Source organism: Dioscorea cayenensis, chromosome 4, assembly GCF_009730915.1.
Source record: "Dioscorea cayenensis subsp. rotundata cultivar TDr96_F1 chromosome 4, TDr96_F1_v2_PseudoChromosome.rev07_lg8_w22 25.fasta, whole genome shotgun sequence".
In the NCBI taxonomy this organism is placed as follows: domain Eukaryota; kingdom Viridiplantae; phylum Streptophyta; class Magnoliopsida; order Dioscoreales; family Dioscoreaceae; genus Dioscorea; species Dioscorea cayenensis.
Window position 1 is genome coordinate 14,166,024 of NC_052474.1, and position 72,089 is coordinate 14,238,112.

At 41.0% G+C, this 72,089-nt stretch overlaps 2 non-coding genes across 2 annotated transcripts; one reads left to right on the forward strand and one right to left on the reverse strand.

The window, feature by feature from the left end:
* Positions 1–4,506: 4,506 nt before the first annotated feature.
* Positions 4,507–4,613, reverse strand: LOC120259612. The gene has a single exon (XR_005536170.1). It is a non-coding gene; the product is annotated as a small nucleolar RNA R71 (small nucleolar RNA).
* Positions 4,614–6,745: 2,132 nt separating this feature from the next.
* LOC120259684 lies at positions 6,746–6,852 on the forward strand. The gene has a single exon (XR_005536241.1). It is a non-coding gene; the product is annotated as a small nucleolar RNA R71 (small nucleolar RNA).
* Positions 6,853–72,089: the final 65,237 nt, after the last annotated feature.

Here is a 72,089-nt window from a genome sequence, read left to right on the forward strand (position 1 = left end):
AAGGTCACCCACAGGGGCGAGTCCATGCCCTTGTGTGCTCTCTGGATAATTTGCTAAGTCTCTGTAGGAAGGCGCACATGACAAGGTCCCCTTGCGTATATCCCGCAAGTGCACGGGTTTGTCCAAGTAATAATCCCGGATGAGCGGGTATCGAATCCACAGGGAGTAGGGAATAAAAATACTTAATTCGATTCTTAGCTATGTGAAAGATTAATGATGATGAGTGTGACAATGATTCAATTCTCAACAATAAAAGCAATAAATAAGAGAGCAAAAGTAAAGAAGGGGGTTAGGCAATCGATAAAGATGGGTACCCGGATAATGCTCTGCCTAGGATAATTGTTTCAAGTGCAAGAACCCTCTATTATGCTTCTTAATCAATGCAATGGTGAGTCGTGGAAATCCTAAATTACATAGTCCCAAATCTAAGGTCAACTATGCCTAACTCTATACATGTCCCGGAGGAGAAATCGAACAATCTCATCACCTCGCACTCGCATAGAGTTGCAATAAGTTCTAGGGATTCCAAGTGATAAATCTCTTCCTAATTATAGACCTAACCCTTTGGTCCATATAGAAGGTCCCTAACCACAATTGAGCCCTAGATACTAAGATCACCTCAACGCTTCACTGCCTTGCACGCGCAACTAAGCCCCTGCGGAAGTTCATCCCTTACACCATTCACTCTATTATGACCGCAAAGAACTCGAGGACCGGAGGTAGAATATATCACTTCGAAGGGGAAAGGGGACGTTCCTGTACCTCTCGACTCACCCTCTCAACCCTCTCCAACCTAGCTTTGTCTAACGCTCGTGGTGTGTCACTCACTCATGAGGTTACAAACAAGAACACTCAACCCTAGTGTCACTCTAGGGGAAATGTTCATACAATCAAGCATTCAAGGTTGGAACTCACAATAAACATCAATTTATCGAAAGCATAATAAAGAGATTCAAAGAAACGAATACATCCTAGGGTTCACAAATACCCAAGTACCCACTAGGGGTTTAGCTCTGCATGGAGCTAAGTACAATTAAAGAAATAGAATGTAAAAGCAATGAATCCATAAAGAAACCCCCTCGATACACCTCGTCGCAAAGGATCCTTTGTCCGGCCTAGGATACACCTCGTCGGATCGGTGCCGACGAAAGCTCTCCTAATAACCTTCTTCCAAACGACGCGCGATGTCGGAGCCATAGAACCTCTCCAAAACGTAGCTAATACCCCTCAAAACCCTAGCCGAAGCCCTCTCTCAAGTTGGAGAAAAGATGGAGAAAAGAATACCAAAATCGAGGCTGATTCGGCTTTAAATAGGGCTGGAATCGGGCAACTACACGGCCGTGGATGCTTCACACGCCCGTGCGGAATTTCCACACGCCCGTGTGGATCCTCTGAACTCCTGTTTTCTCGGCCGACTGTGAACAGTGATGCTACAATACTTTCTACCATGTTGCTACAATGCTCTACTACAGTATCCGGCTTGAATAGCTTCCCGAATCCATACTTTCATCGGAGTAACGCAAACGGGAACACATTCACGTCGTGGATCACTTGCTTCTTCAATGATAGGCACATTGGTGAAGCTCTTGTTCTATGTGCATAGGTCAGAATGCTCGAGTGTGACTGCCTTTGTGCCCCTCCAAATGGATGTGCCAACTCGAATACGAGGAGGTTGGCACACACTCTAGCATCTTATATCGACCTATGTCTTCGCGTTTGACCTTAGCAAGATTTCCTGCAAAATTGGTGCATTGTAATCCACATTAGCTTCTTTCCTTCATACTTGGCCTCACAACCCTACCTGCGCAAAACTAACATAAAAACACACATATTAGTGTAAAAACTTGAGAAAAGTAATGCTCAACATAAGGAATGAACGCTTCGCATTCATATCGCACAAGCACTTATCAGCACGCCCGTGCGGAAATTACCCAAAAGCGTGGACCATCACAAGGTCGCTCACAGGGGCATGTCTAGACCCAGTGCCATCTCTGGATGAGCTCTGAACAAAAATGCACACCCATGCGGTAATTCCACATGGGCGTGTGTTTTCTCTTCACACTTAGGAAACTTTGCAGGCACTGCAGAAAATTTCTGAAGTCAATTATACACTCAGAGCTAGCTTTAGAAGGCAACTTTAACCAGAGAAAACACGAAAAATAAGCTCAAACGACCTAAACTTCACCGAATCCACATGAAAACACATGATGACATTAATTCTTGATGCCCGTTTTATGCTTAATCGTGCATTGATGCCTGTATAAGAATTTGTTGCGTCTAGCATGTATTTGTATAAGAATTTATGCACGTTTTATGCTTAATCATGTGGTATTTGTTTTGTAGAGCACGGAAACGCCACGGAGGACACGAAGATATAATTTGGGCGAAAAAGAGTACTAAAGCAGTGCTACTGTAGCACCGGCACTGTAGGGAAATCACTGCAGCTGACACTGTAGCACCTGGAGAGTTTTCAAGTCAGAAATTGAACCAGGGCATACGGCCTCAATGCTGCCTTGGATTGAGCCCTGGATGATCACTGTAGCCAATAAAGATGATTTGTTTGAAGACATACTGGCTCAATGAGGTGCTCATTGAGCCAGTATAGACACTATTCAGAGAGCATTTGTGGAGATTGCCTACCCCAAACAATGTCAATGAGGTGCTCAATGAGGACCTCATTGAGCCGGTATACCACCTCAATGAGGTCATCATTGAGCTGGGGATACCATCCGGGATTGAGGCCATTTAGAGGGTTTGATGAGTGGTATATAGGGTGATTTTGGGGAGGATTGAGAGAACTTTTGGAGAGCTTTTTGGGCATCCACCATTTGGGAGAAAGGAGAGGAACGAAGACATCATTTTGGGGAGAGTTTGGCTTGAGGCTTGGGAAGATCAAGGGGCTTGAACTTCAAGGGAAAAGCTTCATCATCAAAGGAGGAGGAGCATTCGGCATTCCTTGGGCTAGAAGAAGCATCACTCAGCCAGCATTCTCCCTCCTCATCATCATTCGGACTAGGGAGTGCCATTTATGCATTTACATCTTGTTTTTGTTGTGTTTGAGATACTTGTTTGTGTGATGGCACACTAGACCCCCAAGGCCACTGGATGTAGGTGAACCTTGGGGGGTCATCATGTATTTTGGATGCTTCACTTTTATTTGGAATGCATTGGTGTGATTTATAGTTTAGCTCAATGTGTTTTATACCTAGAACTATTATGTGGAGAAATCCTTAGTTCTTGTTTGAGTTGTACACGTAGACATGACCTACTCGCATGTACTAGATCATTATTGAGCTAGAAGGGGAGATCTTTGACCAACATGCCGAGAAATTGGATGTAGGTTGCCCCTCCGAACCATGATGATGAACTTAGGTTAAGTGTATCCTTATTGCGCGATCTCTATTCACTTAATGCAATCGTAGGAATATGATTAAGGAGAGATCCTTGTCATTATTTGTACGGGATTAGGGTTTAACCGCCGAGAAATTGGGGTTGAACTATTGTTGAGGTCGGTCGGTCTAAATCACCCTTGCTATTTTATTCCTATGCATCCATACATCATGATGACCCCTCTTGGGAATCCTCATCCCTAGGCCTGTTCTTTTCGTCATTGAACTTGTGATTTTCTTGCTCCTCTTGGAATTGTTATACTTGTGTTGTTATTTACATTCTTGCATGTATTAGATTAGTAGACCATGCTTAAGTTGTAAGGTTAGAAAGTGAGCGATGGAGGAGTAATAGGAGCTCCTTAGCCCCGTGGAATACGATCCTTGGGCTTTTGCACAAGGTATTACTTGGCGATCCCGTACACTTGCGGGTGATCAACCAAGTTTTTGGCGCCATTGCCGAGGACTTTAAGCAATTCTAGGAAACTTCTAGCTTATTGCTCTAACCATTCTTTCTTTTTTTTTATTTCTTCTTTTCTTTTGTCTTATTTCTTTTTGAGCTTAACTTTCTTTGTCTTTATTGACTTTGCAAGGTACTGTGCATGACATGTGCAAATCCATCAAATTTAGTTGCACAAGACAGTGAAATTGAGAGAACTTTGCATCGAAGACTTAGAGAAGTGGGTGAAAGCACTAGTGAAAGAAACATAAAAATTGAGGGCACAGAATTTGTAATCATGGCCGAAGAAAGACGTACCTTATCCGAATATCAAAGGCCACAGTTCACGGGTGAAAGACGTACCTTATTCAAGCACCATCCATTGCCACAAACAATATTGAAATCAAGACAAGCACCATCAGCATGATCCAGAATTCAGTCTAATTTAATGGTCTGGCGAATGAGGATGCTCATGATCATCTTGCCCGTTTTCTCCAAATTTGTTCCACTTTCAAGATAAATGGAGTGACAGATGACATGATCCGGCTTCGACTTATCCCATTTAGTTTGAGAGATGGGGCATATCGGTGGCTCACATCCTTACCACCGGGATCGATCAAAACAAGGAAAGATATGGTTGAAAAAATTTTGGGAAGGTATTTTCCTCCAAGCAAAGTGGCGAAGCTAAGGCAAGAAATTTCAGCCTTCAAACAAGGAGAATCAGAGACTCTATTTGAAGCTTATGAGAGATTCAAAGACCTTCTTCGAAGGTGCCCCCATCATGGCTTTGCTTCTTAGATGCGGGATCTGATCATCTACAACGGGTTGAATTATGCAACTCGTCAATAAATTGATGCCGCAGCGGGTGGATCTCTTAGTAACAAGTACCCCGATGAGGCCGAGCAACTCCTTGAATCAATGGCAAGCAATGAGTCTCATTAGGCCTCAAGAGGTGCACCACAAAAAGGGGCCAGAATTTATGAAGTCAATGCTAATGATGCTCTTGCCACGAAGGTTGATGTATTGTCTCGGAAGCTAGATATGCTCATGCGTAGTAGCTCGAAGTTAGAGTCGATGATGAGTTGTAGCACTTGTGGTGGAGGGCATGGAGTCGCCCAATGTCCTATTACTAGTTCCTCCATCAACCCAATTGAGAATGTTGATTATATTGGGGGACAAAGGCCACAAGGGAATCCTTACAGCTCGACTTATAATCCGGGGTGGAAATACCACCCTAACTTTTCATGGAATCAGGGGCAACAACAAAAAGCTGCACCACCTCCACAAGGTTCCTAAATACAACAACCAATTTTGGAGAAGAGGTTCACTACTGAAGATGTGCTCGCCAAGTTCATGATTAACACTGAATCAAGATTTAATAGCATAACCAGCAGTATGGATACTCAGTTCAGTAAGGTGAATGCTCATCTTGCTCAGAACGCCAGACAATTCAATAAGATAGGCTCAATTTTGTGAAACCTCCAAGCTTCTGTACAATCTCTTGAGCACCAAGTGGGGCAGCTTTCTAAAGCAAATTCTGAGAGACCTTGAGGCAGTCTTCCTAGCAACACTGAGGAGAACCCAAGAGAGCACTTGAAGGCCATTACCCTTAGAAGTGGGAAACAGGTTAAGACAAGGGTCGGAGTTGACCCAAGTGTCAAGGAGACTAGGGTAGCCGAAGTGGAAGACCCTAACATAGTGGAGAAAGTTATCGAGAAAAGCAAGCAAAGTGAAGATAAGGAAAGTCCACAAAAGGGTTCATCAAAGCCGTCTGAATACAAACCTGTAATTTCATATCCGGCTAGATTGAAGCGAGATAAGGATGATGCATCTAAGATCACTGAAGCACTCTCCTCTAACTTTCTCTTGCTAGTGAACAAGTCCTTCAAGAATTTTGCATACTTAAGCATTTGAGACAATGCCTCAACAAAAGGAATGTTGATGTGGAGTTGCTTGAACAAACTTAGGAACTTCTTGTACTGTTCATCCGCTTGGACATTCTTCAACCTAGAGGAATAGAGGATTCTTGGCTTGAAAGGTGGGGGTGCCACCTCCTTCTCTTTTCTTGTTCTCTCTTCAACCTCTATGACCTTGGGTTTCATTTTCATTGGGCTTCTCACTCGGAAACCTACCTTCAACCTTACAACCACTTCTTAAAGTGATCGCCTTCACATGCTCTCTAGGATTGGTCTTAGTATTGCTTGGCAAGATTCCTTGTAATCTCTCCGATAAAGACTTCGCAATTTGCCCCACTTGATTGTCAAGGTTGTGCAAAGAAGCGGTGTGGTTACGAAGTGTAGCCTCAACTGATTGAAACCTTGTATCCGATGATTAGAGAAATCTAGTCAAGGCCTTCTCCAAATCGGTCATTCGGGTCTCTAAATTGAAAACTCGGTTCTCCATGTTTGGGGCTTGTTGTTGTTGGAAACCCGGTGGCCCCATGTCCTTTTGTGGAACTTGGTTAGTCCATAAGAAATTGGGATGATTCTTCCAATCCGGATTGTAGGTGTTGCTATATGGATTCCCTTGATTCCTCATCGCATTACCCACAAAATCAACATTCTCAACCGAAGATGCATCACCAATGGAGATCGGGCAATCAGAGGGAGCATGTCCTCCATCACACCTGGTGCAATTAGTTATGGCTGCCACTCTATTCGAAGTTAGAACATCTAAATTCTTACTCAATGATTCCACTTGAGCCGCCAATGAAGTTACTGCATCTATCTCATAAAGCCCGGCCACCTTCGTCTTCTCCCTAGCATTCCATTGGTAGCTATTTAACCCTATTTCTTCAATTAGTTGATAGGTCTCACTTGGGGTCTTACTACCTAAGGTACCTCCTGCTACCGCATCCAAGAGTTGCCTTGTTCTCGGATTCAACCCATTGTAAAAGGTCTGAACAATCATCCACTCCGGGAATCCGTGTTGCAGGCACTTTCTTAGGAGCTCCTTGAACCTTTTCTATGTCTCAAATAGAGACTCCAGTTCTGACTGTACAAAGGACGAGATCTCAATCCTAAGCTTAGCAGATTTTCTGAGAGGGAAATAACGGGCAAGAAAAGCTTCTACCATCTCCTCCCATGTGGTAATTGATGCTCTAGATAATGAGTGTAGCCTCTGCTTCTCTCTCCCCTTTAAGGAAAATGGGAAGGCTCTCAAGTGAACTTGATGGCATTATCCGTCACCCCGCTTATCTTGAGCATATCACACACCTCGACAAAGTTCTCTATATGACTATTTGGATCCTCATCGGCCAAACCATTAAACTGTGCGGATTGCTGCAACATGTGGATGAATGCTGGCTTCAGCTCGAAGTTCTGAGATGTAATCGGGGGACGTACAATACTTGATTATGTCCCCAATACTGAAGGTCTGGCATAATCGGATAATGTCCTCTGTTGCTCATTTTGTTCTGCCATATTATCCAGCCCTTCAACTTCCAAATCAGCTAGATTAGACTGTTCTTACACAGGTTCTTTCCCTTTTCTTGTAAATGTACGTTCGAGCTCGGGATCTCCTTCAATCAATATTGAGGGGTTCCCTCAGGTCATGAACCTAGAGCTGCACAAAAAGAAAGAAAATAAATCAGAATGATGATAGAAAAGAAGATGTGAAATAGAATGAATAAATGAATAGCTAAGAAAACAAAGTGCAAAGTATCTCTAAATGCCTATTCCCCTGCAACGGTTCCAAAAACTTGACAACGCCCCTTGCGTATGTCCCGTAAGCGCACGGGTTTGTTGAAGTAATAAAATATCAGGTGAGTGGGTATCGTATCCATAGGGAGTAGGGAGTAAAAATACTTAAATTTTTTCTTAGCTAAGAGAAATATGAATAGTTATTTGTATGACAAGATGTAATGCAAACAAAAGTAAAGGAGAGGTAAGGCAATCGATATAAATGGGGTACTCGGATATTGATCTGCCTAGGACAATCCTTTCAAGTGCAAAAAACCCTCTGTTATGCTTCCTAACTAATGCATTAATAAGTCTTGAAAATACTTTAATACATGGTCCCAAATCTAAGGTTAACCATGCCTAACCCTATACATGTCCCGGAGGAGAAATTGAACAATCTCTCAACCTCACACTCGTATAGAATTGCAATGAGTTCTAGGGATTCCAACTGATAAATCCTCTTCCTATATGTAGACCTAACCCTTTGGAACAGGCAGAAGGTCCCTAGCCACAATTAAGCCCTAGATGCTAAAATCACTTCAACGCTTCACTCCATTGCACTCGCAACTAAGCCACTCCGGAAGGTCATCCCTTAGCCCATTCACTCTACTACGACTGCAAAGAACTCGAGGAATTAGAGGTAGAATAAATCACACCGGAGGGGAAAGGGGACGCTACGCTACCTCTCGACTCACCCTCTCAACTCTCTCCAATCTAGCTTTGTCTAACTCTCGTGGTGCGTCACTCACTCACAAGGGTTACCAACAAGAACTCTCAATCCTAGTTTCATGACACGTCTGAATATGCTTGTACACCGCAAGTACACGGGTGTCAAAGTAATAATCCCAGATGAGTGGGTATCGTATCCACAGAGAGAAGGGAATAAAGACACTTAAATTTTTTCTTAACTAATGTGGAAGATGAATAGTGATATGTGTGACAAGATTCAATTCTCAGGAGTAAAAACAATAAGAAAGAGATCACAAGTAAAGGAGAAGGTAAGGCAATCGATAAAGATAGGGTACCCGGGTATTGTTCCGCCTAGGACAATCATTTCAAGTGCAAGAAACCTCTATTATGCTTCTGAATTAATGCAATAGTGAGTCATGGAAATCCTTAATTGCATAGTCAAAAATCTAAGGTCAACCATGCCCAACTCTATACATGTCACGGAGGAGAAATTGAACAATCTCAACACCACGCACTCGTATAGAATTGCAATGAGCTTTAGGGACTCCAAATGATAAATCCTATTCCTATGTATAGACCTAACCCTTTGGTCAAGGTGAAAGTTCTCTAGCCACAATTAAGCCCTACATGCTAAAATGACTTCAACGCTTCACTCCGTTGCACTCGCAACTAAGCCCCAGCGGAAGGTCATCCCTTAGCCCATTCACTCTACTATGACCACAAAGAACTCTTGGAACGTGGAGGTAGGATAGATCATACCGGAGGGGAAAGGGGACGCTCCGCTACCTCTCGACTCACCCTCTCAACCCTCTCCAATCTAGCTTTGTCTAACTCTCATGGTGTGTCATTCACTCACAAGAGATACCAAGAAGAACCCTCAACCCTAGTGTCACTCTAGGGGAGTATTCATACAATCAAGCATACAAGATTGGAACTCACAATAAGCATCAATTAATTAAAAGCATAATAAAGAGATTCAATGAAACGAATAAATCCTAGGGTTCACAAATACCCAAGTACCCACTAGGGGTTTAGCTCTCCATGTAGCTAGATATAATCAATCAAATCGAATGTAAAAACAAAGCATCCATAGACGACTCCCTCATTAGTCATGGTGGTGGTCTTGTAGAGAGTCTTTTACTCGTTGCAAGGGTTCCTTTGTCCCGCCTAGGATACACCTCGCCGGATCGGTGCCGATGAAAGCTCTCCCACTTACCTTCTTCCAAATGGCGCGCAATGTCAGAGCCATAGAACCTCTCCAAAGCCCTAGCCAATACCTATCAAAACCCTAGCCACAACCCTCTCTCAAGTTGGGGAAAAGATGGAGAAAAGAATGCTGAAATCGGGGCTAAAATCGGCTTTTAAAGGGCTGGAATCGGGAATCCACACGCCCGTGTGGATTTTTTACACGGACGTGTGGAATTTCCACACGCCCGTGTGGATTCTCTTTTTTCCTGTTTTCTCAGGCGGCTATGAACAGTGCTGGTACAATATTCTTATTAAAGTTTTTCTATAGTACCCTACTACAATACCGGCTCAAAATACTCCCGAATTCATGCTTTCATCGAGATAATGCAAACGGGCACACGTTTACGTCGTGGATCTTTTAGTTCTTCAATAACGGACACGTTGGTGGAGATCTTGTTCTATATGCACAAGTCTGAATGCTTAAATGTGACTGCCCTTGTGCCCCTCCAAATGGTTATACTAACTTGAATACGAGGAGGTTGGCACACATTCCTGCATCTCGAACCCGACCTGTGTCTTCGCATTTGAACCTTAGCAAGATTTCCTCCAAATTAGTGCATTTATGACCCACATTGGCTTCTTTCTTTCATATTCGGCCTCACAACCCTACCTGCATGAAAGTAACATAACTACAAACATATTAGCGGTAAAACCTGAGAAAAGTTATGCTTAACACAAGGAAAGAACACTTCGTATTCTTATCGCACAAGCACTTATCATGTCACTCTAAGGGAGTATTCATACAATCAATGCATTCAAGATTGGAACTCAATAAAAGCATCAATTAATGAAATCATAATAACAAGATTCTATGAAACGAATACATCCTAGGGTTCACAATCCAAGTACCAACTACGGGGTTTAGCTCTCCATGGAGCTAATTACAATCAATGAAATCGAATGTAAGAGCAATGAATCCATAGAAAACCCCCTCGATAGTCATGACGATGGTCTTTTGGAGAGTCCTCTACTAGTCCAAAGGTCCATTTGTCCGGCCATGGATACACCTCGCCAGATCAGTGCCGATGAAAGCTCTCCCACTAACTTTCTTGTAAACAGAGCATGATGTCGAAGCCATAAAACATCTCCCAATCCCTAGCCAATACCTCTCAAAATCCTAACCGTAGCCCTCTCTCAAGTTGGGGAAAAGATGGAGAAAAGAATGTTGAAATCGGGGCTAAAATTGACTTTAAATAGGGCTGGAATCGGGAATCCACACGCCCATGTGAATATTTCACACGGCCCTTGTGGAATTAATGTACGGGCGTGTGAAATTTCCACACGGCCGTGTGGCTTCTCTGGATAACTCCTTCTTTGGCCGGCCGTGAACAGTACCTGCTACAATATTTGCTATAGTGTTGCTACAGTGCCTTGCTACAGTACCGGTCAGAAACACTCACGAAACCATGCCTTATCGAGGTAATGTAAACGGGCACACGTTTACATCGTAGATAGCTTTGCTTTTTCAATGAACGGCCGCGTTCGTGGAGATCTTGTTACACATGCACAAGCCAGAATACTTAGAATGTGACTGCCTTTGTGCCCTCTAAATCATTGTGCTAGCTTGAATACAAGGAGGTTGGCGCACATTCTAGCATCTTGAACCTGACTTATGTCTTCGCGTTTGAACCTTCTCAAGATTTCCTCCAAAATGGTGCACTCACGATCAACATTGCCTTCTTTCTCTAAGATTCGGCTTCACAACCCTATATGCATGAAAGTAACATAAATATACACATATTAGTGTCAAAACCTGATAAAAGTAATTCTAATCATATGGAAAGAACACTTCGCATTCTTATCACACTAGCACTTATCAGTTTCCTTCATTCTGGTTAGCTAAGCTTTAATCTCTATTGAATTGCAATCATCTTATTCATTATATTCTCAAGTGAAATTGATCCAGGCACTGATTTATTCATTTTGTTTAGCTCCTCACTTCCTCTGATTGAATCTTTTGCTTATTTTGATTATCTCTTTTCAATTATGAAAGTAAATTTGATTCTTGTTTTGGTTAGCTAACAAAGATAGAATTGGTACTTCTACTATCTAGTCTCTATGGATTTGACCTTTCTATTGCATATATTACTTCAACTGATGTGTACACTTGTGTGTATTTGCTTTACATCGATCAATACTCTACTTTCAAGAACACTTTACTATTTGATCAATGCGTATGCTTGCGTCCCTATCAATGAAGGAATCATTCTAACTTTTTATGTAGCCTTGATGATGTGTTGACCTGGTTTATTCAAATTATGGATATGAAATTTTAGAAGGAACAAAGAGTCATCTACTGAGCAATACTAACATGCATCACTATAGTATTTAGAAAATTAGGTTGGTCAGCTTGTGAAGCTTTTCTCAGAAGGAACAAAGAGTAATCTACTGAGCAATACTAAAGAAAATCCATGAGAGTATCTAAAGGTTGTCACTCTGAGGAATGGCAAGTAAGTTGAAATGAGCAAAGAGACACCACCCATCGTGGAGAAGGAACCAACCATTGAAGACCAAGAAGAATTGGTATGAGAAAAGAACCTTAATTCAAGCATTGAGCATACTGTATATCCACTAGTTAAAGAGTATATGCCATGCCTACCATACCACTCGAACTTGAAGAAATATTAACCAAATGAGGAATTCAAGCACTTCTTATATTTGCTCAAGCAATTGCACATCAATGTCCCATTTGTTAAGCCTTGTCTAAAATACCAAAATATGCCAAGTTCCTCAAGGATTTGCTCACAAACAAGTGGTTGAAGGAGTGTCCATGGTCACATTGAGTGAGGGATGCTCGGTAATCCTTCAAAACAAGAATTGAAAGAAGAAAGATACAAAAAGTTTCACTATCCATTACTTTATTGGTGATTTGGTTAATGAAAAAAATCTTGGCTGATGTAAGAGCTAGCAGTAATGTCATCCCATACACCATGTTCAAAAATATAGGGCTTAGTGAGTCACAACCAACAAGAATCACTTTACAATTAGCTGATAGATCCATTAGTCATCATAGGGGAATCATTGAGGATGTGTATATCAAGGTTGACAAATTTATCTTCCCCATAGATTTTGTTATCTTAGATGTGGATGATGATGTTAAGCTACCTCTCATTATATATCGTGAGGTCCTATCTTGTACTTGAATATTTACTTATGAATAAGTGGAACTTTGTTTCAGATTCAAACACAACATACAAGCTACTTACATCCGTAAGCTAGGTCGTAATGCCTTAACAAAGAAAGTTATTAGCAACCTTCCACCGATAACCCACCCCTGCGATGAGCAAATAGAAAGTCTTATGAGCACATGTACGACCCACAAGTCCTAATGAAGAAATTGCTGAGGGGCCTTATTTCCTGCTTATGCTTGTAAGGTGAGCAGTAAGGGTCATCCAAAAAGCATTACTGAAAGAATAAGAGACCCTTACGACTCGTAACCTCCATAGGGAATTTCACTGGGGACCCTACAAGCTATCAGATGCCCTTAAGTCAATCACAAGGGCTATCCCAAGAATCTTACAGCCCGTAACCCAGTGCTTATAACCCTAGGTACCTTATGGGTGGTTATGCCTATAAGGGCCATAAGGGCCAGATAGAGAACCTTATAGACCATTGTTTAGAATCCCTTATAGTTGTAACCTGGGTTGTAAAGGATAGAGAGCTCTTATAGGGGTCTTACTCCCGTAATTCCCCCATAAAGCCTAGATAAGAGCCTTACGATTGATGCTTATTCTTGTAAGCCACCCGTAAGTAGCTATGATTTAAGGGTCCACTGGTAACTTTTCAAAGTCCATTCATGTATTTCTCTTCCATTTTTCATTCCTGGAGAGCCTATCTATCATGCCCAAACCAGCAGGCCTAGCATGTCACAACCATCGTGACATCTATAGGAGGAATACCTACACCACTCAACCCCCAAGTCACTGCAAGGCTAACAAAATCTCTGGAATAAGCAACATTGAATAGAATATACAAAAATGAAAATAAAGAACATTCAAATGCATAGGGGAAGCAACAACATGAAAACCTAATGAAAGAGTTCAATGAACAAGCTTATCTCATGCGGAATAAATTTTCCAACATACTAGACAAGCAAACAAATCAAGCAATAGAATCTCCTACATACTAGTGGATACATGACTATATACAACATGTTCATGTTTAAAAATAGACATAAATGAAACAAGAAAAGAGGAAAGAGAGAAAGCTAGCAAATACCCAGCACACCGCTTCACCACCACGCTACTGACTGCTCAAGCCTGGGAAGAAGAAAAAGTGATGTGTAACCTAAGCTACTCAGTGAGTGGGCTAGCAAAATTCTAAAAAAATATACCGAAAATAAACGATAAAAACTATAAATATAAGCTTTTATCAATATATAAAAAGAGTTGAACATGGTAGCAAATAACAGTATACGCACGTGTAATTAAACCATAGATAACATAAACAAAGCCATTTTCTTAAATTACAGTTCCAAAAACAAAACTCCTAAAATATAATACACATGTTTTAAACCATAAAACATGTTATTCATCATCAAAGCATTTCACTTTTCAAATAACTTATAAGAGATCACTTATCAAAGCTCACATTGCATAAAAACATAAACTCTATAAAATATGAAGTTTGCATTGCAAGAAAATAGGTAATAGTCTAGAGATTCCTCTAAACTTTCACCATGGGCTCGGCTAGGTTCAGAGCCATTAAGGTTCTCATGACCTTGATGTTTAGCCAACGGTTCACCGTATGGTGACTCCAACTCCACAAGGACCATCCAATCAGGGTCCTACATCCTCTCCTGAATTGGATGAAAAAGATCAGTCAGCCTTTGACACAGCCTCAAAAGGCTAGCCGCTAAGCCCGTCTACATGCATCACTCAACAAGGAGTTCAGAGCTAGGACAACATTCGTACAACAAGACTAAATGTCATCTCCACACATAGAATTGCTAAAAGCATAAGAATAAGAAAAGCTTCATAAAACAATCAAACTCACAATACAAACATAATTCTAAATAGTTTCACTCGAACATCAATATTTTCAAATATGATTCAGTAATAAAGAATTTCATTTTCAAGCTGATCAAAGCATCAATTCAATGAATTGAAACCAAGGAAAACTTCAACTTAAGAAATATAAAATATATAGGTAACATTCCAATAGAATTATGCATCTGAAAGCCCACCCACAACTAAGGCAATCAAATTCCTGGACGCGCTAATTAAACCACTCGAACAAATCAAAACTTGTTGAGCAAGATTCATAAATCGAATGAATATTGCAAAGATAGGAGCAAGGATGATTGATATACTTCTAACCTTGACTACAATTTTATAGGCATTACACCGGAAAGTTGATAGTGTCCTAAGCAAAGCAAAATATTTATGGATGAATTCTTGCAGGCTGCACTCTATGCAATAAACAGAACAAACATTTTTAAATTATTTTGATCTAGAGAATAATGGAGAGTCTGTGGAGAATTCAACAAAAATAATTATTGAGAAGTTAGTGACTAATTTTGTGGAGAGTGTACAGAAAGATTTCAGGAACTATGAGGATTTTATAAGAAATAACCAATAAGTTATGTCAATCAAAACCATACTAGAAGAGGAGAAGTTCGAGAGTGGAACTTAATCGGAGGAAGAAGGCCTCAATATTTAGAACATGGTGAAATCTTCCATTAAGGAACCTCCTGATTTGGAACTAAAGCACTTCTCGAATCAATTGGAATACACTTATCTAGCAGAAGGAGAAAAATTGCAAGTAATCATATCTTTTGGTCTAATTTCAGAGCAAAAGGTAAGACTTTTGGAAGTGTGAAGAAGGAGAAAAGAGGCCATTGCATGGAAAATTTCAGATATCAAGGGGATTAGTCCATCATATTGCTTAGATAAGATCATCATATTGTGGAAATAAGATCATGATGGAAGAGAATTTTAAATCCATGATTCAACCTCAAAGGCAGCTAAATCCAATATGAAGGAAGTGGTCAAGAAGGTTATTAAGCTATTGGATGCTGATGTTATTTATCTCATTTTGGATAGACCTTGGTTTAGTCTAGTTCACATAGTGCCTAAGAAAGGTGGTATCATTGTATTGGAGAATGAAGAAAATGAGCTAATTCCCATGAGAATGGTCACCGGGTGGAAAGTGTACATTGATTATCGAAGACATAATGACTTTACCAGAAAAGATCATTTCCCTTTACCGTTAATTGATCACATGTTGGTACAGCTTTCTAGGTATGAATATTATTTTTTCCTTGATGGATAATGAGTGCACTTTGCATATATATATTTTCATGCCCTAAATCTATCATTTTACTTTTTCTCAAGTTTACTTTTATTAACGAGCAGTGCTATTTTGGGTATTTTTCTCAAGAGTTCAAGTGCTAAAGCTGGACATGGGCTGGACACACTCGTGTCACATCGACTGAAGATCTCGGCCTATTATTGATCTTGCAAGAAGTCTGTGTAGAAGTGTACTTCCAAGTCTGACACGAGCAGGACATGATCGTGTCTTTGCCCCTGAAAAACCCAGGCTAAAGGTGATTTTATTAAAGAATATGTGACACGCGCTAGGTGCTCCTGACACGATCCTGTCACATCATTGCACGGTCAAGACACGATCATGTCCCTTCCATTGATTTTTCCAGGAAGAAACACTTATATTCACTCAGCTTTCCCACGACATGACACGGTCTGGACACGCCCGTCTGCAGACCGTGTCGAGGCTGAATCCTCTCTTTTTAACTCTAGTTTTTAGGGTTTCCTCTCTATTTTTGTTCGGGGATCTACTTCTTCACCAGAAGGACATTGATGAGAGCGAAGATCAAGCTTATCCACACTTTCTAAGGCTTCAAGGAGCGAGTTTGAGGCACAAAGGAAGTGGTGCTAGCACACAGAGCTCGACATTGGAGGCAAATCTCAAAGAGAAGGGAGTCATGTCTTTCTTTAGGTCTAGTATTATCTCCTCCATGTTGTACACACTTATGAGGGGCTAGCCAGCCACGATGCCCTAGGGTGGGAACTTTGACACTTTGTATGCTTTAAACACTTGTACTCTTCATGATTTATGGAGTTCTTTTGGTCCTTGTGTTAAATCTTGTATTGGAAAACTTGAAGTGCTTGATTTGCGTAGTTGCTTAGATAAACCTTGATGGTGGATTGTCACAGCTATCATTGCCTTAGGGAATGTCATAATTTGGTGAGTTTAAATCCATAGTCATCTTTACAATACTTGACATTTTTGAGAGCCCTAGCTGCAATATTTCTTTGGAGCACACACTAGAGCCTGAGAATGAACCTGGTAAATCTTGAGAGCAAGTGAGCAGCACTTAATGCTTAGGAAACATCCTGGGGCATTGTTCCCTTACTGTTGACACTCAATCCAGTTACCTTTATCTTCATCTTTCCTTTTATCTTTTACCTCTTTATTCTCTCTGTTAGCTTAAAGTAATCTTATCACCAATCTATTCTTCACTAGAGATCAATGCTCAGTGAGTATTTCTAGTCCAGCCCTGTGGTTCGACAACCCTACCCGTGACGAGGTACCACTATATTACTTGTGTGCAACCCGTGCACTTGTAGAGAATTCATCATGTTTTTGGCGCCGTTGTCGGGGACTGGAAACTTTTAAGAAAGCTTATAATCTTGTGTTCTAGTTTTGTCTATTGTCTGCATAGCTATAATTATCTTCCATTCCATTTTATTTTTGTGGTGTTAGTTTTAGCCTTTTTGATTGATTTGTACTTTAAATTCCCCCTTGCTTGGACTAAAATTTTTGTATATGTTTTAATTTTTACAGCTAGTCATGGTAGAGGATCTTGTGAATGCTCCGAGAGAATATTAAGATGCTAGTGATACAGTTGGATACCATAATCCTCCTAGCGTGCGGCAAGAGTTGTGTGAAATGATTTTGAGTTTTTGTGAGCAGACAACACAATGGTGCAACGTCGTGCATGCTGAGATCAGTAGCGCGAGGGAAGTTGTTCAGCATTCGCCCATATCAGTCGAATTTGAAAATAACCTGCACTTCGCAGGGTTCATGAATGACAAGGCTAGTTGGGAAGACAGTCCTCTGGTAATTTCTTACAACCAAGATATGTGTGCCATTATCACAGATTCTATATGGGTGGATTCTGAAGCCATAGTTGTACCAGCGGTATAACCAATTGTAGGGATGGAGCTTAAGGAACTCCCCACTCACTTGGAATATGCGTTCTTGAATAGGGACTCATTTTCACCCGTTATCATTTCTTCTGCACTTGATGCATCTCAAAAGGTGAGATTGGTAGAAACCCTACAATAGCACAGGCTCACGCGCCCGCGTGGGCTGGCGCCAAGCGCTCGTATGGGCTGGCGCCACGGGCTCGCGTGGCGCCCTGGCCGAGACCAGAACGCGCCCACACAGGCGCGTGGCTTCCCCACACGCCCGCGTGGGCTGGAAAAGTACCCAATAAGACCATAAAAGCGCTTGGCTTGTTCTCCACGCCCGCGTGGAACCCTGTACTCATCAAATTCATGCTTAACTGACTTCTTTTGAAGCTTTATTTGTAAATATGACACCAAGGACCGAAAAACTTGTTCCGAAATGCTTTGATTTCATACGGTTAACCTTGGATGAGAACATTCTTTTGGCACACCGGCAACACCAGAAGATGACATTGATGCTTGAGGCGTCCCACTCATGCTTCTTTAGTTTTCTTTACTTTTGTTTTCATTTTTAGTTTTTCTTTATTTTATCTTTTAGACTTTAGTTAACTTTGTGTTTTGTTTTGTTTGTGCGAGTTTGTGCTTCATGTGTTTACTTATAAGAACTCGTACATCTTTTCTATCATGTTGAGCTTCACTGAACCCCTTGTCTACGTGCAGATGGCCTTGAGAGTGATGTTGATGGTGTTTTAGTCATGGACATGATCATGCGATATTGTCACATGGTCGTGTGAGCTTCACAACCCATACAACAAGCCCATGAGTTGGACTTCACCACACGATTAATGAGGAGTTCAGGGGAGTATTGTTTTAATTGCATTCCCACACACATTATGCTTCCATTGTTATTATTTTTATTGTGCTTGCATGCGTACATTGAGGACAATGTACATCTTAAGTGTGGGGGAGGGTTCACCTTATACATGACTTTTACTTGCGTTTTCATGAGTATGCTCTTGTTGCCAATGAAGGTTCACCTTAGGGTTTAGAGTTTAATTCTTAGTTTTTGGAGGTTATAAACATGGATTTTATTATGCTCTAGTTTTCATCCAGTTTTATTGAATATTTTTGTCCGATTGCTCTTTGTGCACTTTTCTCGCTCATTAGACCTATGAAGACTCTAGTTCATTATGTTTGGGACTTTAGTGTGCTAGTTTTTAGTTTAAAAAAAAAGAAAAAAAAATTCAGAAAAAATTGAAAAAAAAAGAATTGGAAATTGTTGTTGTTTGTTGTTTTTTGTACATAGGGGATGGAAAGAGCTACCACCCATGATGTATGTACCTACTCTCATAAGTCGGATACTTGTTATGCCCTAATGATAGAAAGAGCTATCTCATGGGATGTGTGAAAGCTACCATCCTTGGTAGAAACCACCTCGAAATTGTGAAAGCCACTCTGGAGGCATCTTGGGAAAGGGCTACCTTAGAGGTTGTGTGAAGCTACTACCTATTCTTTCTGTTTATAAATAAGTCCCATGTTAATAAGAACTTGGTAGTGGACATAGTGTTGACATGAGTTGAGTTTTTCACACACACACGTATTCGGATTTTATCACATTCATTTTTGATTGGATTGTTTGCTAGAGCATTGATTGTTTGGTCTAGTGTTTGATTCTCTCCATGACTGTAGAATTTTATTCTTGTACTCTTTTGGTGAACCTAAGGCCAAGAACTTCTCTTTTCTTCCCATGAGTTTAATGTTTAATTTTGCTTGAGGACAAGCAAAGACTTAAGTGCGGGGGAGTTTGATAAGTGATTGAGTAGACATATTTTTATATATGTTTTGCATGCATTGAGCATCATTTTTACCATGGTTTATGTCTCATATTGTGTATTTGGTGTTCTTTTATGCATATAGGTTGTGAATGCCTTGAAGAGTAAAAAGGAAGCAAAGATAGGCTATAAAGACACAATGTTGGGAGCTCTTGTTCAATACAAAGACCAAGACACGAGAGGAGTTCATAAACGTGGAGATGTGGGCCAACTTCCAAGAAGATTCAAGTTAATTCACTAGTTTGAAGGGCACAAAGGTAGTCAGATCCTCATGTTCCTTCTCTTTGTGAAGATTGCAAGACCTCTCAAAGATACATCGATGAAGAAAAGTTTTATAGCCTACCACATGGACGTGTGCCCGGACATGTGGCCTCAAGAGAAGAGTGTTTGGACCGCGTTTTGTGAAAAGTACTGTTCACGCGCCCGTGTGGAAATTCCTGTAGCCCACGTGGCCGCGTGGAAAATCCACACTGGCACGTGAGGGCACGTGACAGGCGCGATCTAAGGCCTATAAATAGCCGTTTTGCCCTATTCTTTCTCATCTTTTGTGCGGCTCTTAAGGGGTGAGACGGCTAGGGTTTGGAGAGGAGGTCTTTGCGGCTTTGGAGGTGCTTCGTCACCAACTTTGATTGATTCCTCCTCCGTCATAGCATCAAGGAAGCCACCGGTGAACCTAGCTTCGGAGTGGGACCCTCAAGACGTCGAAGCTCTCCATCAAGGCCATCAGTTCATATATAAGGGGTTTATTTCTATGGTTTTAATGTACTTTCATTCATTGATGGTGTGTTTTGTATGTTGCCCCATGGAGAGCTAAAACCCTAGAGGGTATTTGGGCTTGTGAACCCTAGGATTCTCATCTTTTGTGGATTTGCTTAGTGTTTCTATTTAATCTGAGTTTGATTAAGTTTTAATCTTGATTGTCTAATGCTTGCTTGCCTTATTGATCTATTGGTTAGTTGGTTTGCATGATTTGTTACCTTGGTGAGAGAGAGGTCTCCATTAGGGTTAGAATCTCAAGATTGAAGAGGGTTGAGAGCGCGAGTCATGAGATAGTGAGCATCCCCTTTCCCCTCCGATTGGTGTATTCTATCTCCATTCCCTAAGCTCTATGCAACCATATTTGGTGTGAGGCGTGAGATTGAGAGATTTCTCCGCCGGGACCTTGTAGGGGGTTAAGATCCTTCGCTGGGAATTAGGGTTGGATTAATCTTTAGGAATTGGATACACCTCTTGGAATCCCTAGAGTGCTTTGCGGTCATATGTGGTGTGAGGTGTTGAGATTGAGTGATTTCTCCACAGGGACCTCATAGGGGACTAGTATCGGTGATCGGGAGGCCGGATCCGATTATATTTGGATTTCCACGACATAACTTACTCATCATAGAAACACTTTGCTTATCTGGTACCTAATACCTGAATCCTAGGGGGAGCATTGCCCGAATACCCCACTTTTACTGATTGAGATCTCCACCCATTTAACCCTTGCATATTCATCTCCGGTATTCATTTCTTCACACATTAGATCACCACACCTTTCCATTTATCATTAGGTTAGAAAGCAGAGATGAAGTTAGTACTAGTAGCCCTGTTCCCTGTGGATTTGACTACCTGACTCACCGGGTATTTTATTACTTCGACACCCATGCACTTGCAGTTTACCCACATATTCGGACGTGTCAGGGGTAATTGCTTGATGCATTTCGGATATAAAAGGTATTAATCTTTCTTTTTGTACAAATAAAATCTTGATGGAAGACAATATCAAGCCCAAGATTCAACCTCAACGGAGATTGAACCCTAACATGATGGAGATGGTAAAAAAAGAGGTGAAGAAACTCTTAGACACTGAATAATTTACCCAATTTTTGATAGTCCCTTGGTAAGCCCCGCTCTGGTTGTACCAAAGAATGATGGGATGATAGTAATTATGAATGACCAAAACGAGTTGATACCCACTCGTACAGTCACGGGATGTTGTGTTTTCATTGATTATCAGAAATTGAATGACGCCACCGACAAGGATTATTTCCCTTTACCTTTTATTAATCATATGTTGGAATAGTTGGCTAGACACCAATATTATTGCCTTCTTGATGGAATATCCGGTTACCTTCAAATTCTAGTCTCTCCTGAAGATCAAGAGAAAACCACTTTTACTTGCCCTTTTGGTACTTTTGTGTACAGAAGAATGCCGTTTGGCTTGTGCAATGCCCCCGCTACATTTCAGACGTGTATGATGTCAATCTTTGATGAATTCATTGAAGACTTTATGGAAATATTTATGGATGACTTTTCAGTTTTCAAGGATTCTTTTAAGGGGTGTTTGGAAATTCTAAGGCGTGTCCTTGCAAAGTGCGAGGAAACTAATTAGGTATTGAACTGGTAAAAATGCCACTTCATGATGAAGGAAGGAATTATCATGGGCACAAAATCTCTCATGAAGGGATTGAGGTAGATAAGGCCAAACTCGACACTATTGGAAAACTTCCTCCAACTAAATTTGCCAAGGATGTTCGAAGTTTCCATGGCCATGTGGTATTTTATCGGAGATTCATTCAAGATTTCTCAAAAATATCAAAACCCTTGACAAAGCTTTTGGAAAAGCACACACTATTTGATTTTGATCAAGATTTCTTGTGGGCCTATCAAACCTTAAAGAAAAAACTGATCAATGCCCCAATTTTAAAGTCCCCTGATTGGGATTGCCCTTTTGAACTCATGTGTGATGCTAGTGACTGGGCAGTGGGAGCCATGCTGGGATAGCGATATGGCAAGCAATATCACCCAATTTATTGTGCAAGCAAGATGCTAACACCAGCTCTAGAAAATTATACCACCACAGAAAAGGAACTACTTGCTATCATCTACCCATTTGACAAATTCATATCATACTTGGTCTTGTCTACGGTCGCTATGTATATCGATCACTCGGCAATCTGATACCTCCTCGCCAAGACTAATGCGAAACATAGACTGATCAGATGGATTCTTTTGCTACAAGAGTTTGACATTGAAATTCGTGACAAGAAAGGGTCAGAAAATGTGGTGGAGGATCACCTATAGCGTCTATCTTATACTAGGGACAATGATGATCAACATAAAATCATCAAGGATGTATTCCTAGATGAGCATCTACTTGCAATCTGCTCGGAGGTTACTTATGGCTCTGATCACTTGTGGTATGCGGATCTCACAAACTACCTGGCTAGACGTTTCATCCCCTCAAGTTTTTCTTTTCAGCAGAAAAAGAAATTGCTTTCTGATGCTAAAAATTATTTATGGGAGGATACTTTCTTGTACAAGTTCTGTGCTGACCTAGTGATGTGGTATTGTGTTTCACATGCTAAGGATGGGAAATTATGATGCATTATCATGATGGACCTGTGGGAGGCCATTTCACTACAAATCACACAGCTGGGAAGGTTTTGGAAGCTGGTTTTTTTTTTTGCCAACTCTTTTTTCTAATGCTTGGAATTTTATCAGGACCTATGACCAATGTCAATGGAGCAAAAACTTGTCCATCTTCGATGAGATGTGACAAACCCTTATTCAATAGTGCGAGGCACTTGATGTTTGGGGGATCGATTTTATGGGACCCTTTCCTAACTCAAATGGGAACTGATTTGTATTGGTGGAAGTTTATAATGTTTCCAATTAGGTAGAGACACAAGCACTTCCTTCAAATGATGCTACTGTGGTTGTGAAATTTTTGAAGAAATTGTTTTCTCAATTTGGCGCTCCCAAATCGATTATAAGTGATAGGGGAACTCATTTCTACAACACCCAGTTTGAAAAAGTGATAAAAAAAATTCAGTGTGCATCATTCGCTTGCTATTGCATACCATCCTCAAACAAGTGGCCAGGTTGTAGTCACAAATCGTGAATTAAAAAGGATCCTAGAGAAGACTGCACATTATAACATACACGATTAGCCAGAACGGATGGATGATCCACTTTGGACCTATCAAATAGCATATAAAACCTCCACGGGGCACACACCATATCGGCTAGTTTATAGCAAGGCATGCCACCTACCGGTTGAACTTGAACACAGGTCGTATTGGGCAATCAAGCTCTTAAAATTGAATTTGGATGACACACAGAAAAAATGGAAGTACCAACTGACTGAGTTAGAAGAACATTGACTCAGTGCTTATGAGAATTCCAGATTATATAAGGAGAAAATCAGATGAATTCACTATCAGCAGATCAAAGGTGATAAGCAGTTTCATACAAGAGATTATGTTCTTTTGTTCAATTCATGATTGAAGCTCTTTCCAGGAAAACTCAAATCCTTTTGGTCGGGGCCCTATACGGTTATGCAATCATTTCCTCATGGTGCTATAGAGATCTCGCACCCAGAGAAAGGAACTTTTAAGGTCAATGGGCATCGATTGAAGTATTATGCTATTAGAGATTCGAGGACTTTCTCCGGACCTGGTGCAGTATACTCATTGCTCAAACCTCCTTGAGCGAGCGATAGGTACATCAAGCTAGTGATGTTAAACAAGCGATCCTTGGGAGGCAACCCAAGTTTTTTGCTCATTTTTGTTTTTCATTTTGTCTTTGATCTCTGTTTTTCCCAGCTATTTGTCATCTGTACTCTCTCGTGATTTTATCTTTATCGATATTTCTTCAATTTGATTTTCTTTCTTGTATTGCTTTATGTGGCTAGTGTACCTTACTATTCATCTATGGAGAAAAAGTCTCTTCTCTGGAAAATTTTAGGCACGACACGGCCAGGACACGCCCGTACATGTGTCACTGATCTTCACTGGTTGGATGCTTTGTAATTTTCCAGGATAGACATAGGCTTGACACGATCATGTCAGGGATAGACACGTACACTATGCTCCTTAAATGATCGTGTCTATGCTGAATGGAATTATCATCACTCTCCTGAGATTTTTAGGAGGTCTAGCACAGTCAGTGACACGACTGTGCCATACTGGTTGTCTATATCGGGTGCAACCTTTGAGTCTCGATATCTCTTTTTTCTGTTTCTTCTCAATCATTGCGTCTGTTCTTATCCCTTTCTTATGTCGATCGTGCCTTCTTCAGCCCTATAAAGAGAAAGGGGGGCAAGGGGGCCATCACCAGTCTTCATTGCAACTAGATCCTCAGGGTTGTTCCATATTCTCATTTCATCTTTCCTTTGACGCCAATGATGATGAGAAAGCGAAAGAGTGCAATTGGCAGGTCATCCATGAGGATCAACACCTTCAACAACACAACTAAAATCGTTTGCTGACCCATGATTTCTTCTCCACATCATCATGAACATTATGCTCTCCTTTCTACTCGCACATTCAGCAACTTGCGCACTATTAACTGGGAAACTTTGTAGATCGCCAGATTAAAAGCAGAGCTCGAGCAGTTATTCAATGTTGGCCCCTTGCACATGTTGTTCTCCATCGAGGAGCCTGCTTATTGTGATCTCACGCTCGAGTTCCTTGCTTCTTTTGAACATGGCATTGGTTACAATGTTTGGGATAACCCTTCGATAATGTGTTTCCTACTCAGGGGACGTGAGTACCACCTCAGCTATACAGACTTGGCGCTGCTTATGGGTCTTTATACACCTAAGTATATTGTGAATGAAGAATATCGTAACCTTATTTCATCACCACCTCTGGGTGGGGGCAAAGCGCTAGATGGAGACGGTTGAGTTACTTTGGGGTTGTGTTCAGGCCGAACCTCACTTCTTCTACAACTCTCAAGTCACCTGCACTATGAATTATTCACACGTTACTGAGTGGCACTATTACTGGGCGAATTCATGGCGTGAATTTTATCACCTTCTTCGAGTTTAAATACTTCCTGAGCATGGTCGATTGAACTCCATACCATTTATGCTTTGTCATCGCTACTTCCTTCCATCATGAGGCTACCGACACCAAGGGGCACTCAATCTTCGCGGGATCGTACATCACCTGACTGATGCGGGGGATGGGACTTCTTGGTGACATGCACCACCTGGCAACTGTTGAGGGGCTACAATCCCATTTCCCACAGCAACTTACATTCCATGGGGTTCTACCCACCGCTGCACCTCAGTGACGCTACCGCTTCCCCCACAGTTGTTCCTTCCTCCTCGGTTCCAGCCGCTTCCACTGCTCCCCCTACTTTGACTAGTCATTATTGTCTTTCTTGGCTCAGATGGACTTTGCAACATATTGCAGACCATTGTGAATCTCCTGTCACTCCATCATCCTATGATTAGTCCTCGAACAATGCACTCTGACCTAGCGACCCTTTTTTTTCTTTATTTTTCATTCTTTTATGTTGCTTTATAGTTCAGTTAGCAAGGGGTGTCTCCTGCTGTACTGACATTTTGGTTTAGTTACTTTTCAAGTTATTACATTTTTTGTTTAACTACTGATGTATGCTTTCCTTGTGTCACACTTTGTATCTCAAGGATTGGGTGGTTGCTTGGAGTTAGCAACACGTGAGAGCAACATCATTACTCTCCGTGTTTGACTTTGGAAGAATAACACCTGTCAGTGACATAACTCATTTCTCCATTCAAGGCAGTTACTTTACCCTTTTCCCCTACATTTCTCCTAGTTTCATTGCATTATTTATTTACATTGAGGACAATGTAACTTAACTTTCAACTGTCGGGGAGGGTTGCATGCTTGTGTTTGATGAGTGCTTTGTTTATGATGATCTATGATTGGTTACTTGGTGATTTTTAAACTTAGGGAGACAAGTGTGTGTTAGTAACTATTGTAGTGATAGTGTGACTCGCTTTTACTACCTTAACTTAAAACTCTTGTCACCTAACCCTAATTTTGATTCAACATGTCGTCTTGTGTTAAAAAAAAAAAATGGAAAGTCGGATTCCTTTTTAGGAATCCCCTACCAATAATCGTGTAAAGTTTAGTTTTGTTGAAAAGTTGCTAGAAAGAGCTATCACCCGAGATGTGTGAAAGCCACTCTTCAGTAGTCAAATTTTGGGCATTACAAATGTACATTTGATGACCTATTGAGGAAAAAGGCTGCTTCTAGGGTGTATGAAGATACTACCCATTGAATTTAGTTTCATTTGTAAATTCTGTTGAATGTGGGAAACATAAGTTAGGGTTTTGTAAATTCATATTTTTCCTAACACCTATGTTTTCCCTCTATTTAAAACCTTCATCACCTTTCTCCCTGAGATCAGAAGCATTGCACTTATCTCCTGTGTTATTGAATGTTTGGTGGTTACTTGAGGACAAGCAACAACTCAAGTGTGGGGGTATTTGATGAGTCCACTTTGCATATATGTATATATATATATATATTCATTCCCTAAATCTATCATTTTACTTGTTCTCAAGTTTACTTTTATACACGAGCAGTGCTATTTTGAGTATTTTTGTTATAAATGCAGAAATAAGGGGCTCAATGCAATTTGGAGTGAAACTGGGAAGAAAACAAGAAAATATTCAAGAAGAGTTCAAGTGCTCAAGCGGGACACAAGCTGGACATGCTTGTGTCACACCCACTGAAGATCTCGGCTCGTTGTTGATCCAGCATGAAGTTTGTGTAAAAAGATGCTTCCAAGGTTGACACGATCGTTTCTTTGATCCTAAAAAACCCAGGGCAAAGAAGATTTTATTGAAGATTAGGTGACACGCACTTGGTGCTCTTAACACGATCGTGTCAGATCATTACACGGTCAAGACATGATCGTGTCCCTTCCATTGAATTTTCCAGGTAGAGACACTTATTTTCACTCGGTTTTCCATCGACATGACACAGTTTGGACATGCCCATGTGCAAACCATTTCAAGCGCGAATCCTCTCTTTTTTAACTCTAGCTTTTAGGGTTTCCTCTCTATCTTTGTTTGGGTAACTACTTCTCCATTGGGAGGACATTCATGAGAGCGAAGATCAAGCTTATCCACACTTTCTAAGGCTTCAAGCAGCGAGTTGGAGGCACAAGGAAAGTGGTGCTAGCACACGGAGCTCGACATTCGAGGCAAATGTCAAAGAGAAGGAAGTCATGTCTTCTTTCTTTAGATCTAGTGTTATCTCCTCCATGTTGTGCCCACCCATTAGGGGCTAGCCAGCCACGATGCCCTAGGGTGGGAACTTTGACACTTTGTATGCTTTAAACACTTGTACTCTTCATGATTTATGGAGTTCTTTTGGTTCTTGTGTTAATCTTGTATTGCAACACTTGAAGTGCTTGATTTGTGTAGTTGCTTAGATAAAACTTGATGGTGGAATGTCATAGCTGCCATTGCCTTAGGGAATGACATAACTTTGTGAGCTTGAATCCATAGTTATCTTTTCAAAACTCAACATTTTTGAGAGCCTTAGCTGCAATATTGCTTTGGAGCACACACTAGAGCCTAAGAATGTATATGGTAAATCTTGAGAGCAAGTGAGCATCACTTAATGCTTAAGAAACATCCTCGGGAATTGTTCCCTTACTATTGACACTCAGTCCAGTTGCCTTTATCTTCATCTTTCCTCTTATCTTTGACCTCTTTATTCTCTCAGTTAGCTTAAAGTAATCTTATCACCAATCTATTTTTCACTAGAGATCAATGTTCAGTGAGTATTTCTAGTCCAGTCCTTGTGGTTCAACAATCCTACCCCTGACAGGGTACCATTACATTACTTGTGTGTAACCCGTGCACTTGCGGAGAATGCATCAATGGATAGTAGGTGTATTTTGAAATTCCCATAGCGGCTGAAGACCAAGAGAGGACGACATTCAAAAGCCTATATGGTGTATTCGCCTATCAGAGGATGACGTTTGGTTTATGTATGCTCTGATGACTTTCCAGCATTACATGATGGCTATCTTTGATGAGCTAACTGAAGACATCATGGAGGTTTTTGTGGATGATTTTTTGGTTTTTGGAGATTCATTTGTGCTTTGCTTACAGAATCTGGATAGAATATTGATACGTTATAATGAAATAAACTTAGTGTCGAATTGGGAGAAGGGTCACTTTATGGTTTAAGAGGGAATCGTCTTGGGTCATACGATATCTCACCATGGTATTGAGATAGATAAGACCAAGGTTGAAGCTATTGAAAACTCCTGCCTCCTACTTCTATGAAGGCAATTAGAAGTTTCTTTGGACTCACAAGTTTTCACAGGATTTTTATAAAGGATTTTTCGAAGATAGCATGACCTCTAATGTAATTGCTTGAGAAGGATGTTCCATTTACTTTTAGCACCGTACTATATGAATGCCTTCTAGATTTTAAAAGCGAAGCTCACCCACTCTCCATTCATGATCTCTCCCAATTGGAGTTTTCCATTTAAGTTCATGTGTGATGCGAGCGATTATGCTATGGGAGCGGTTCTTGGGAAAAAAAAAAATATAAGAATTTTAGCTGATTTACTATGCTGCCAAGGCAGTTACTATTGATCAAGAGAATTACACAACAATAGAGAAGGGGTTGCTTATCGTGGTGTATGCTTTTGATAAATTTATATCATACTTGATTCTTTTCAAGGTAATTATTTACATGGATCATTTAGCTCTATGCTACTTGTTGATTAAGATTGATGCCGAACTGTGCTTAATCCATTGGGTGCTTTTGCTTCAATAATTCAATCTTGAAATCAAGGATTAAAGGTAACAGATAATCTAGAGGCATATCACCTGTCTCGAATAGAGAATCCACATATTGAGAACATAAGTGGTCAAGTCTTGAATGATGTACTTCCTAAAGAACATCTTTATAAGTTGGAGCAGTTGGGCAATATTGAAACTCCTTAGTTCGCTGATTTGTCAAATTACTTATCCGACAATTTTTTTTTAGAGGGCTGGCATATAAAAAAAATGGTTCTTTCATGATTTGAAGCATTACTTTTGGGAGGACGCTTATTTGCTTCCAGTATGTGCTGATCATATCATTAGAAAGTGTGTATCCCATTTTTAAGTGGTATAAATCATTGCACATTGCCATGCAAGGCTGGCTGAGGGCATTATGTTGTGAATAGGATAGTTAAGAAGGTGTTGGAGTTAGGTTTTTATTGGCCGATGTTATTTCAAGACTGCCAAGAATTTGTGAGGAATTGTGATAGTAGTCAAAGTGCTGGAAATTTGTTATGAAGAGATGAAATACCTTAGAATTTTATGCAGTTTTGTGAGGTGTTTCATGTTTAGGGTAATGATTTCCTGAGGCCATTCCCAAGTTCAAATGGAAATAAACACATTATAGTAGCTGTGAATTATATGTCCAAGTGGGTCAAAGCTCAAGCTCTACCTAGAAACAATGCTAAAACTGTTGTGAAATTCCTCAAGAGGTTATTCTCATAATTTGGTAGCCCATAGGCAATTATCATGGATAGATGTACACACTTTTGTAATACTTAGTTTGATAAAATTTAGAAGAAGTGGGGGGTGACTCATCGTATGGCAACAATGAACCATCAAAAAACAAGTGGTCAGGTTGAAGTTACTAATCGAGTGTTGAAGAGGATTTTGACGAAGTCAGTGGGCACCAATAGAAAGGACTGCTCTGAGAGATTAGATGACAACCTTTGGGTATACTAAATAGTATATAAGACACCAATCCATTCAGACATGTTTATAGAAATGCATGGTATTTGCCGATGGAGTTAGAACATAAGACATATTGGGCAATCAAAACTATAAACATTGACTAAGAGAAACAAGGACAGAATCAGAGGAACCAACTGAATGAATTAGAAGAATGGAGAATGAAGGCTTAAAAATTTCCGCATTGTATAAAGAAAAAGTGAAACATTAACATGACAACCATATCAAGAGGCTCAAACAATTTGAAAAGGGAAATTAGGTTTTGTTGCTCAATTCAAGGCTTAGACTCTTTCTGTGGAAATTGAAGTCAAGATGGGCAGGACCGCTTGTCATTACACAAGTATTTCCCTATGGAACCACAAAAATAACTGATCCAGATAAAGGTTCATTCAAGATTAACAGACATCAGTTAAAGAGATATTTGGGTCATGAAGCTGAACAAATGTGTAAGGAAGTACTTTATCTTCATGAACCTTCTTCAAAAACTTGATCGATGTAAAGGAGACGCACACAAGTGAACAAGCCAATTGAAGTAATACATTCAATAGCAAGGTCGAATTATAGAGACTAGATAGTGGAACCACTAACCCTATCTTTGTTAGATTTAAAAAGAATCAAATTTACTTTTAGATTTAAAAAGAAATAATAAAAACAAGCAAAAGACTGGATCAGAGGAAGTGGGGAACTAAATGCAATGAATAGAGTAGTACCCGGATCAACTTGCCTTATGAATTTAATGAAGGAAACCAAAATCACACCATGTGCTATCTCAAGACTCCCTAGTGTCTAATCTTATGCTTAAGGTGGAAGTGAATTACACCAAAATCACATGATCAAAATGAGCTTTAGGATCTCCATGTTGAGAATTGATGATGAACCACCAAAATTCCAATCGAAAAGTACATGGCACCCTTACTATCTCTATTGAGCATCAGTGATACCTACTCATAATGGTAGAGCCACTTTTTGAAACGCAAACCCAATAGTGAAAACAATTATGAATATAGAATTAAAAAGGTAAATCTAAATTAAAATCAATCAAAAGATAAAGCAATCCCAATCTACATCAATCCGGGCACTCAACGGAGTTAGCCATCCACGGGGCTCATGTTCATCAATACAAAGTAAATCTCAATCTCTTAAACCCTAAATATGTAAAGAAAAACCCCCTTCTCAATGGCATGTGGTTGAAGATGATGTGAGCCGCTATCGTCGCTAATGGATCGTCACTCCATCAACTCCTTCAAAACCCTCCTTTATACCTTTAAAGCCCTCTCCAACCATAGCTAATCGTCTTGGAATCTTTTTCTCCAAATTCTAACCAAAACTCAAATGACTTAAAAAACTCTTCATATCTTCTATTTATACTTACAAGGTCAGACAGTTATATGGGTAAGTACATTTTCGTGTACCTTGCCCATGTAACTTCCAGGAGAAAGCCCAGAAATCATAAACCTTGGTGTACATGAACTGCTATATATGACCACAAGGTGTAGCTCGGTCTCTGGTCATGTATCTCCCATGTTATTTCTTCTATTGCTCTTTTGTTAGATGCTTAAGCAACCTTTCTTTTTCCCATGCTCTTGCCTAGGACATGAGCTATAATCTTTGAAATGCACATAGGTGTGCACTTGGTCTACACAAGCGTGTTCTTCTCGATAGAAGTGATTGGGAGGTTGCTAAATGTTCCCTGGCCAAAATGTACATGGTTAGGTACATAAACTTGTACCTTGATCGTGTATCTCTCTGTTTGATGTTTTTGGCATCAATTTACTTCCTATTTGCTTCCTTTTGATGTTGTGGTATTTTTTTCAACATGTGATACAAAATGAACCACTAAGTACCTGTTATCCACAAAAACAAAGCTCAAATTGGTTGATTAAGTGTTAAATAATTTTGAAAAAGAATGTATAAAATAACACTTATCAAGTAACCCCTCACTTAAGCTTTCATTTGTCCTCAAATAAAAAGTTTATAAGAAAGATAAGTGCTCAATCTCAAGCTTTCAAAAATGTACATTCTCCAAAGTAGATTGAAGATGACAAAAAGTAGAGTTCAAAAATATCCATTGCACATGTACAAGTACACCTATTCAAAGTGTTCCATGTTTGTGTGAATGACTTGACTTGATAAGCTCCCTTACTAACAAAGAATAGATTATTTATAAGAATATCAAAGTTAATAATTGCAGTCTTTGACCACTTATGGGAGAGTAAATTTAAAACTAATAAAATGGTAGCTTTCACACAACCTTAGAAGGCAGCTTTTTCTCTCGTTAGGGCATACAAGTATCTAACTTTTTTAGAGCAGCTTCACACATTAACGATGGTAGCCCTTTCAATTTTTTTGCAAATGAAAAACAAATAAATTAAACTATCTTCTCTAAGTTTTCAGGAGACCAATCAAGGTGAATCATGTGCAATATGTGTTGTACTATCTCACAAATAAGGTGAAGTAATCAATCAAGCATGAAAATAAGTAGAATTCTACAAGTTTCCAAGTTCTTACTCAAAACAATGTCCAAGTAGTGTTAAAGCTTTAAAATAATTTAGCACCTAACAATAAAACTCAAAGCTCACCAACAATTCTCCCTCCCCCCCCACATACACAAAGATATACATTGTCCTCAATGTATGTAAAGCATAACACCATAATTAATATGAAAGAACAATGACAAAAAGAATTATGAAAGGGTGCAAAAAGAAACTAGTACTTCCCCAAAAAAAATTGATTAGTCATGGCAATATGATGAGGATATTGTTCCTATGTCCAAGCACAACAAGTGAAGTTGAAGAAAATAAATGGAGAAGTTTGAAATTGGTGGCTCACATCCTCCTTGTATGAGAAAGAGAGTTTAGTAGGGAAAGAGAAAAGAGAAACACATAATAAAATACAAAAAGCAAATTATGAAACTGAAATGAAAAGTACAAAAGTAGCTGGGATGAAACCTTTGTTAAACAAAAATATAATAAAGTTCCAAATCATACAAAATGAATCAACAATAAGATAAAACTCATGCAACATCATCGACAGGAGTGAATGGAGGTGGTCTTGTGGGAGTGAGAGGAAGACTATGGTCACTCATAATCTTCTCGAAGTCATCTTCCTCCAAGTCATCCTCAAACTCCTCCTTTATCGCAAATGGTGGTGCAGACAAGGTAGCGAAAATGGAGGATAAGCAAGGATGTCACCCCCCAGGTAGTCAGCGATGATGATCATCGACTCGACCAACCATCTCTTGGTCTCGCTAGGGGCGAGGAGGTGTAGATGAAGACCGGGCAGCTGATGTGGTCGGTGGTGGTGCTGCCAAAGCTGGAGGTGGCAGAGAAGATGATGTTGGTGCCGAAAAAGATAGTTGTTGCTCCTGCTCTGACTCAGACTCAGCTCAAACTAGGATATACCGTTGCCCTCTAGGCATCTGCTGAAAATAGGCCATCCTCATAGCTCGAAGGGTTTCGATGCTAAGGGGGATGGTGTCCCATAGTCTTCTTATCCTACGGACCAGTATGGTCATGTAAAAGGTGACATGGAGGACACTAATGCAAGCATCGGAAGCCTAATAGGCAATGGATTATGCCATGGTGTACCTAGTGAATAGGAACATATTGGGCACAAATATACCAACAATCTATGATGCTCACAACACTCGTGGACTCACTGTGCCCTATCAATGTCCTATAGAGAAGGTCATGAATGTACCTACGGATGAGTGAGCGCAATGTCGATGCCTTTGAGCGCGTTAGGCAGTAGGATAGGTTAAGGTTGATACGCTACCACTGGGTATACTATAGGGTCTCTATTAGCACGTGGGTATTGAGGGCCACATACTCGGGAGTATGAGTGAACTCCCTATCGTATAGTCCCAAGTAGAGGGAGAAGTTAGTGTAGGATATCTCAACCATCTTCCCCTAGAGCTAGAACTAAATCATGTCACCCTGAGTCTAGCTGAGCGACACTGGTAAGATATGGAATGTCGCCAGTACCACTAGAGATAACTCCTAATAAGCTGGCTCATCCAAAGTGAATAAACGCTCCCATGAGCTATCCCTCAGAAGCTCATGGACATCAAATGCTAGCCCGATCGACTTGAGTGTAGGCTAGTGTATGGTTGGGGTTTTCCCAAACTTTAAGTAATTAAGTTGGTAATACCACTCCTGGTGAACTAGTATGCTGAAATGCTGAGTGGGTGGCTGAGGCTACTTATAAGGTGGAGCTGGCCGTGGTCTTCGCTGTAGTTTGGCCCTGGATGACTTCCCCCCTTTGTCTCTTTACCCTGTGGGCAACCTTCTTTGAGTTCACCATTTCTTGTATAAGAAAACTGAGTTAAAATTGGCAAGATAATACAAAAAAATAAGAAAACAGTAAACTACGCGCCTTGGTACATGGGCATGTACATCTGTCTAAAGCTGTGTAATTCTAATTTTCTTCACAAAAATTCTAGACAATGATGTAGCCGTGTAATCCCCTATGTTTAGTGGAAAGCATCCACTAGAGACTTACATAGATAGGTACATGCCCATAAAGTCTCAGGTTAAGCCATTTACCTCAGATGACTAGTATAAAACCCTCTAGCTAGGGATTTACACTGACACCAACACACCTATATATCTCTGGTTGGGACCATGTCGGACAAGACTAGCCAAAAATTCTCTAGACAGAGATTTATACAGGTAAGAACACGGCCGGGTAACTCTATCTGGGACCGTTCTATGGTCATCTTCTCCCTTAGGCGGGGTTTTACACGGTCGTGAACACGCCCATGTACACCCATTTTCAACCATGTAGCTTTTAAACCCTAAGTTCAATCTAATTAATTTCTAGGCGAAAATGAGAGATCAAAGTTCCAAACTAAAATAGATGTCTCATGCAATTAATCTACCGCAAGAATGGGAAAAAAAGCCCAAGAAAACACAAAGATTAGTTTAAGAAATTGATAAGTGCTTGTGCGATATGAATTCGAAGCATTCTTTCCTTATGTTGAGCATTACCTTTCTCGGATATTCACACTAATATGTGTGTTTTTATGTTACTTTTATGCAGGTTGGGTTGTGAAACCAATTTTGAAGGAAAAAAGCCAATGTGGATCACAATGCACCGATTTTGGAGGAAATCTTGCTAAAGTTCAAACGCGAAGATATGAGTCGGGTGCGAGATGCTAGAGTGTGTGCCAACCTCCCCGTATTTGAGTTAGCACAACCATTTGGAGGGGCACAAGGGCAGTTACACTCAAGCATTCCGACTTATACACATAGAACAAGATCTCCATCAACTTATCCATCATTGAAGAAGCAAAGCGATCCACAGAATAAACGTGTGCCTGTTTATGTTACCTCGATGAAAAGTGGATTCGGGAGTATTTTCTTGGCAGAGTACTGTGGCAGGTATTGTCGCAATCGCTAAAGCAATCACTGTAGCAGTTACTAGTCACAGTCGGCAGAGAAAACAGGAATTCAGAGAATCCACACAGGCGTGTGAAAATTATACACGCTGTGTGGAAATTCCACATGGGCATGTGTAAAATCCACAGGCCCGTGTAGTCGCCCGATTCCAGTCCTATTTAAAGCCCATTCAGCCCCGATTTCAGCATTATCTTCTCCATCTTTTTCCCCAACTTGAGAGAGGGCTTCGGCTAGGGTTTAGAGGGGTATTGGCTAGGGTTTTAGAGAGGTCCTATTGCTCCGACATCATTATTCCTTAGGAAGAAGGTTGGTAGGGGAGCTTCCATCGAGGCGTATCCTATACCGGATGAGGGAATCCTTGGACGACGAGTAGAGGACTCTCCACAAGACCATCGACACGACCAACGAGGGGGTTTCTTTATTGAATCATTACTTTTACATTCGATTTCTTTGATTGTACTTAGCTCCATGGAGAGCTAAACCCCTAGTGGGTACTTTGGTATTTGTGAACCCTAGGATGTATTCGTTTCTTTGAATCTCTTTATTATGCTTTCAATAAATTGATGTTTATTGTGAGTTCCAACCTTGAATGCTTGATTGTATGAACATTTGCCCTAGAGTGACACTAGGATTGAGAGTTCTTGTTGGTAACCGTGTGAGTGAGTGAAACACCATGAGCGTTAGACAAAGCTAGGTTGGAGAGGGTTGAGAGGGTGAGTCGAGAGGTACAGGAGCGTCCCTTTTCCCCTCCGACGTGATAGATTCTACCTCCGTTCCTCGAGTTCTTTGCGGCCATAATAGAGTGAATGGTCTAAGGGATGACCCTCCGCTGGGGCTTAGTTGCCCGTGCAATGGAGTGAAGCATTGAGGTGATTTTAGTATCTAGGGCTTAATCGTGGTTAGGGACCTTCCGCCTGGACCAAAGGGTTAGGTCTATAATTAGGAAGAGATTTATCACTTGGAATCCCTAGAGCTCATTGCAACTCTATGCGAGTGCGAGGTTGAGAGGTTATCTAATCTCTCCTCCGGGACATGTATAGAGTTAGGCATAGTTGACTTTAGATTTGGGACTATGTAATTTAGGATTTCCACGACTCACCATTGCATTGATTAGGAAGCATAATAGAGGGTTCTTGCACTTGAAATGATTATCCTAGGCTGAGCATTATCCGGGTACCCATCTTTATCGATTGCCTTACCCCCTTCTTTACTTTTGCTCTCTTACTTGTTGTTTTTATTGTTGAGAATTGAATCATTGTCACACTTATCATCATTGATCTTTCACATAGGTAAGAATTGAATTAAGTATTTTTATTACCTATTCCCTGTGGATTCGATACCCGCTCATCCGGGATTATTACTTCGACAAACCCGTGCACTTCCGAGATATACGCAAGGGGATCTTGTCAGAAATCTTATTGATAGGAATTGTGAAGATAAAGTTTTGAGGGAGAAGAATGGTGATAAGCAACAAGTAGAACAACTACCAAAAACTCCTGCAAAATCTTAAAGGTGGCAGGGAAAGAAGACGATGAAAATGGGAAAGGCTTGACTAGTGGAGAAGAAGGGAATAATGCAAGCAAATGGGGGAGATGATTAATAGTCTCAGCCCTAATCTCTCCCAAGTACACGGTCAAAAGAACATGGGCATGTATTATTGTATTTGCCTATATATTTGACAAGAAAAAAACTTTGTGCCATGCATATGATCACACATGTGCAAATTTCCTGAACTATATGGCTGTACAAATTTCTTGTGTAGTTCATCTGTGATAGTGTACTTTCACAAAGAATTATGGTGTGACGTACATGACTTGCAGAAATAAGGATTGGGCTGATATCGTAAGCAATTGGCACACAAGGGAGTGTCATAGAAGAAAAGAATGCATTTGCACAAGGAATCCCCCCTAGGAATTCACTAGTGCATAAGACATAACTAATGCTTCCTAATTTAGACAAGTTGGGTCGCGTGTACTCTAAGACATGCCGGTCCCTTTTTCAAGGCAACCGATAACTAGTCCCATATTAGCCTCTGGCGGTGATCTCCCCCGTCGCCTCACACTATCTATGATTGCTTAAGGCTCTAGGGAATCATAATAATCAACTAGACTCCCAAAATTTGGTTAAAAAGTCTCTTGAGACAATTAACTCTTAATGTTATACAAACCCTAGCAGTGATACCTCTCTTCACTAGGGTTCGTATGATTACCTAATGCTCATAGGAGTACGAAGGTAGTTATGATCGATTCAAAGGAGAAAGGGGCACTCCTCTACCTAAGGTTCACTCTCTCCAACCTTGGTATGTCTAGCCTTAATGTGTCTCTCGACTCGACAAAAGGTCAACCCAAGCATAAAACCAAGTTCTCACTACAAATGGAAGCATGGCATTCAAACACATGGTTGGAACTCAACAAACATCTCAAATTAAGGAAGAACTAAAGAAAATCATACAAATATACAAATCCTAGTATTTTTCCAAGTCCAAATACACAAATGAGTTAGGAATGAAAATACATAAAAAGAAGTAGAAAACTGCTTCTAAGCTCAAGATCTTCCTTAGGCAAATAGTAACTCTGAAGGTTTGTTGAAGATGCAGGTAAAATCTCTCCACGCCGACTCCATTGATGCCCTCCGACCCAAGCTTTCCAAACTGAGAAACCCCAAAGCAAAAGTTACCAATTTCCAAGAGAAAGTAGCTTATATTGGGTTATATTGGGTTTTCCCACAACCTTACCAAGTTTCCCATGGTTGTACAGCTCTCTATCTTTTTTCCCACATTTTATCTATAGTACAGTGCTACAAATGTTATGCTACAGTGGTCCCTACTACAGTGGATTCCCTACAGTCCCGTATGAACTCTAATATATGTATGGTTGATGATGTGATCATCTGTTGTCCACATAAGGCTTATTTTGGCTCAAATGCTTAGAATTTGCTTCACATCACTAACTTTTCTATCATGGGGCCCACACACACACGAGTTGTGCAAATGAGTATAAAAACACCAAATGAGTACATACAACTGATAAAAGTCACGCTCAATCTATATATAATACTAACTTGAAATATGTACAAGCATCACTTATCAAACACCCCCACACTTGGAGTGTTTGCTTGTCCTCCAGCAAACAAATCAATAAAAATAAGAGAGAGAAATAAGTGCTTGTCCTCTGGTTCACTTAAGAGTATGGAAACAAAATTCTAAGTTTTTGGAAGGGTCTATTTAAGATCAAGATGAAAAACACACTCTAGCAAAAACTCGACTAAAAATGATAAGCCAAAGAGCAAGTGTGTTGGAAAACTCTACTCATACTAACCCCTTAGCCACCCTTTCAACAGACCTATAAATTGAAAGAAGAAGAAAAACTTACAATGGGTAGTAGCTGCACAAGTCTTCTGAGGTAGCCTTTCCTTAAAGGCCCTTAAAGAGGCTTTCACACTTTAGAAGTGGTTGCTCTTTCTCCCAACAAAATTTATGATAGTAGCTTTCACACTTGTTATGAGATAGCTTTTTCTCTCATTAGAGTGTAGCTAGTATCTGACTAATGAGAGTAGCTTCGTACTTCATAAGAGGTAGCTCTTTCCACAACTATGCCTCACAATTGCTTTATTTTTAAACAAATTTCTCTTTTTTTTCTAACCAACTCAAGGGTTTAAATAATCTAATGAGTGAGTGAGGTGTACACACAAGCAATTGGACAAAAATCTTCATAAAATGATAACAACTAGTTTAATAATTCTCTTATTGTTCAAAGTCTTCCTTAGATCTAGATTGACATTCTTAACCCTAAAGTGAACCATCATAGGTAAGATTGAGCATGTATATGCAAGAATGAATATAATATGTGTAACTAAACCCTCCCCCAAACTTAAGATGTCTGATAAGTGCTTGTGCGATATGAATTCGAAGCGTTCATTCCTTATATTGAGCGTTACTTTTCTCGGGTTTTTACACCAATATGTGTGTTTTTATGTTACTTTCGTGCAGGTAGGGTTATGAGGCCGAGTATGAAAGAAAGAAGCCAATGTGGAGCACAATGCACCAATTTTGGAGGAAATTTTGCTAAGGTTCAAACGCAAAGACATAGGTCGGATGTGAGATACTAGAGTGTGTACCAACCTCCTCGTATTCTAGTTTGCACATCCATTTGGAGGGCACAAGGGCAGCCACACTCGAGCATTCCGACTTATGCACATAGAACAAGAGCTCCACCAACTTGTCTATCATTGAAGAAGCAAGTGATTCACGATGTGAACGTGTGCCCGTTTCCGTTACCCCGATGAAAGTAGGGATTCGGGAATCTATTCAGGCCCGATACTATAGCAGAGAACTGTAGCAGCACTGTTCACAGCCGGCCGAGAAAATAGGAATTCAAAGAATTCACACGGTCATGTGGAAATTATACACGCCCGTGTGGAAATTCCTCACGGGCGTGTGAAAAATCCACAAGCCCGTGTAATCCCCCGATTCGAGCCCTATTTAAAGCCGATTCAGCTCCGATTTCTGGATTCTTTTCTCCATCTTTTCCCCAACTTGAGAGAGGGCTTCGGCTAGGGTTTTGAGGTGTATTGGCTAGGGTTTTGGAGATGTTCTACAGCTTCGACATCGTCATTCCTTAGGAAGAATGTTGGTAGGGGAGCTTCCGTCGAGGCGTAACCTATACCGGACGAGGGAATCCTTGGACGACAAGTAGAGGACTCTCCACAAGACCATCGACACGACCATCGAGGGGGGTTTTTCTATGGATTCATTGCTTTTACATTCTATTTCTTTGATTGTACTTAGCTCCATGGAGAGCTAAACCCCTAGTGGGTACTTGGGTGATTGTGAACCCTATGATGTATTCGTTTCATTGAACTTCTTTATTATGCTTTCAATAAATTGATGTTTATTGTGAGTTCCAACCTTGAATGCTTGATTGTATGAACATTTCCCCTAAAGTGACACTAGGGTTGAGAGTTCTTGTTGGTAACCTTGTGAGTGAGTGACACACCATGAGCGTTATACAAAGCTCGGTTGGAGAGGGTTGAGAGGGTGAGTCGAGAGGAACAGGAGCATCCCCTTTCCCCTCCGACGTGATAGATTCTACCTCCGTTCCTCGAGTTCTTTGCGGCCATAATAGAGTGAATGGTCTAAGGGATGACCCTCCGCTGGGGCTTAGTTGCGAGTGCAACGGAGTGAAGCGTTGAGGTGATCTTAGTATCTAGGGCTTAATCGTGGTTAGGGACCTTCCACCTGGACCAAAGGGTTAGGTCTATAATTAGGAAGAGATCTCTAGAGCTCATTTCAACTCTATGCGAGTGTGAGGTGTTGAGATTGTTCGATTTCTCCTCCGGGACATGTATGGAGTTAGGCATAATTGACCTTAGATTTGGGACTATGTAATGAAGGATTTCCATGACTCACTATTGCATTGATTAGGAAGCATAATAGAGGGTTCTTGCACTTGAAGCGATCGTCCTAGGCGGAGCATTATCCGAGTACCCCATCTTTATCGATTGCCTTACCTTCTCCTTTACTCGTGCTCTCTTACTTGTTGCTTTTACCTTTGAGAATTGAATCATTGTCACACTTATCACTATTGATCTTTCACATAGCTAAGAAGCGAATTAAGTGTTTTTATTCCCTACTCCCTGTGGATTTGATACCCGCCCATCCGGGATTATTACTTTGACAAACCCGTGCACTTGCGGGATATACGAAATTGGACCTTGTCAATGTCCATTGTCCCCAATGTAGGCATGTAAGCATAGTAAATATAGAAATAAAATTATTATCATCTATGGAGGTACACAACTTTAATAATACTTCCTTGACTCCATGATGAAGCATGTAGTGAAGTTCGGGACATGGGCACAGGCGACTCCTGTGGGTGCATGAGGGTGGGGTGTCCACATGATTAGCTTAATGATACATTTGCACAAGATGATGATTTGCTTGGCTTTGAAGGAAGTTTACTTGAGCTCAAAGAAAGAAGATTAAACACACAAAATAAAAAATAAAGTAACACACAAGAAATGCATGAGAAGAAATGCCTCAAGAGAAGAAATCATGTTGGTGAAATTGTGCATGGTGCAAAGTGATAAGTTCTTGTGTATAAGTAATACGAAGTATTCTTTTCTTACATTAAGCATCACTTTTATCAGATTTTATCACTTATGAGTGTGTATTTGTGTTCTTTTGTGCATATAGGGTTATGGAGACAAAGTTGAATAAAAGAAAAATAGAAAGTAGATGGTGGATGCAATTGTTGATGAAGTTCTCCGGTTGAACAAATGTGAAGACAGAAGTTGTGCTCAAAGACATGTGGGTGTGTGCCAACCTCCACTATGCTCAAGTGAATACATAAAGAGGAGGAGAATAACGGCAGTCACACTCATATGTTTCGACTTGTGCAACATTAGCAAGAGCTTCGTCAATGTGGTTTCATTCAAGACGCGATGCGATCTACCTCATGGATGTGTGTCCATTTATGTGGCCTCGATAAAACGAGTGGATTCGGGAGCATTTTGGCGAAGTACTGTAACAGTTCACAATCGCAAATGACTGTAGCAGTTACTGTTCATAGCACGCAGGAAATTAAGACCTGGAAATTCACACGGGCATGTGGAATTTTCACACACTCGTGTGGATGCCCGATTCCAACCCCTATAAATAACGCATTTTGAGAGTTAATGAAGAATCTTTTTCACATCTTTTGCCCACCTTTGGAGGTGCTCGCGGCTAGGGTTTGGAGAGGCTTTGCCTAGGCTTTTAGAGCGTTTCTAAACCCTTCAACATCGAGTTCCTCTGGAAAGAGAGTTATTGGGTGAGCTTTCATCGGCATCAATTCAGTGAGGTGTGGCCTAGGTTTGACAAGGAAACCCTTGGAGAAGATGAGCCTGATCCACGAGACCATCGATACGAACTATAAGGGGGTTTTATATATGGATTGCTTGTGTTTACTTTCGATTTCACTGTTGATTGTGTATAGCTCCATTGAGAGCTAAACCACTAGCGGGTGCTTGGACTTATAAACCCTAGGATGATTTGATTTCATTAACTCTTATTATGCTTCTTTAATTGATGTTTTAATTGAGTTTCAACCTTGAATGCTTGTTGTATTGATTTCCTTTACAGTAACACTAGGGTTGAGAATCTATTTTGGTAATCCTTGTGGATGAGTGACACTCCATTACGGTTAGACAGAGAAAGGTTAGAGAGGGTCGAGAGGGTGAGTCGAGAGGTAGCGAAACGTCCCATTTTCCCTTCCGAAGTAATTTATCCTACCTCCACATTCTAAGAGTTCTTTGTAGTCATGATAGAGTGAAGTTCTAAGAGACGAACTCCATTGGGGCTTAGTTGGGCAAGAAAAAGAGTGAAATGTTGAAGTAATCCTTAGTGCTGGGGCTTAATTGAAGTGTTGAAGTAATCCTTAGTGCTGGGGCTTAATTGTGGCTAGGGATTTTTCGTCTGGACCAAAGGGTTAGATCTATATTTGGGAATAGGGTTTATCACTTGGAGTCCCTAGAGCTTTAAGTAACTCTATACAGTGTGAGGCATCGAGAGTATTCCTTTTCGTCGGGACATAGTGTAAGGGTTAGTCATGATTGACCTTAGGTTTAGGACTGTGTGATTTTGGATTTCCATGACTCATAACACGTCAATTAGGAGGTATAATGATTAGTCTTACACTTGAAACAATAGTCCTAGGGTGAGCAATGTTCGGGTACCCCATTTTCTTATCGATTGCCCTTCCTTATCCCTATTACGCTTCTTTTCTCTTCTTTACTTTTACTTGCATTGATATTATTTACACAACTCCTCAATCATTTGCACTATAATTAAATAGCAATTCTTGTGTTTCCAAGCACTATTCCCTATGGATACGACTACCCCTCACCGGGGTACTAAATTACTTTGACAACCCGTGCACTTGCGGTACACACTCAAGGGGTGTGTCACAAAGAGTGATTTTTTCAAGCTCCATAGCAAAAAAAATTTCAGAAATCAAGAAAGAAACCATGGAGACATAATTTAAACAAGAGAAGAATCATGAACATGCTAGAGAAGAAAGAAATCTTACCGATGAAGCTTCTTGTAAAATAAATGTGAAAATGCCGAAAAATACTTTTAAAAACCTTGAAAAGATGGAGAAATAAGTTTTTAGAAGCCAAAGTGTGTGAGAAGTGTGCTTGAGGCTTAGGGAAGATGAGAGTTGAAGAAGAAGAGCAAGAACCTTAGAACTTGGCTAAAAAATGTCATCCCATGGCCACTGATCCAAAATTCATGGCCATGGGCCTTTTAAACAAGGATGGTGTGGGCAAGTGTCAACTAAGGGATTTCCCAGGCCATGTAAGTGACAAAATGGCTTTAATAAAATCTCCAAGGGTGTGGGAAACGTCCCTGCTCCTTTGGGCCTCTTAGAACAAGGCTAAGACAACACAAAAATAAGGCCCACGGCCTTGGAAAAAAAATTCCCCCTTTCGCACGGCCATGGGCCTCACAACTCTTTCAAAAATTTTCAATTCAAGAAAACCCACAGCCATGGGGAATTAATTCGCCACTTTCCATTGTTGTGGGCCTTACAGCCCATTGGAAAAAAAATCAAGCAATTAAATCCCCATGGCCATGGGAAGATAAATTCCAACTTCCCATGGGCTGGACTCTTGTGGCTACTAAAAAATATGGTTCCCACTGCCATGGGGATAAAAAAAATCAAATTCCCATGACCATGGACTCTTTATAAAGTTCACAAAAACAAGCTAAAGCACAGGAAACACCATAATTCAACTCTCTTGATTTAAAATGGAAGCATTTCATAAACAACACCAATCTCATCAAATAAATCAAGTTCTTCAATGAACACATGAAAAACAACTGAAACATGATCATGGACATGATTAACCACAAATGGAAAATGATGACAAGAAAAGTCACACATCCACCAACATAAAATGACGATATCATATCATGCAATTTATTTACTGCATAAATTAAAAACTAACAAAACAATTGAATTGGAAACTTGGGTTGCCTGCTAAGAAGCACTTGGCTTACGTCATCAGCTCATGGTACCTCTTTCTTACCTCATGGGGGATTATAGAGAGTGTGCTCCTCCGGGCTACAAATTTCATAGCTACTACCCATGAAACAAAAATTGGTTTGCCGAGATGGAGAATTTGTAGGAGGTTTCAACTAACTTACTTTTGGCCTCCAAGCAAAAAAAATTGGGTTAGGAATTTTCCAGGATTTGTATAGGTGGGCCTTTTGATGATTGAAGTCTTCTTGCCACATCTTCTACAATTCCCAACGTCTCTTTCTTGCATTTTATGAGTTAATCAATAGCAAAGAAAGTTGCTTGCTCCATTGACTTAGGGTTTGCTTATTCTTGTAATTTTTCAGCTTCAAACAAACATGTATGCAACAAACCTCCTTGTAAAATTTCTTGCTCACAAGCACACTATCCATTCAAGAAATTTTGATTCTCAAAATGATGTTCTTGTTTCTCTTTCTCAATTTCTAAATCAGCGTGTTGAAATTGCCCCACTTTATCAAAGTTGTTCATTGCCCCATCATTTCCGAAAGGAACTTGCATTGCTTGCTTAATTTCTTCTTGTTCTTTAGAAAGTATGCCACATATCTCCCTATTTGATGCTTAAGGTTATTGATGGAGATTTGATTAAACCTCAGTGCATCCTTAATATTTTAGAAACAGGCATCGGACGCTTAGATAAATTTTGCTAATACTTTTTCCAACATGAGTACATCCTCTTCTTGTGGGTTATCAATTTGAGATCTTGCTTGAGGTGCATCCTATTGTTATCCATCCATGTTCTATAAAAGGTCTAGGTAGCTCCTTTGACTTAGATGGTATATGACGCCATATGGATTGCTTTATTGTTGTGTAGAAAAAACTTTATCTATCTTTCCATTGACAGCTTCAATTTGAATGGATAGGGATGCGATTGGATCAACCATTGACAAAAATCTAAATGTACATATTTTATACGTAAATGCTTGTGCCTATTCATATGTATTTGGTTGAAACGATGCCCTTTTGCATGGTTTAATAATTTCTATTTGTGTTACAGGCCAAGAAGAGGCTAAATGAGCCCAAGAATAATTCAGGAAGAAATCTACACCAAAAATGGCGTTTCAGAGCTTCATGCACTGTAGCAAGCACTATAGCACAATGGGATGAAGAATTGCCAAAGTCTCGGGTTTTGTTGAAAGGTTTGCTGACGGCCATGAAGACGATAGTGAACATGATGAAGAATGCGCAGTTTACTATAACAGTTTGATGCATCAATTTATTGTAGCATTTTACTATAGCACTTCACAAATATTTAGCAAATCCCTGAAACTCTGGCGGCCTCCTTCATACCCATGAAGAAGGCTGTGAAGCCAACCCAAGAATATTTTAAAAGGAAAGTTAGGGTTTCATTGAAGGGGTCTTTGGCCACCCTTTTTCCATCATCATTACCTGGGGCTTCGAGGAGGCTTGAGAAGGTAGATCTGACGGGCAATCTCAAGGGAAGAAGATGAGTGCTATCAAAGAGAAGATCAAGGAGTTTGCTGGCATGGATCCGACAAGCTCTCATCACCATCTTCTAGTCAACATTTCAAGGGAGTTTCTTTGGTTTTGTTTATGTTGCATATATATCTTGAGATCTCTCTTTTATTCATGTTGAACTAGAATCCCAAGGTCACTTCGCATCCGTTGAACCTTGGGATGATCTTGCTTGTATGGATGTTGTGATTTACTTCTAATGTATTTGGTTTGGTTTGTTATTCAAGGTTTGTGTTCTTTGATGTGTTGTTTTGCATAAGAACTCTACGATTCAACTTCTAGGTTGTACTTGGTTCCGTGACCATCACCCTTATACTAGACTTTCTTAGCTTGGAAGGGATTAATTTATAAATACGCAGTAACCATCGGGTATTTGATACCCCTCTTGCCATTAGGGCTGGACCTAGGTATTGAGTATCGGTTCTAATTAGAGATTTCCCTGGTTATAATGCAATCATAGGAGGATTTAGTTGGAAGAGATTCCAAGGCAATATTTGTATGGGATTAGGGGTTATTGCCGTCACCATCAAGATAACCTACTTTAGGATATCTCTTGGCTCAAAACAACCATAGCTTGTGTAATTCTAGCATCCTTCTAGCTTTGGTAGTCCCAAGGTGATCCTCGCTCGGGCCTCACAGTTCTATTGTTGTTTGCTGCTTCAATCTTTTTATGTGGTCTGGCTTAGTCCAATTTTTCTATTGTTATCACTCTTGTTAGTTTTTTTGAACCTATCTTTGTTAGACAAAACAGTGCCATCTAGGGCGAAGTGATAGCAGCTCTTGGGACCCTAGGGAATACGACCCTCTCGTACTTGCTCGAGAGGTATTACTTGATGACCCGTGCACTTGCGGATCTAAATCAACCATCTTTCAATTTCCTTGCAAGAAAAAGAAATAGACAAAATTGGAAAACAAAACAAAAAATAAGGTAAAATAAAGTGGGAAAAATAAAGAGAAAATGGCTAGAGTTGCAAAATACTAGTGTTCCTAACATCCTAGTCCCTAGCAACAGCACCAAAAACTTGACATGCCCGTTTGTGTTTGTGTACCGCAAGTCCACGGGTATTAAAGTAATAATATATCCGAAGGTCGGGTAGTCGAATCCATAGGAACAAGAGAGTACTATTACTAGTTATTCTTCTACTATCTAACTAGATAATAACCCACTCGAGAGGATTGATGGAGAAGAATTCTCCGAAGTACCCTATTGTTATGCTTACTCACAATCCCCTCTAATAGTGGTATGTCTATGCTAGGTCTATGCTAGGTGGGTATTTCTACTCATCACAAAGCACATTAAATATGATAACTAGGCATTTCACCAAGATAGCAATCAATGTATACAAAGACATAATTTAATTCAAATAGCATGGGTTACAATTAGGAAATAACTAAATCATATGAATCTGATAAGTACTTGTGCGATATGAATGCGAAGTGTTCATTCCTTATGTTGAGCATTACTTTTCTCAGGTTTTTACACTAATATGTGTGTTTTTATGTTACTTTTATGCAGGTAGGGTTGTGAGGCCGAGTATGAAGGAAATAGCCCAATGTGGATCATAATGCACCTATTTTGGGGGAAATCTTGCTAAAGTTCAAACGCGAAGACATAGGTCAGGTGTGAGATGCTAGAGTGTGTGCCAACCTCCTCGCATTCGAGTGAGCACATCCATTTGAAGGGGCACAAAGGCAGTCACACTCGAGCATTCTGATTTATGCACATAAGAATGAGAGCTCCACCAACATGTATATCATTGAAGAAGCAAGTGATTCACGACGTAAACGTGTGCCCGTTTGCATTACCCCGATGAAAATATGGAATTGGGAAGTTATTCAGATCGAAGATGTAGCAAAGCACTATAGCATGTACTGTAGCAGCACTGTCCACAGCCGGCCGAGAAATCAGAAAAACAGAGAATCCACACGAGCGTGTGGAAATTATCCACGCCCGTGTGGAAATTCCGCACGGGCGCTTGTACCTTCCACGCCCATGGAGTCGCCCGATTCCAGCCCTATTTAAAGCCGATTCAGCCCCGATTTTGGTATTCTTTTCTCCATCTTTTCCCCAACTTGAGAGAGGGCTTCAACTAGGGTTTTGAGGGGTATTGGCTAGGGTTTTGGAGAGGTTCTACGGCTCCGACATCGTGCGTCATTTGGAAGAAGGTTATTGGGAGAGCTTTCGTCGGCATCGATCCGGCGAGGTGTATCCTAGGCCGGACAAAGGATCCCTTGCGACGAGTAGAGGACTCTCCACAAAACCATCGACACGACCATCGAGGGGATTTCTTTATGGATTCATTACTTTTACATTCGATTTCTTTGATTGTACATAGCTCCATGGAGAGCTAAACCCCTCGTGGATTCTTGGGTGATTGTGAACCCTAGGATGTATTCGTTTCATTGAACTTCTTTATTATGCTCTCAATAAATTGATGTTTATTGTGAGTTCCAACTTTGAATGCTTGATTGTATGAACATTTCCCCTAAAGTGACACTAGGGTTGAGAGTTCTTGTTGGTAACCTTGTGAGTGAGTGACACACAATGAGCGTTATACAAAGCTCGGTTGGAGAGGGTTGAGAGGGTGAGTCGAGAGGTACAGGAGCGTCCCCTTTCCCCTCTGACGTGATAGATTCTACCTCCGTTCCTCGAGTTCTTTGCGGCCATAATAGAGTAAATGGTCTAAGGGATGAATCTCCACTGGGCCTTAGTTGCTCGTGCAATGGAGTGAAGCGTTGAGGGGATCTTAGTATCTAGGGCTTAATTGTGGTTAGGGACCTTCCGTTTGGACCAAAGGGTTAGGTATATAATTAGGAAGAGACTTATCACCTGGAATCCCTAGAGCTCATTGCAACTTTATTCGAGTGCGAGGTTGAGAGGTTATTTAATCTCTCCTCCGGGACATGAATAGAGTTAGTCATAGTTGACCTTAGATTTGGGACTATGCATGTAAGGATTTCCACGACTCACCATTGCATTGATTAGGAAGTATAATAGAGAGTTCTTGCACTTGAAGCGATTATCCTAGGTGAAGCATCATCCGAGTACCCTATCTTTATCGATTGCTTTACCTCCTCCTTATTTTTTGCTCTCTTACTTGTTGCTTTTAATTGTTGAGAATTGAATCATTGTCACACTTATCATTGTTGATATTCCACATAGTTAAGAATCGAATTAAGTGTCTTTACTCCCTACTCCTTGTGGATTCGATACCCGCTCACCCGGAATTATTACTTCGACAAACCCGTGCACTTGCGGGATATACGCAAGGGGATCTTGTCAGAATCCAACAACTAATGTCAAAAGATAGAACTCCAGAGTTTAGCTATACCCAAACATCTACAAAATTAGCCCTCCATTAACAAAGGGCAATCATTCAAGTTATAAGACATGGAGAGAATAGACATAAGCATTAAAACCCCCTTCTCAATCTCGCCGAAGGTTGATAGTCGAAAACTCCAAAGAACCTTCCATGAATACAACCAAGGTTAGCTTTGTGGCTATGATTTTCCTCTCCTTGATGATGGAATCAAATCTCCTTCAAAAATCACCTATAAAACCCTAGAGATTAACCTTATTCCCTAGCCTCACCTAAAAGATTAGAATCCAAAATTGCCCTAAAAATCCTCATAAGATCTATTTATACTGTGCCACATAGGGCCTCCTCACGGGCATAAGTATATGGCCGTAAGGAGCTGAAAATAATCGGTTGCGAGAATTACAAGAGCACTTACGGCCATAAGTCCCAAATGTAAGGTCTTTTGTCTTGTGTTACGGTCCAACTTAGGGCCTAAGCGGTGGACCGTAAGTTTCACTGAAAGACCCTTGTAACCGCACTTATGGGCATAAGCTCTGCCCGTAAAATCCTCTACATGGTCCTTATGGGCCTCCTTATAAGTATGAGTGACACACCCCACAAGTGCACGAGTTCTGAAAGTAATAAAAGTACCCTGGTGAGTAGGTAGTCGTATCCAGAGGGAATAGTAATTAGAAACATAAGAATTGCTACTTAACTATGATGAAGGTGAGAATCAATCAATAGTAGTGTGAACAAAATCAATGCAAATATAACTAAGAAAATAAGAAGGAGAGTGCAATAAAATGATAAGAGTAGAAATCGGTGGAAAGTGGGGCACCCGGATATTGCTCCCCCTAGGACTGTTGCTTCAAGTGCAAGACCAACCACTATGTTTCCTAACTAATGCTTAATGAGTCGGCGAGATCCTAAACTGCACAGTCCCAAACCTAAGGTCAATCGTGACTAACCCTACACTATGCCCCAGCTGAGAAATCGCTCAATTTCAAGACCTCACACTTTGTAAAGCTGCTTAAAGATCTAGGGATTTCAAGTGATAAACCCTATTCCCTAATATAGATCTAACCATTTGGTCCAAATGAAAGACTCCTAGTCACATTTAAGCCCCAGCACTAAGGATTATTTCAACGCTTCACTCTGTTGCTTACGCAACTAAGCCCCAGCGGAGTTCCTCTCTTAGCACTTCACTCTATTGTGAACGCAAAGAACTCTTGGAAAACAGAGGTAGGATAAATCACACCAGAAGGGAAAGGGTACATTCTGATACCCCTCGACTCACCCTCTCAACCCTCTCCAGTCTAGCTTTGTCTAACTTTCATGGTGTGTCACTGACAAGGTCCCCTTGCGTATATCCCACAAGTGCACGAGTTTGTCAATGTAATAATCCCGGATGAGCGGGTATCGAATCCATAGGGAATAGGGAATAAAAACACTTAATCCGCTTCTTAGCTATGTGAAGATCAGTAGTGATAAGTGTGACAATGATTCAATTCTCAAAAGTAAAAACAACAAGTAAGAGAGTACGAGTAAAGATGGAGGTAAGGCAATCGATAAAGATGGGGTACTCGGATAATGCTCCGCCTAAGACAATCGTTTCAAGTGCAAGAACCCTCTATTATGCTTCCTATTCAATGCAATGGTGAGTCGTGGAAATCCTTAAATACATAGTCCCAAATCTAAGATCAACTATGCCTAAATCTATACATGTCCCGGAGGAGAGATTAAATAACCTCTCAACCTCGCCCTCAAATAGAGTTGCAATAAGCTCTAGGGATTCCAAGTGATAAATCTCTTCCTAATTATAGACCTAACCCTTTGGTCCAGGTGGAAGGTCCTTAACCACAATTAAGCCCTAGATACTAAGATCAACTCAACGCTTCACTCCGTTGCACGTGCAACTAAGCCCCAGCGGAGGGTCATCCCTTAGACCATTCACTCTATTATGGCCGCAAAGAACTCGAGGAACAAAGGTAGAATCTATCACGTCGGAGGGGAAAGGGACGCTCCTGTACCTCTCGACTTACCCTCTCCAACCTAGCTTTGTCTAATGCTCGTGGTGTGTCACTCACTCACACGGTTACCAATAAGAACTCTCAACCCTAGTGTCACTCTAGGGGAAATGTTCATCCAATCAAGCATTCAAGGTTGGAACTCACAACAAACATCAATTAATTGAAAGCATAATAAAGAGATTCAAAGAAACAAATACATCATAGGATTCACAAATACCCAAGTACCCACTAGGGGTTTAGCTCTCCGTGGAGCTAAGTACAATCAAAGAAATAGAATGTAAAAGCAATGAATCCATAGAGAAACCCCCTCGATAGTCGTGTCGATGGTCTTGTGGAAAGTTCTCTACTCGTCGTCCAAGGATTCCATCATCCAGTATAGGATACGCCTCGACGGAAGCTCTCCTACCAACCTTCTTCCTAATGAATGACGATGTCGGAGCCGTAGAACCTCTCCAAAACCTTAGCCAATACCTCTCAAAACCCTAGCCGAAACCCTCTCTCAGGTTGGGGAAAGATGGAGAAAAGAATGCAGAAATCGGGGCTGAATCGGCTTTAAATAGGGCTGGAATCGGGCGACCACAAGGGCATGTGGATCTTTCACACGCCCATGTGGAATTTCCACACAGGCATGGATAATTTCCACACGCCCGTGTGGGTTCTCTGAATTCCTGTTTTCTCGGCCTGTCGTAAGCAGGTCTGCTACGATGCTTTTTCCACCGTGTTCGCTCACGATGATCCGGCTCGAATAGCTTCCCGAATCCATGCTTTCATCGGGGTAACGCAAACGGGCACACGTTCACGTCGTGGATCACTTGCTTCTTCAATGATAGACAAGTTGGTGGAGCTCTTGTTCTATGTGCATAAGTCAGAATGCTCGAGTGTGACTGCCCTTGTGCCCCTCCAAATGGATATGCCAACTCGAATACGATGAGGTTGGCACACACTCTAGCATCTCACACCCGACCTATGTCTTCGCGTTTGAACTTTAGCAAGATTTCACCCAAAATTGGTGCATTATGATCAACATTGGCTTCTTTCCTTCATAATCGGCCTCACAACCCTACTTGTACGAAAGTAACATAAAAACACACATATTAGTGTAAAAACCCGAGAATAGTAATTCTCAACATAAGGAACGAATGCTTCGCATTAATATCACACAAGCACTTATCAGTCACTCATCCACAAGAGTTACCAAGATGGATTCTCAATCCTAGTGTCACTCTAAGGGAAAATCAACTCAACAAGCATTCAAGATTGGAACTCAATTAAAACATCAATTAAAAAAATGATAGGTCAATAAAACAAAAACATACTAGGGTTTACAAGTCCAAGTATCCACTAGGGGTTCAACTCTCCATGGAGCAAGATACAATCAATAATGAAATCGATTGTAAAAACATTCAATAAATAAGTAAAACCTCCTTTCTATCCGTATCAATGGTCTTATGGAGTAGTCTTGTCTTCTTCAAAGGTTTCCTCATCAAGTCTGGGGCACACCTTGCCGAATCAGTGCTGACAAAAGCTCCCCCAATAACTATCTTCTGAAGGAATGTGGTGTTGAAGGCTGTAGAACCACCCCAAAAAGTTTTGCAAAGCTTCTCCAAAACCTAGCCGCGAGTACCTCCAAAGATGGGGAAAAGATGAGAAAAGGATAGGAAAAGAATCCCCCAAAACGTCATAAGTCACAGCTTTAAATAGGCTGGAATGGGGCATCCACACAAGCGTGTGGAATTTTCACACGCCTGTGTGAATCTTCACGAAATAAATTTTTGCGATCTGTATACAGTAACTGCTACGGTATTTTTTACTACAGAGATTTTCTATACTAACTTGCTATAGTACTTCACCAAAGTACTCCCGATTCTACGGACAATGGCCTTTTGCGTGTGAACCGCAAGTGCACAGATTTATCGAAGTAATAATACCCTGGTGAGTGGGTAGTCATATCTACAGGGAATAGTGATCATAAACACAAGGATTGTTATTTAACTAAAGTGAAGATGGATCGATAGTGGTGTGAACAATTCAATATGAAAAGAAATAAAAAGAACAAGGAAGAGAGACACTAAAAAAATGAGAGGAAAGGAAATCGATAGAAAGTGGGACAAGCAGACATTGCTCCCCCTAGGACTATTTCTTCAAGTGCAAAACCAAATATTATGTCTCCTAACTGATGCTTAATGAGTCATGGAAATCCTAAAATACACGGTCCCAAACCTAAGGTCAACCGTGACTAACCCTACACTATACCCCAGCGGAGAAATCACTCAGTCTCAACACTTCACACTGCGCAAAGTTGCTTAAAGCTCTATGGACTCCAAGTGATAAACCCTATTCCCTAACATAGATCTAACCCTTTGGTTCAGGCGAAAGACCCCTAGTCGCAATTAAGCCCCAGCACTAAGGATTACTTCAGTACTTTACTCTTTTGCTTGTGCAACTAAGCCCCAGCATAGTTCCTCTCTTAGCACTTCACTCTATTATGACCACAAAGAACTCTTGGAACACGGAGGTAGGATAAATCACACTGAAGTGGAAATGGGAACGTTCTGGTACCTCTCTACTCACCCTCTCGACCCTCTTTAATCTTGCTTTGTTTAACCCTCAAGGTGTGTCACTCACTCACAAGGATTACCAATGTAGGTTCTCAATCCTAGTGTCACTCTAAGGGAAAACCCATTCAATAAGCATTGAAGATTGGAACTCAATTAAAGACATCAATTAAAGAAACATAATAGAATGTTCAAAGAAATAATATCATCCTAGGGTTTACAAGTCCAAGTACCCATTAGGTCTTTCGCTCTCCACGGAGCAAGATACAATCAATAATGAAATCGAAAGTAAAAACATGCAATCCATAAGTAAAACCCACTTGGTATTCATGTTGATGGTCTTGTGGAGTGACCGCGTATTTTCCAAAGGTTCCCTTGTCAAGCCTAGGGCAAACCTCAAAGAATCGATGATGATGAAATCTCCCCCAATAACTCTCTTCAGAAGGAACGCGGTGTTGAAAGCCGTAGAACCACTCCAAAAGCCTTGCCAAAGCATCTCTAAACCCTACCCCTAAGTGCCTCCAAAGATGACGAAGAGATGGGAAAAAGATTCTCCAAACGGGCTGAAATCATGACTTAAATAGGGCTGGAATCGGGCATCCACACGGCCGTGTGGAATTTCCACACGCCTGTGTGGATCTGCAAGAATCGATTTCTCAACAGCCTGTGAACAGTAACTGCTATAGTAATTTACTACATTAATTTGCTACAGTAGTGATCCAAAATACTCCCGAATTTGCACTTTTTATCAAAGCCACATGAATGTGCACACATTCATGCGGTTGATCATGTTGCTTCTTCAACAAAAATCACATGTGACGATATTCTTAGTATCGTTGCTCAAGTCAGAACGCATAAGTGTGACTGCCTTTGTGCCCCTACAATTCGCATATTCACTTGAGCATAACGGAGGTTGACACACATTCACGTGTTTTTAAGCACAGCTCGCGTCTTCACGTTTGTTCACTCCAAGATGTCATCAACAAAGTGCCTCCACGATCTACTTTGGCTTTTTTCTTCTACACTTGTCTGCACAACCCTACATGCACAAAAGAACACAAATACACATGTATAAGAGATAAAATCTAAGAGAAGTAATCCTCATTGTAAGAAAAGAATACTTTGTATTACTAATACACAAGCACTTATCAAACTCCTCCAGACTTAAGCTTTTGGTTGTCCTCAAGCAAAAATAAATCATTGAGGTATAGAAGAAGGAAATATTGAAAGTGCTTGGGTTTAGGTTCACCAAAGCATGCAAGGGAAGCATTCTACAAGTAAGGGAAATTTCAACACCAAATACGAAAAATCAATGCTTTAGCTAAAAACTCGAATCAAAAAGGACAACAAACCCGAAATTGTGTAAGTGTCTGTAAACTCACTCAAGTTAACCAAATGTATACTCTTCAAAGTTTTAAGTTAAAGGGGCTTATTTATGTACAAAAGAAAGGAAAGAGATGGTAGTAGATTCACACATCCTCTAAGGTAGCCCTTTCCAAAGTGGCCGCTAAGGTGGCTTTCACACTTTCGAGGTGGTAGCTTTCACTCATCCCATGAGATATCACTTTCTCTCATTAGGGCATAACTAGTATCCTACTTATGAAAGTCTCTTCATGCTTCATAGGTGGTTGCTCTTTCCACCCCAAATGCACAACCAAAACAAGCATTTTTTTCAACAAAATTAACACAAGAAACAAAACCAGCTAGTATCTTAAACATCAAACTCGAGTTTCCATAAGGTTTAATGAGTGAGTAGTGCCATAAGTGTTAATCGGGCAAAAAGTCTTAAAAATCCAAATAAGAACTAGAGCATGAGAACATTTAATGTTAAAAATTCTTCTAAACTTAATCTTACAACCATTACAACTAAGGTGAATGATAAGTACTTGTGTATTAGTAATACGAAGTATTCTTTTCTTACAATAAGCATTAGTTTTATCAGATTTTAGCGCTAATACATGTGTATTTGTGAACTTTCATGCATGAAGGGTTGTGAAGCAAAATATGAAAGAAAGAAACCAAAGTAGATCGCGATTGTACGTTGTTGATGAAGTCTTGCAGTGAACAAATGTGAAGACATAAGTTATGATCGAAGAAACATGAATGTGTGCCTACCTCCATGTGCTCAAGCAATTACATGATTTGGAGGTGCACAAAGACAGTCCCATTTGCATATTCCTACTTGTGCAATGTTAGCAACATCTTCACCAATATGGAATTTTATTGAAGAAGCGATGCGATCTACAACATAGACGTGTGCCCGTTTATGTTACCTCGATGAAATGTGTGGATTCAGGAGTATTTTGGCAGAGTACTATAGCAGGTTATAGAGGCTTTGGCAAGGCTTTTGGAGTGGTTCTATGGCCTTGACACCACATTTTTCTTGGAAGATAGTTATTGCGGGAGCTTTCATCGACACCGATCTGGCGATGTGTGTCCTAGGCTTGATAAGGGGACCTTTGGAGAGGAGGAGACTACTCTACAAGACCATCGAAATAAATATTGAGGGGGTTTTCCTATGGATTACTTGTTTTTACTTTTGATTTCATTAATGATTGTATCTTGCTCCATGGAGAGCTAAACCCCCTAGTGGGTGCTTGGACTTGTAAACCCTAGGATGCTATTGTTTCATTGACTTTTTATTATGCTTTCCTTAATTGATGTCTTTAATTGAGTTCCAATCTTGAATGCTCGTTGAATGATTTCTCCATTAGAGTGACACTAGGGTTGAGAGTCCATCTTGGTAGCCTTTGTGGATGAGTAACACACCATAAGGGTTAGATAATTATAGATTGGAGAGGGTTGAGAGGGTGAGTCTAGAGGTAGCAGAGCGTCCCCTTTCCCCTTCGATGTGATTTATCCTACATCCATGATCCTAGAGTTCTTTGCGGCCACAATAGAGTGAAGTGCTAAGAGGAACTCCGCTGGGGCTTAGTGGTACAAGCAACAGAGTGAAGTGTGGAAGTGATACTTAGTATCTGAGGCTTCATTGTGACTAGGGGTCTTTTACCTGGACCAAAGGGTTAGATCTACATATAGGAATAGGGTTTATCGCTTGGAATCCCTAGAGCTTCTTATAATTGTACACAGTGTGAGCTGTTGAGACTAAGCGATTTCTCCGTCGGGCATAGTGTAGAGTTAGTCACGGTTGACCTTAGGTTTGGAACTGTGTATTTTAGGATTTCCACGACTTATTGAGCATCAGTTAGGAGAGATAATAGTTGGTCTTGCACTTAAAGTAATAACCCTAGGGGGAGCAATGTCCGAGTGCCCCATTTTATATCGATTGCCTTTCTTCTCACTTTATTGTGCCTCTCTTTCTTATTTCTTTTAGTTCTTTTCACAATGATTTTATTCACACAACCATTGATTCATTTTAATTATAGTTAGATAGAAATTGTTGTATTGCGCTTAGAGAGATTTCGATGGCCGGTGAGATGGCAGATAAGATAGAGGAGCTTCTCTCGGTCAGCATGGCGATTATTGCACGATCCGAGAGCCAGCTATTTGTCAGCTTACATTGGAGGTGCTCTCATCTTTTTAGTTTGACAGATCATACTCTAGATTCGACAGTGTCGACGTTATACAGTTTAAAGCTCTCGGACAGTATTTCAGCATGAGTGTCTCACAGTTTTCAGTCCATCTAGGCTTATATGAGGAGGCTTACACAGACACAGAGGCATACGGTCATTTGCCTATGGACTATCCCGGCCTACTGACCCCACAGTGAGCATACTGAGTTTTATGTGAATAGGGGCAGTATGAGCTAGGCGTGTCTAAGGCCATGTCCCTATCCCGGCCGAGTTATAGATATATACATGCGATTCTCAGCAGATCAGTTAGTGGCTGAGGGGACAACACAGGTGTTTTGAGCCGCCTGCAGTTACTCTACTTGTATTCCATGGTCCAGAGCGAGCTGATTCATCTGGGGCACATAGTGGCATACTACTTAAGGCACCAGGGCTAGTATGTGAGAGTAGGAGTACTATTCTCTGGTCCTTACCACACTAGACTCGTCATGGGCATGGGTCTATTGGACGCCATCCACGGGGCAGAGAAGGCAATTGTTCCCTCCCCTCTCGGCCTAGACACGATAAGACTGATGGGACTAGTATGCAAACACAGACTCGCAGTATACCCATTGATTATGCCTGTCCCAGAGATAGCCGAGGGCGAGGATGATGTAGCTGAGGGGTCATAGCAGACCCCAGAGCCTCAGCCGGAGCATACGGAGGCCGAGGCACCCTCTGTAGCACAGGAGCCACCTCTAGTACGCATGTTTTCTCCTTCTCAAGCCTAAGATCATTTTGAGAGGCTCGAAGGCGCTATGGGGATGTTTGGGATCGAGATTACCAAGGTTTACATGACACAGGCCGCGCAGCACGTAGAGGTGATGGCGCCCCTTGATACTCTACAGCAGTTACTTCGAGCGCGATGCGTCCTCACCCTTCATCATGAGACCCAGGACCCCTCCGACTCCGCGAGCATCACCATCACCAGATCCACCAGCGTCGTTCGACTTAGCAACAGCAGTAGAGCTGACCGTCAAAGACACCGATGCTTGAGGCGTTTTTCTTTTTCTTTTCTTTTGTTTCTCGTATTTTACTTTTGCATTATCTTTTGGACTTGTATACTCAGAAATAATCTTCCATCTGTGTTTATATTTTATTTTTGTCTTGATTTGTATTTCATTGCTTCACTTTTATATACTCAAGTTGTTTTTGTTTATTGAGCTTCACTAAACCCCTTTCTATATGTGTACAGATGGTCTTGTCAGTATGAAAATTGAGGATGAATCATGGACACAATCAATGTGTTTTACACTTAGTCGTGTGTGCTTCACAACCCGTTGGAACTCAACTCCCATGGATCTAGCTCCATCAAATGCACCACTAGGAGTTCAAGGGAGTATTGTTTCAATTGTCCACTCCCATATATATTTTTGAGTGATATATTTTGTATTGAGAATGCATGCATACATTAAGGGCAATGTGCATCTTGAGTGTGGGAAGGAGTTCATATTACACATGTTTAATACCTATGCTTTGATCATGCTTGCTCACATAGCCAATGGCAGTTCACCTTAGTTGCAATGATTGTATTCTTGAGTTTAGGAGAATTTTCATCATTGGATGTTTTCATGCTCTAGTTTTTACTTGGATTTTAGGAATTTTTGCTTGATTGACACATGTTGCACTACTCATTCATTAAACACTTTTGGAAACTCAGGTTCGACGTTTAAGGGACTAATTAGTACTATTTCTTGTGTTATTTGTGCTAAAAAAGAAATAATAATAATAACAATACTTGTTTTAGTTGTGCATTTGGAATGGAAAGAGCTACCACATATGAAGTATGAAGCTACTCTCATAAGTCAGATGCTGGTTATACCCTAATGAGAGAAAGAGCTATCTCATGGGTTGATTGAAAGCTACTAACCCGGTAGAAAGAGCTACCACCTTGAAAGTGTGAAAGCCACCTTAGCGGCCGCTTCGGAAAGGGCTACCTTAGAGGATGTGTGAAACTACTACCATCTCTTGATTTTGTGTTGTTTGTTGATCAATAAGTCCCTTATACCCAGAACTTTGAGGAGTATAGTTGGGTTGACTTGAGTGAGCTCACACACTTAAATGATTTCGAGTTTGTTGTCCTTTTTTATTCAAGTTTTTAGCTAGAGTATTGATTTTTCATATTTAGTGATGAAATTTCCCTTACTTGTAGAATGCTTCTTTTTCATGCTTTGGTGAACCTAAGGCCAAGCACTTTAAATATTTCCTTCTTCTATGTTTCATTGTTTTATTTTTGCTTGAGGGCAAACAAAAGCTTAAGTGTGGGAGAGATTGATAAGTGCTTGTGTATTAGTAATACGAAGTATTCTTTTCTTACGATAAGCATTACTTTTATCAGATTTTAGCACTAATACATGTGTATTTGTGAACTTTCGTGCAGAAAGGGTTATGAAGCCAAATATGAAAGAAAGAAACCAAAGTAGATTGTGATTGTACATTGTTGATGAAGTCTTGGAGTGAACAAATGTGAACACACAAGTTGTGATCGGAGATACGTGAATGTGTGCCAACCTCCATGAGCTCAAACAATTACATGGTTTGGAGGGGCACAAAAGCAGTCACATTTGTGTATTTTGACTTGTGTAATGTTAGCAAGATCTTAACAATATGGCATTTTATTGAGGAAGCGATGCGATCTATGGTATAGACGTGTACCCGTTTATGTTGTCTCGATGAAAAGTGTGGATTCAAGAGTATTTTTGGCCTGGGGATACTACAGCAAGTACTGTAGCAAATCAATGCAGTAATTTACTATAGCACTTACTGTTCACAGTCCATAGAAAATCAGATTTTCAGAAATCTAAACGGTTTCACACGGGCATGTGGAAATTCCACACGCCCCTATGGATGCCCGATTCCAACCCTTTATAAATCCGCTACTTGTACCGATTTGGGGATCCATCTTTCATCCTTTCTTTTATCTTTCCCCCATCTTTTTGGGGAGGCCGGGTGGCTAGGGGTTTAGAGAGGCTTTGGCAAGGCTTTGGGTGTAGTTCTACGGCTTTTGACACTCGCATTTCTCTTAGAAGATAGTTATTGGGGGAGCTTTCATCAGCACCGATCCGGAGAGGTGTGCCTAGGCTTGACAAGGGGACCTTTGGAGAGGACGAGCTTACTCCACAAGACCATCGACCACGAATATTGAGGGGTTTTTCCTATGGATTACATGTTTTTATTATCGATTTCATTATTAATTATATCTTTCTCCATGGAGAGCTAAACCCCCTGGTGGGTGCTTCGACTTGTAAACCCTAGGATGCTATTATTTCACTGACTTTTTATTATGCTTTCCTTAATTGATGTCTATAATTGTATTCTAATCTTGAATGCTTGTTGAATGATTTCTCCCTTAGATTGGCACTGGGGTTGAGAGTCCATCTTGGTAGCCCTTGTGGATGAGTGACACACCATGAGGGTTAGACAATGCTAGATCGGGAGAGGGGTTGAGAGGGTGAGTCGAGTGGTAGAAGGCGTCCCCTTTCCCTCCGATGTGATTTATCCTACCTCCATGTTCCTAGAGTACTTTGCGGTCTAGCAGAGTGAAGTGCTAAGAGAGGAACTCCGCTGGGCTTAATTGTATGACCAACAGAGTGAAGCGTTGAAGTAATCCTTAGTATCTGGGGGTTAATTGTGATTAGTGGTCTTTTGCCAGCATCAAAAGGTTAGATCTTCATATAGAAATAGGGTTTATCACTTGGAATCTCTAGAGCTTCTTGCAATTGTACACAATGTGAGGTGTTGAGACTGAGCGATTGCTCCGTCGGAGCATAATATAGAGTTAGTCACGGTTGTCTTTAGGTTTGGGACCGTGTATTTTAGAATTTCCATGACTCATTAAGCATCAGTTAGGAGACATAATAGTTGGTCTTGCCCATGAAGCAATAACCCTAGGGGGAGCAATGTCTGAGTGCCCCACTCTCTATCGATTGCCTTTCCTCTCACTTTATCGTGCTTCTCTTTCTTAGCCATGTGAAAGATCAATGATGATAAGTGTGACAATGATTCAATTCTCAACAATAAAAACAACAAGTAAGAGACCAAAAGTAAAGAAGGGGGTAAGACAGTCGGTAAAGATGGGGTACCCGGATAATACTCCGCCTAGGATAATTGTTTCAAGTGCAAGAACCCTTTATTATGCTTCCTAATCAATGCAATTGTGAGTCATGGAAATTCTTAATTACATAGTCCCAAATCTAAGGTCAACTATACCTAACTCTATACATGTCCCGGAGGAGAAATTAGATAATCTCTCAACCTCGCACTCGCATAGAGTTGCAATGAGCTCTAGGGATTCCAAGTGATAAATCTCTTCTTAATTATAGACCTAACCCTTTGGTCCAGGTGGAAGGTCCCTAACCACGATTAAGCCCTAAATACTAAGATCACCTCAACGCTTCACTCCGTTGCACGGGCAACTAAGCCCCAGCGGGAGTTCATCCCTTAGACCATTCACTCTATTATGGCCGCAAAGAACTCGAGGAACAGAGGTAGAATCTATCACGTCTGAGGGGAAAGGGGACGCTCCTGTACCTCTCGACTCATCCTCTCAACCCTCTCCAACCTAGCTTTGTCTAACGTCCGTGGTGTGTCACTCACTCACAAGGTTACCAACAAGAACTCTCAACCCTAGTGTCACTCTAGGGGAAATGTTCATACAATCAAGCATCCAAGGTTGGAACTCACAATAAACATCAATTAATTGAAAGCATAATAAAAAGATTCAACGAAACAAATACATCCCAGGGTTCACAAATACCCAAGTACCCACTAGGGGTTTAGCTCTCCATGGAGCTAAGTACAATCAAAGAAATAGAATGTAAAAGCAATGAATCCATAGAGAAACCCCCTCGATAGTCATGTTGATGGACTTATGGAAAGTCCTCTACTCGTCGTCTAAAGATTCCCTTGTCCGGTATAGGATACGCCTCGACGGAAGCTCCCCTACCAACCTTCTTCCTAAGGAATGACGATGTCGGACCCATAGAACCTCTCCAAAATCCTAGCCAATACCTCTCAAAACCCTAGCCAAAACCCTCTCTCAAGTTGGGGAAAAGATGGAGAAAAGAATACTAAAATCGGGGATGATTCGGCTTTAAATAGGGCTGGAATCGGGCGACTACACGTGCGTGGATGTTTCACGCACCCGTGCGGAATTTACACACGGGCGTGGATAATTTCCACACTCCCGTGTGGATTCTCTGAACTTCTATTTTCTCGGGCAGCTGTGAACAGTACTTGCTACAGTATCCGGCTTGAATAGCTTCCTGAATCCATACTTTGATTGGAGTAACGCAAACGAGCACACGGTCACGTCGTCGATCACTTGCTTCTTCAATGATAGGCAAGTTGGTGGAGCTCTTGTTCTATATGCATAAGTCGGAATGCTCGAGTGTGACTGCCTTTGTGCCCCTCCAAATGGATGTGTCAACTAGAATACGAGGAGGTTGGCACACACTCTAGCATCTCACATCCGACCTATGTCTTCGCGTTTGAACCTTAGCAAGATTTCCTCCAAAATCAGTGCATTGTGCTACACATTGGCTTCTTTCCTTCATACTCGCCCTCACAACCCTACCTACATGAAAGTAACATAAAAACACACATATTAGTGTAAAACCCGAGAAAAGTAATGCTCAACACAAGGAACGAATGCTTCGCATTCATATCACACAAGCACTTATCAAACTCCCCCACACTTAAGCTTTTACTTGTCCTTAAGCAAATATTAAACATTCTGTGCATCAATGAAGAAAATATTGAAAGTGCTTGGCCTTAGGTTCACCAAAGTATACAAAGAGAGCATTCTACAAGTAAGGGAAATTTCAACATTAAATACAAAAAATCAAAGCTCTAGCTAAAAACTTGAATAAAAAAAAACAACAAACCCGAAATCGTGTACGTGTGTGAACTCACTCAAAACAACCCAAGGTATACTCCTCAAAATTCTAAGTACAAGGGACTTATTTATCTACAAAAAGAAAGTAACAAAAATTCTAAAGATGGTAGTAGCTTCACACATTCTCTAAGTTAGCCCTTTCCCAAGCGGCCGCTAAGGTGGCTTTCACACTTTCGAGGTGGTAGCTCTTTCTACCGGAGTGGTAGCTTTCACTCACCCTATGAGATAGCTCTTTCTCTCATTAGGGCATAACTAGTATCTGACTTATGAGAGTAGCTTCATACTACATAGGTGGTAGCTCTTTCCACCCAAAATGCAAAACAAACAAGAGAACTATTTTGTTCCTTCTTTTCATCATTCATTTTTTTTCCCTAGTCCCTTTAACATCGAACATGAGTTTCCAATAGAGTTTAAAGAGTGAGTAGTGCACTTAGTGTAATTCGGGCAAAAACTCCTAAGAATTCAAATAAAACTAGATCATGAAAATGTTCAATGTTAAAAATTCTCCTAAACTCAAGAATGCAATCAGTGTAACTAAGGTGAACCGCCATTAGCTATGTGAGCATGTATATCAATCAAGAACAATAAAAAGGATATCGCACTATGAAACTCCCCCACCACCCCCACCCCCCTCACACACACTTAAGTTATACATTGTTCCCAATGTACACATGCAAGCTCACTCATAATGTATATCAATGAAGAATATATGTGGGAGAAGCAATCAAAACAATACTCCCCTGACACCTAGTGTTGCATTTGATGAAGCTAAATCCTTGGGAGTAATGTTCCGACGGGTTGTGAAGCTCATACGGGCAAGTGCCGAAACACCTTGGCCGTGCCCATGACAAAGTCTCAATTCCCATGATGACAAGACCATCCTGCACGCATACACGAGGGGGTTCGAGTGAAGCTCAAGAAAAAAACAAAAAAATAACTCGAGTATATATAAAAAGATAGACAATGAATACAACTCGAGATAATAAAAATGAAAAATAACTTCGGAAGGAGAGTCCTTTTCCGAGTATACAAGTCTAAAAAGCGCGAGAAAAATAAAATGCGAAAAAAATAAGAACAAAAGAAGGTAAAAGACGCCTCAAGTGTCGATGTCAATAGCTAGTACATCTGTTTTTCATTGCTTTGGTGAAGATGACCTGGTCGTTTGCAAAAATAAATAAAGATTGGCAAAGAAAAGAGAAAGAGAAGCTTACCGACAAAATGAGAATGAAAAACTAGAAAACAGCCGGAAAACTCAATTAACAACTCTCAAAAACGATGGTGAGAGGTCAGGAGAGAGCAAGGATGTGTTCTCAAAACGTTTCAGGGTGAAAAGATGAAGAAAACCAAACAGATTTTAAAGAAAACCTGCGGTTCTAGCATTTCTGTGCATCCACACGGGCGTGTGGAAATTACCCACGCCCGTGTTCCAGACCCACAGGGGCGGATGCACGCCCTGTGGACTCTCCATGCAACCAAGAAAAATCTCTAAGACCCACGCCTGTGCGAAAATTCCACACGGGCGTGGACATTCACAGGCCCAATTCACAGGGGCAAATGCACGCCCCTGTGTCTTCTCGGGATGGAGAGAGCTCCTCTGCAGATATGCGCACGGGCATGTGGAAATTACCCATGCCCGTGTGTGGTTCACAAGGTCGCCCACAGGGGCGAATCCACGATCCTGTGTGTTCTCGGGATAATCCGCCCAGCTTTGCAGGAATTCACACGCCCGTGCGGCAATTACCCACGAACGTGTGACAGTCGCATGGTCGTTCACAAGGGCAGCCGTACGCCAATGTGCCTTCTCTGGATGAACTGGCAATACAAATACACGGGCGTGTGGAAATTCCACACGCCCGTGCGTTTTCACTGGATGCCTTAGAAAAACTTGCAGGCTCTATAGAAAACCTCTGAACATGTTTACACACTCAGAGCTTGCCCTAATATGCAAGTTTTTACCGAGTGAAAAAAACATGAGAAATAGCTCAAACAACCAAAAACTTCACCAAAACACATGAAAGGGACAAGATAACACCAACGGTGCATAAGAAAAGCATAGCAATGGCATATAAGAATCAAAACACCAACACTCAAGCTCTTATTCATGCAAGAACTAAACTAGACACTAGAAAACAGTAGATACTTGGGTTGTCTCCCAAGAAGCGCTTGTTTTACGTCACTAAGCTTGACGTACCTCTTCTTTACCTTATGGAGGCTTGAAAAGAGCATGTTCCTCCCGACTAGACATTGCATAGCTACTTCCCTTAAACCAAAAATTTGCTTGCCGGGGTAGAATATTTGTTGGAGAGTCCAACCATCATACCTTTGGCCTCCAAGGAAACAATTTGGGTTGGGAATTGTCCAAGCTTACCACAGGTGGGTCATTGGATGGCTTCAATCTCCTACCCATGTCTTCTTCCAAACCCAAAATCTCTTTCTTGCAATTTATGAATTGATCAATCCCAAAGAGAGATGCGTGTTCCATTACCTTAGGAGTTGCTTCTTCTTCGATTTCAACTTGGAAACAATCTGTCTTCGCCAACTGTCCTTGAATCATTTCTTGATCACAAACATACTGTCCACTCAAACAATCATCACATTGAATGAACGGTTCTTCATGTATCCTCTCAATATCGACAATATCATACTCGTTCCGTCCCACTTCTTCATTGTCATTCACTACCACATCTTCTCTACAAGGAACTTGACTTGCTTGCTCAAATACTTGTTGTTCCTTTGAGAGTGTGTCAAGTATCCCTCCTAATTGATGCTCAAGGTTTTTATAGAAGGCTTCATGACATCTTCGTGTGGTCTCCATATTTTGGACGCAGACATCGGATGCTTCAATAAAGTTAGCTAGTACTCTTTGTAACTGAAGTGCATCCTCGCCGAGTATCTCACCCCTTTGACATTCCTGTTGAGGTGTATCCCAATGTTGTTCACCATTATTCCATAATAAGTTTGGGTAGCCCACTTCAATTGGATGATAAAGCATTGTAACATGGAATGTTTTGTTGTCGTGAAAGTACGGGTTCTATCAACCTTTTTACTCGAGAGCTTCGACACTGTAAATATAGAGCAACGACTGGGTCAATCATCATTTAAAAATCCTTGCAAGAAAAAAAGTAAGACATGACAAAAAGAAAACAAATGAGAATGATGGAAGAATAAGAAAGTGTGAAATAATAACAAATCGAGCGGTGATAGAGAAGAGATGTGAAATAGAATGAAGGGTAAATAGCTAAGAAAACAAAGTGCAAAGTATTTCTAAATGCCTATTCCCCGGCAACGGCGCCAAAAACTTGACAAGATCCCCATGCGTATATCCCGCAAGTGCACGGCTTTGTCGAAGTAATAATCCCGGATGAGCGGGTACCGAATCCATAGGGACTAGGGAATAAAAATACTTAATTCGCTTCTTAGCCATGTGAAAGATCAATGATGATAAGTGTGACAATGATTCAATTCTCAACAATAAAAACAACAAGTAAGAGAGCAAAAGTAAAGAAGGGGGTAAGGCAATCGATAAAGATGGGATACCCGGATAATGCTCCGCCTAGGATAATTGTTTCAAGTGCAAGAACCCTCTATTATGCTTCCTAATCAATGCAATGGTGAGTTGTGGAAATCCTTAATTACATAGTCCCAAATCTAAGGTCAACTATGCCTAACTCTATACACGTCCCGGAGGACAAATTAGATAACCTCTCAACCTCGCACTCGCATAGAGCTGCCATGAGCTCTAGGGATTCCAAGTGATAAATCTCTTCCTAATTATAGACCTAACCCTTTGGTCCAGGTGAAAGGTCCCTAACCACGATTAAGCCCTAGATACTAAGATCACCTAAAGGCTTCACTCCGCTGCACGCGCAACTAAGCAACAGCGGAAGTTCATCCCTTAGACCATTCACTCTATTATGGCCGCAAAGAACTCGAGGAACGGAGGTAGAATCTATCACGTCAGAGGGGAAAGGAGACGCTCCTGTACTTCTCGACTCACCCTCTCAACCCTCTCCAACCTAGCTTTGTCTAACGCTCGTGGTGTGTCACTCACTCACAAGGTTACCAATGAGAACTCTCAACCTAGTGTCACTCTAGGGGAAATGTTCATACAATCAAGCATTCAAGGTTGGAACTCACAATAAACATCAATTAATTGAAAGCATAATAAAGAGATTCAATGAAACGAATACATCCTAGGGTTCACAAATACCCAAGTACCCACTAGGGGTTTAGCTCTCCATGGAGCTAAGTACAATCAAAGAAATAGAATGTAAAAGAAATGAATCCATAAAGAAACCCCCTCGATAGTCGTGTCGATGGTCTTGTGGAAAGTCCTCTACTCGTCGTTCAAGGATTCCCTCGTCCGGTATAGGATACGTCTCGAAGGAAGCTCCCCTACCAACCTTCTTCCTAATGAATGACGATGTCGGAGCCGTAGAACCTCTCCAAAACCTTGTCCAATACCCCTCAAAACCCTAGCCCAAGCCCTCTCTCAAGTTAGGGAAAAGGTGGAGAAAAGAATACTAAAATCGGGGATGATTCGACTTTAAATAGGGCTGGAATCGAGCGACTACACGGGCGTGGATGCTTCACGCGCCCGTGCGGAATTTACACACGGGAGTCAATAATTTCCACACACCCGTGTGGATTCTCTAAACTTCTGTTTTCTCGGCCAGCTGTGAACAGTGCTGCTACCGTGTTGCTACAGTGCTCTGCTACAGTATCCGACCAAAATAGCTTCCCGAATCCATACTTTCATCGAAGCAACGCAAACGGGCACACGTTCACGTCGTGGATCACTTGCTTCTTCAATGATAGGCAAGTTGGTGGAGCTCTTGTTCTATGTGCATAAGTCGGAATGCTCGAGTGTGACTGCCTTTGTGCCCCTCCAAATGGATGTGTCAACTAGAATACGAGGAGGTTGGCACACACTCTAGCATCTCACACCCGACCTATGTATTCGCGTTTGAACCTTAGCAAGATTTCCTCCAAAATCAGTGCATTGTGCTCCATATTGGCTTCTTTCCTTCATACTCGGCCTCACAACCCTACCGGCACGAAAGTAACATAAAAACACACATATTAGTGTAATAACCCGAGAAACGTAATGCTCAACACAAGGAACGAATGCTTCGCATTCATATCACACAAGCACTTATCAGTACGATGCAAGCACAATAAAAAAAACACTCAAAAGCATATGTGAAGGTGGGTAATTGAAACAATACTCCCCTTAACTCCTAATGGTACGTTTGATGGAGCTATATTTCTTGATAGTGGAGTTCCAATGGCTTGTGGAGCACACACCGCGATGTGAAAATCACATTGACGGTGTCTATGACTACTCCTCAATTTCCATACTCACAAGACCATCTGCATATATACACAAGGGAGGTTCAATAAAGCTCAACCAAAACAAAAACAACTTGAGTATATAAAGATAAAGCAATGAAATATAATTCGAGACAATGAAAAATAAAAGATAAACTCAGAAGTAAGATCTTTTTGGAGTGATACAAGTCCAAAATAAAATGCAGAAATAAAATATGAAAATATAAAGAAATAAAGTAAAGACGCATCAGCGTCGGTATCGAACTCGATTTCCTCTACTCACTGCTGCTAGTGAAATTGGTTGATTAACTGGCACTGGAATTGGTGATGGTGGTGCTGGAGATGCCTGAGGGGTCGGTGGAGCTCTGGGCATCATGATGAATGGTGAAGTCCCATCTCGCTCTAATAACAGCTGTAAAATGTCGAGACGGGACATCACCTCAATTTGGTTCACGGCCTGTATCGTGCAAACCTCATCAAGGTCACTCTGTAACACCCCCACAGCACTCTCGAGCCTCTCAAAATGATCATGAGATCGAGGTGGAGAGAAAATTCACACGGGAGGTGGATTCTGTGCTATGGGAAGTGCCTCTGCATCCATCTCGCTTCTCCACGTGGCTCGGGAGCAGTCGAGAACCCTCTACAACATCACCTCCTTCCTTAGCTATCTCTAGGCGAGTGTAATCGAGTACATAAACTCTCGGCTGATACCTGCCTACCATCCCCATCTTTTCTATCATCTCTATACCCAGGGGAGCAAGTACGATCATTTTCTCGGCCACTCTCATAGAGTCCGATGACTTTCGATTGGGAGGCATGTCACCTTCTGACACCTCGGACTCATCATCGTCCTGTCACGTCTGACTCTCTGATACACTGCTGCAGTGTCAAACTGCCATGGTAGTCTGTGGGTAAATTATCAAACTCCTCCGTATCAATAAATGCCTCATCATAGAACCCAAGTCAGACTAAAAACTGCATGACACTCATGCTATGGTACTGTCCGAATGCTTTGAACTGAATGGTGTCTATACTATCAAAGCTATTGTAGGAATGTTCGAACTCGAAAGAGCCAAGAACCTCCAAAGTCAACATAAGAATCGCCAGCTCCCGTATAGACAACAACCATCTCCAACTACCTAAAGCAAGAAGCTCCTCCACCTCATCTGCTATATCATCTGTTAACTAAACCTCCTTGAGCGCACTCAAGTCTGGGAATCGTGCTGACCAAACTTGAGCTTCGAAAGTCGCTCGAACTGAGCCTAGTGCTCAGGAATCACAAACTCCATGTGTTTTGACTCCAGGGAGTGCTCTCTAAGATGCTTACTGGCCACCTTCTTTGTTCTGGGAGCCATATTTGTAAGTAGTGAAAATAAAACCGCATGGCCTTTGTACTAACAATCCAAACATACACGCCAATTCATCCCTAAACTCATTCTAAAGCATGCACCAACCATTTAGCATGTAAACGAAGCAACATACACTAGATTTAATCAAAATAATTCGAGATTGGCGTAGTAAAGAGAAAAAAGAGGGTTCTGAGCAAGATAAAGATGAAAACCTAGAAAGCGGCGAGAAAAACTCAAATAAAGTCCTTCTAAATCGATTGTGAGAAGTCGGGAGAGTGCAAGGATGTGTTCTCTGAGTATTTGGGAGTGCGAAAATGAAAAAGGCTCAATAAATTTATAAAGGAAATCGTGGCCTTTTGAGTTTTGTACATTCACGAGGCGTGTGGAAATTACCACGCCCGTGTCACTCCCTGAGGGAGCACCACAGTGAGACACACACACATGTTTGCTCTCAGGATAGCACATCTTGCCTCTAAATGCATCCACACTGGGTGTAGATATTCTCCATGCCCGTGTGCCCGACCCACAGGGGCACCCACACGCCCCTATGGCTTCTTTGTCCACAAGAGAAATTTGGTTAAGTGTTTCACACACCCTTGTGAAAATTCCACAGGGACATGTGGATCTTCATAGGGGTGCTCATAGGGCCATTCACACACACTTGTGTCTTCCCGGGATAGTAGAGAACTCTCTGCAGAGATTTACATAGATGTGTAGAAATTACCAACGGCCATGTGTATATCACAGGGTCATCCACAGGGGCAAACACATGCCCCATTGTCTTCTCGGGATAGATCCCTGAACTCTGCAGAGAAACACACGCCCGTGTGTAAATTCCACACAAGCATGTGACCGTCACAAGTTTGTTCACATGTTCAGACACACACCCTGTGTCTTCTTAGGATAAGCTCTGAACGAAAACACACGCTAGTGTGTAAATTTCACATGGCCGTGTGTCTTCTCTGGATGACTTAGAAAAGGTCACAGACTCTGCAGAAAATTTCTGCACATTTATACACATATAGAGCCTGCGTAGACTATGAGCAATTCACCAGAGAATCATGCAAAACACGCTCAAATGACCAAGAAACTACGCCAATCACAATTAAGCACACAAAAACACCAATGATCCAGGACGAAATCACAACAAAATTATGTAAAAGATTAAGACACCAACACTCAAGCTCTTATTTATGCAAGCACTAAACCAAAACCTAGAAAACAGTAAAGACTTCAGAAGCGCTTGTTTAACATCACTAAGCTTGATGTACCTCTTCTTACCTCACGGGGGCTCATAGATGAATTTTTCCTTCTTACCCATAACCTGAAAGCATGATTAACATAATCTTTTCAAGGTAGAGGGGCGGTTGTCAAGCATGTTACCACATGAGGGTACGTCACCCTTACTTTGTTCTTTCACATCCCCATTAGCCTTGGGCCATTTCTTGTGACGTCTCCTTGCTCACTTCATCTTCTGGATCATCTTCTTCATGATCCCCAGGGCAAGTTGTACCTTGTCCTGTAGACCAAGCATCAAAACTTCTTTGTCCTCCACTTCTTGGTCTAGCAACCCCTCATACGTGTCCGTACACATCATTTCCTACACATATTCATCTATTTTCTCATCACTAGTGTCAAGAAAGTAAAGAGTATCATCAAAGTCTTGAGAATGCCTCATGGCTTTGGCAAGGCAATATGTAAGCTTTTCATTCCCAAGTCGTAAAGTCAACATCCAACACTAGAAAGTCATCCAACACTACAAAGTCCACAGGAAATATGTACTTGTCAACCTTCACAAGTACATCTTCAATGATGCCCCTCAGATGCCTAACCGTTAGGTCCGCCAATTGAAGTGTCATCCAAGTGGGCCTAGGATCTCCCAAGCCTAGCTTTTGACAGAATGCATAAGGCATGACATTGATGCTAGGCCCGGAATCCGCCAATGCCTTTTCTTCACCCAAATTGCCAATGTTGCGGGATGATGAAGCTCAAGGGATCCCTTCTTCTTGTTCGCATATTCTTTTTGCAACAACTTTGCCAAACATGAAGCATTCAAAAATCACGGATGCACTCTCCTCCATCTTCCTCTTGTTGGTCGAGGGTCCTTGAGAAACTTTGCATACCGAGGGCATTTTGAGAGAGCGTCTCCACAAAAGGAATGTT